Consider the following 72,089-nt stretch of genomic DNA (forward strand, 5'->3'; position numbering starts at 1 on the left):
AAAAAGACAATTGTACGACACTTCCAAGCAATGTTTCATATTGCTGTTTCTGGCCTCAAATATCTGTGTGCTAAGTATACCTTTTTTTTTTTATTCACATAGCGGAGAAAAGACTTGGGACATCTGAGGACACCAGGGACCCCCCACCTCCTAAAGAAAAGCAAATCCCCACACCACAACCAGAAGATGTGGAGGAAGGAGAGGTTTATGAAGTGGGCGAAATAGTGACCACAACAGGTGAGTGTCTGAGACCACAGCTTCAGGCAATAGATCAGTGGTTCTCAACTCCAGTCCTCAGGACCCACCAACAGGCCAGGTTTGCAAGATAGCTGAAATACATCACAGGTGATATCACTTGCTGCTCAGTGATTGCAGTATTCTAGTCTGCAACTCCCCAGGGTAATACTTAAAATCTGGCCTGTTGGTGGGTCCCGAGGACTGGAGTTGAGAACCACTGCAATAGATGGATGCCTGCATATTTATAATACATGGTCTGTTTTTTTTATTTTCGGTGATGTGGATTTTGTGGAAGAAGAATCTTATTTCACAAGTGCAAGTGCACACGTCCTCATCGGGGAGATCATGGTGTGCAATCGTGATTTACAGAAGATCAAGGAAGACATCAATGATGTTGAAAAAAGACTCAAAAACATCATTGATGTTTTAGGCAGAATCTAAAACACCCCAAAATTCTTCTAGTTTGTTTGTATTTTTATTATTTTCACACATTTAAAATTTTCTTTAGAAAGCCAAATTTTGAAGATGCACACAGTGTGTCAACATGTGCTATCTGCCATCACGGGATATCCAGGTACGTGTTTTGGGGGTGCAATCCCTTTATTGCAACTAAAGTAAAAGAGAGGAAGGGGTTGCCCCCCCCAAAAAAAAAACACGTCCATTGATCCCCCAATATAGGAGGTAGCACATGTTGACATTATGCATGGGATCATGAGGGAAATCCTAATTTTGACTCTCAATTTGTGTGCATCTTCAAAATTTGGCTTTCACAGGGGTGACATCACCCCCATCTGATGAAGGCAATATCAACACAGTTTGGACATACTAATGTCTGATATTGCCTTCACTTTGTCAAAGTTGAACTTTGTAAGTTCCTGAGTTGTGTATTGTTTTATGGTTTTAAACATGCCTGTTTTAACACAAAAAAGGCTATTTGTACTGTCAAAACCAAAAATGTTATTAATAAAATGTGTTGGTTTGTTCAAAAACCATTTTCTAATGCACATGTGAATGTGCACAGAGTAAAAAGTTTTCTACTCAACAATGTGTGGCTTCTGCTTTTAATGCTCAATATCATTTTTTGGTACTAAGTTGGTGGTTACTAGGGATGAGCTTCGTGTTCGAGTCGAACCCATGTTCGACTCGAACATCGGCTGTTCGATCGTTCGCCGAATTGCGAACGTTATGGGCCGTTCGCGCTAAATTCGTGTGGCGCGTCACGGCCCATAATTCACTGCGGCATCGTAGTGCATTGCTGGCTGATGATTGGCCAAGCATGCACTATGACCCGCATGCTTGGCCAATCACAGCGCCGTCAGTAGAGAGAGCTGTAATTGGCCAAAGCCAGGGTGGCTTTGGCCAATTATGGCTCAGGGGATTTAGTACACACCCCACACTATATAAGGCCGCCTGCACGGCGGCCCTGTGTAGTGTGTGTTCCGGTGTGCTGAGAGATAGAGAGAGAGAGAGACAGTGTCATTTGATTTGAGTTAGATAGATTAGGCAGAACAGTCAGTCAGTTAGCTGCACTTACAGTGTATTGTGTATATATATGCATCCCAGGTGTTGCATATATATATATACACTGTATTCAGTTTAGCTAGATCCGTTCCTGTTATCTTCTATCTAGACTATTTACATTTAATGCAGTGCGTCCTGCTCACAGTGTTCAGCTAGATCCGTTCCTGCTATTTACATTTAGTGCAGTGCGTCCTGCTCACAGTGTTCAGCTAGATCCGTTCCTGTTATCTTCTAGACTATTTACATTTAGTGCAGTGCGTCCTGCTCACAGTGTTCAGCTAGATCCGTTCCTGCAATTTACATTTAGTGCAGTGCGTCCTGCTCACAGTGTTCAGCTAGATCCGTTCCTGCTATTTACATTTAGTGCAGTGCGTCCTGCTCACAGTGTTCAGCTAGATCCGTTCCTGTTAAATTCCTACTGACAGGCAGGCTTGTCTGGTTACAGTATATAAAGCTACCTGAAGAAAATTACAGGTGTTCTATTTGATCCTATTAGTACCACGGTCAGGCAGCTAGACTATTTACATTTAGTACAGTGCGTCCTGCTCACAGTGTTCAGCTAGATCCGTTCCTGTTATCTTCCTACTGACAGGCAGGCTTGTCTGGTTACAGTATATAAAGCTACCTGAAGAAAATTACAGGTGTTCTATTTGATCCTATTAGTACCACGGTCAGGCAGCTAGACTATTTACATTTAGTACAGTGCGTCCTGCTCACAGTGTACAGCTAGATCCGTTCCTGTTATCTTCCTACTGACAGGCAGGCTTGTCTGGTTACAGTATATAAAGCTACCTGAAGAAAATTACAGGTGTTCTATTTGATCCTATTAGTACCACGGTCAGGCAGCTAGACTATTTACATTTAGTACAGTGCGTCCTGCTCACAGTGTTCAGCTAGATCCGTTCCTGTTATCTTCCTACTGACAGGCAGGCTTGTCTGGTTACAGTATATAAAGCTACCTGAAGAAAATTACAGGTGTTCTATTTGATCCTATTAGTACCACGGTCAGGCAGCTAGACTATTTACATTTAGTACAGTGCGTCCTGCTCACAGTGTTCAGCTAGATCCGTTCCTGTTATCTTCCTACTGACAGGCAGGCTTGTCTGGTTACAGTATATAAAGCTACCTGAAGAAAATTACAGGTGTTCTATTTGATCCTATTAGTACCACGGTCAGGTAGCTAGACTATTTACATTTAGTACAGTGCGTCCTGCTCACAGTGTACAGCTAGATCCGTTCCTGTTATCTTCCTACTGACAGGCAGGCTTGTCTGGTTACAGTATATAAAGCTACCTGAAGAAAATTACAGGTGTTCTATTTGATCCTATTAGTACCACGGTCAGGCAGCTAGACTATTTACATTTAGTACAGTGCGTCCTGCTCACAGTGTTCAGCTAGATCCGTTCCTGTTATCTTCCTACTGACAGGCAGGCTTGTCTGGTTACAGTATATAAAGCTACTTGAAGAAAATTACAGGTGTTCTATCCCAGCTTAGTGCAGCTACAGGCCATTAGTATGTCTGGAAGGCCAAGAAGGAGAGGCAGACAGTCACAAGCCAATAAGAGAGGGCAAGCAGGCTCTGTGTCTAGTGCTGGTCGTGGAGACGGTGCATCCTCATCAGCACGTGGCCATGGGACACGCTTGGCCTTTTTTTCGGCAGCTGGCCGCGTTGAGCCGCAACATGCGGAAGACTTGGTCGAGTGGATGACCAAGCCGTCCTCATCCTCCTCATCCTCTCTCACCCATGCCCAGGGTGCTTTGTCTGGCAAAGCAGCGGCTTCTTCCCTCAGCTCAATGTCATCAGTGACTCCTTCCCTAGCTCCACCATGTCCTCATGAGGATTCCCTCGAACTGTTTGACCACAGTGTTGGGTACATGCTCCAGGAGGATGCCCAGCGTTTGGAAGGCTCTGATGACGATACTGAGCTCGATGCAGGCAGTAACATGAGCGCGGACAGAGGGGGTGCCCAAGAAGGACAGCAATCTGGCAGTCATGCTCCCCCTGCTGCAGCATACTGCCAGGTTTGCTCCAGTGATGAGGAGGGAGGGGATGATGAGGTCACTGACTCAACGTGGGTGCCTGATAGGAGAGAGGAGGAGGAGGAGGAGGAGGAGGAGGAGGCGGCAGCACATCACCAACGAGGCAGGATGCCCTCCAGGGGCCAGCCTAAGGGCAGCACATTGACTGCATCACACCCCAAAGCTCCACATGTGCAGGGCGCTGCAGTCTCTGCGCGTTATTCAAAAAGTTCTTTGGTGTGGGCCTTTTTTGAGACGAGTGCATCAGATCGCACCGCTGCTATTTGCAACATATGTCTCAAGCGTATCTCGCGTGGCCAAAACATCTCCCGCTTGGGTACCACATGCTTGACCAGACATATGTTGACCTGCCATGCAGTTCGTTGGCAAGCGTATCTAAAAGACCCACACCAAAGAACAAAGAGGATCTCTCCTTGCTCCTCATCAGCTGAGATTTCCAACCCCACTAGACCTTCAGTCCTCTCTGAGACCTGCAGTGAGAGGAATGAAGGTGTAGAATTAGGTGTGTCACAGCCAAGTACTTGTGGGCAATCTGCTTTTGGTACACCGACGTCAGATTGTACCAGGCAAATTTCCCTGCCCCAGCTGCTGCACCGCCGAAAGAAGTTTGCTCCCAGCCATCCACATGCCCAGCGGTTGAATGCTAGCTTGGCAAAATTGCTAGCACTTCAACTGCTGCCTTTTCAGTTGGTAGACTCTGCCCCCTTCCGTGAGTTTGTGGAATGTGCGGTTCCTCAGTGGCAGGTACCCAAACGCCACTTTTTCTCACGGAAGGCGATTCCGGCTCTCTACCGGCATGTGGAAGGCAATGTCCATGCCTCGCTGGACAGGGCGGTCAGCGGTAAGGTGCATATTACCGCTGACTCATGGTCCAGCAGGCATGGACAGGGACGTTACCTAAGTTTCACGGCGCATTGGGTGACTCTGCTGGCAGCTGGGAAGGATGCAGGACAAGGTGCAGTAGTGTTGGAGGTTGTTCCGCCACCACGCCTCCAAAATGCTGATTGTGACACACCTCTCTCCTCCACCCCCTCCTCTTCTTCTTCCTCCATGGCCTCTTCCTCGGAACCAGCGGTGCTCCGTAGGCGTTCAAGGGGCTACGCAAGTACGCAGGCCAAAAGATGCCATGCGGTGCTTGAGCTGGTGTGCTTGGGGGACAGGAGCCACACTGGGGCAGAGGTTCTGTCAGCTCTGCAGGGGCAGGTTCAGAGGTGGTTGACGCCACGCCAACTTAAGGCAGGAATGGTGGTTTGCGACAATGGCACCAACCTCCTCTCTGCCCTCCGACAGGGACAAATGACCCATGTGCCCTGTTTGGCTCACGTCCTTAACTTGGTGGTGCAGCGGTTCTTGGGCAGGTACCCGGGCTTACAGGATGTCCTGAGGCAGGCCAGGAAAGTCTGTGTGCATTTCCGCCGGTCATATAATGCCAGTGCTCGGCTGACGGACCTCCAAAAGGAGTTTAACCTGCCCAAGAACCGCCTAATCTGTGACATGCCCACCAGGTGGAACTCAACGTTGGCCATGCTGCAGCGGCTGCACACGCAGCAGAGGGCCATCAATGAGTACCTGTGCGACTATGGCACCAGGACAGGGTCAGGGGAGCTTGGTTTTTTTTCCCCACGCCAGTGGGCCATGATCAGGGATGCATGCACTGTCCTGTCACCATTCGAGGAGGCCACAAGGATGGTGAGCAGTGACAGTGCATGCATCAGTGACACTGTCCCCCTTGTCCACCTGTTGGAGCACACGCTGCGTGGAATAATGGACAGGGCACTTGAGGCAGAACAGAGGCAAGAAGAGGAGGACTTCCTTAGCTCTCAAGGCCCCCTTTATCCAGACAGTGTTCCTGCGTGCCCGCCGATCACACAGGAAGAGGACGAGGAGGAAGAGGAGGAGGAGGAAGATTGTGTCAGTATGGAGGTGGAGCCTGGCACTCAGCATCAGCAGCAGTCTTTAAGGGATCAGTCCCAAGAAACACATGGACTTGTACGTGGCTGGGAGGAGGTGGCTGCGGACCATGTCGTTCTTAGTGACCCAGAGGACTCCGGACCAAATGCCTCAGCAAACCTACGCTGCATGGCCTCCCTGATCCTGCAAAGCCTGCGTAAGGATCCTCGTATTCGTGGTATCAAGGAGAAGGACCAATACTGGCTGGCAACCCTCCTTGATCCACGTTACAAGGGTAAGGTTGCGGACCTTATCTTGCCATCGCAGAGGGAGCAGAGGATGAAACATCTTCGGGAGGCCTTGCAGAAAGGTCTGTGCAACGCGTTCCCAGAGACTGGGAGGTTACAAACTCCTGTTTCTGGACAACGTGTTGCTGAGGCTTCGGTCAGTCAAAGAAGGAGCGGTGGAGAAGGTGGCCGTCTGACCGATGCGTTCAGACAATTTTTTGGTCCGCAGCCCCAAGGTATGATCGGTTCCAGCAACCATCGCCAGCGTCTGTTTTACATGGTGCAGGAATACCTAGGGGCAAGATCAGACTTGGACACCTTTCCCACCGAAAATCCTCTGGGTTACTGGGTCTTGAGGATGGATCACTGGCCAGAGCTTGCACAGTATGCAATTGAGCTACTGGCCTGTCCTGCATCCAGCGTTCTTTCGGAACGCACATTCAGTGCTGCTGGAGGCGTGGTAACCGATCACAGGGTGCGTCTGTCCACCGACTCGGTCGATCGGCTGACCTTCATAAAAATGAATGAGTCTTGGATCACCACCAGCTACCAAGCACCTGATGCTGATGTAACCGAATAATTTTTTTTGAAATCTCAGATCCCTTCAAAGACTGCCTATGCTGATGCTGAGTGACTATCCCTGAGTAATTATCCTCTTCCTCCTCAATCATCACGCTGATAGCTTGTAAGAACATTTTTGGTTCTGGGCGCCACCACCAGTGCCTAAGGCACAATTTTTCAGCCCCTGTTTAACAGGGGCGTGTAATTACAATTTTTGATGTAATACTTTGCAGCAGGGCTCGTTCCTGCATTCCAACTAGAGTGTCTGTGAGGGGTTGCAGTGTTGTGGCACCAGCACCAGTGCCTAGGGCCCAATTTTTCTGCCCCTGTCTAACAGGGGCGTGTAATTACAATTTTTGATGCAATACTTTGCAGCAGGGCTCGTTCCTGCGTTCCAACTAGAGTGTCTGTGAGGGGTTGCAGTGTTGTGGCACCAGCACCAGTGCCTAAGGCCCAATTTTTCTGCCCCTGTCTAACAGGGGCGTGTAATTACAATTTTTGATGCAATACTTTGCAGCAGGGCTCGTTCCTGCGTTCCAACTAGAGTGTCTGTGAGGGGTTGCAGTGTTGTGGCACCAGCACCAGTGCCTAAGGCCCAATTTTTCTGCCCCTGTCTAACAGGGGCGTGTAATTACAATTTTTGAAGCAATAATTTGCAGCAGGGCTCGTTCCTGCGTTCCAACTAGAGTGTCTGTGAGGGGTTGCAGTGTTGTGGCACCAGCACCAGTGCCTAAGGCCTAATTTTTCAGCTCCTGTTCAACAGGGGCATGTAATTACAATTCTTGATCTAATATTTCACAGCAGGGCCCTGTGAGGGCTTACAGTGTTGTGGCCACAGCAACACCTAAGGCCCAAATTTCTGCTGAGTATATAGGGCAGGACCCTACTTTCAAACATCTAACTTACAAACGACTCCTACTTGCAAACGGAAGGAGACAACAGGAAGTGAGATGAAATCTACCCCTAGGAAGGGAAATTCTCTCCTGTAAGAGTTAATATGGGAAAACAATTTCTCCTTTCCACTGATGCTTTCCAATCCTTGTTCCACAAAAAAACCCAAATTTTCAAAAAACATTTTTCATTGGGACAAAAAAGTGAGGTGAAATCTTCTGAAGAGGAGGAAAGACAGCAAAACAAATGTCACAGGGGTGATAACCCTTCCCTATGTTTTCCAAAAAGCTTAGAAAAGATTTTTTGGCTGGAGCTAAACACGTTAAAAATGTTCAAAATTACAAACAGATTCTACTTAACAACAAACCTACAGTCCCTGTCTTGTTTGCACCGCCTGTATACTGCTGTTCAGAGTATATAGGGCCTGGTGGCCCCACACCTTTCCTTATTTTAATTTGGGTGCGGGGTTCCCCTTAATATCCATACAAGACCCAAAGGGCCTGGTAATGGACTGGGGGGTACCCATGCCGTTTGTCTCACTGATTTTCATCCATATTGCCATGACCCGACATGACATTAAACCCGCAAGCAGTTTTAAATGAGATTTTTTCCTTTAAAAATGACATTTGGTGCAGGGACTGTTCTAAACATGGGAAACATGCGTCACTTTACAGGCATACTATAGACACCCCCCAGGTACGATATTTAAAGGAATATTTCACTTTTTTTTTTTTACTTTAAGCATCATTAAAATCACTGCTCCCGAAAAAACGGCCGTTTTTAAAAGTTTTTTTTGCATTGATACATGTCCCCTGGGGTAGGACCCGGGTCCCCAAACCCTTTTTAGGACAATACCATGCAAATTAGCCTTTAAAATGAGCACTTTTGATTTCGAACGTTCGAGTCCCATAGACGTCAATGGGGTTCTAACGTTCGTGCGAACTTTCGGTCCGTTCGCGGGTTCTGGTGCGAACCGAACCGGGGGGTGTTCGGCTCATCCCTAGTGGTTACACTGAAATGGGGATTATTTACTAAAGGCAAATCCACTTTGCTCTACAAGTGCACTTTCAGTGCAGTTTCAAGTGCACTTTTGCAGTGCACTTGGAGTGGAAAGTGGATTTTCCTTTAGTAAATAACTCCCACAGTGCTTTATAATTTGCCACAATCATGCCATTCTCGTGACTCACCAAAATTAATTCATGGTGCTGAAAATTATGTATATTTTTAACAGTAACGCATTACATACATTAACAACAAAAACAAGGTGTATGTGTGTGTGTGTAGCAGACCCACAACATAATAATAGTTCGTTGAAGAAGAGATTGTCACCTCATGTATCAAATAAATTATGTTTGCACTATTGAAGAAAATGGCCCAAAAAAAGCCTCTGGCACTCTGCATGAATTTAAGGACACAAATAACATTTGTACACATTTTAGGGTGTGTTTAGGGTAAAGCACTACTATGGAGCTGACAAAATACATTGTTAATTGACTAGGCTAGGTGTGTATGAGCCCAGGATAGCATGCTGGGGAGGTTAGTGAAGGCAAATATGCATGAAGGACAAAAAAGGAAGTTTAAAAACTTCAAGCATGCATGAGAACAAAGGGGACATTCACAGCATATTACAATCATGGTAACTGGGGAATGATGAAAGAAATACAATACATTAGCAAACATTAAATACATAGAATGTGATGTTAAAGGAGAAAATTACCCTAATATAGTCCTTCTGCAGGACCTGAATGATGGCAGAACAGGTCTCTGGAATAATGGTCCCCAGAGCCTGGGAGGAGATGCCTGTCGAGAACTTGATGTCCTGCAGACTTCTCCCTGTCGCCAAGTACTGCAACATGGCGACTAGCCTCTGCTCGGGACTGATGGCTTGCCGCATGCAGGTGTCCTGCCTGCTAATATAAGGGGACAGCAAACCCAAAAAACAGTGAAAAACTGGGTCCATCATCCGGAGATAACTGCTGAAATTATCAGGATTATTCTCACGGATCTCCCGCATCAAAGGCATATAAGAGAATTGGTCACGCTGGAGTAACCAATTCTTCGTTCATGAACCCCTCCTTGCCCTGTTCATGGACTGGGCTTGGGTCAAAGTAAGAACCCCAACACCAAGCCCCTGCACAGCACGAACTCTATGACAAGTACTTACCCGCAACATGGCTTCAAAATGGTCGGCTGGTCAGAACGAACTAACAGAACGCACTGAAAATCAGAAAGGCCTGAGAAGAGCGATTACTACATCGATTACTATCAACTGCATAGCTCCTTTATAATTACACGGTGGAAGGATTGGTATTCCAATTTCTATATGACTTATTCTCACAATATAGAGCTATGTATGGAGTGCATAATTGTAATTATGTTTCTATGAACTGATTTCTGGTATCTGTCTTTTTTATATTCTCGTTTTTTAATGAATTTTGAATAAATCTAATTTTTTAATATAATACACTACAGTGATTATTGTGCCCAGAAAGTCCGAAGCCCAAACCTATCTCTTTATATACAATAATGTTAGGACGTGGCACTTAGTACTCTATACCTATCCACATCGCCATTATGTGTTGATACTTTACTAATTCAACACGTAGGATGTAGACCTGTTTCTTAAAGTGGTACTAAACCCACAACAGTCAAATAACACTGTTCATGCTTTACTGCATATACAGGCTTATCACCGTGGAACCTAAGGGATTCATTCTCTGTATGCACATATCCTCCCCTTCTTGCATTGTGTCAGAAATCATGAATCAGACTGAGACAGAAGTACAGTTAAATCACACTTGTTTAATAATAATAATTAAAAAAAAGGTAAACAGGGTAAATGTAGTCAAAACATAGCCAGAGTTCAGGAACTGGAACAGATAGTCGGACAAGCCAAAACGTCAGGGAGCCAGCCAAGCGTCTTTAACAGGAACAGAGTAGAGTGTCTCTAGAGATGTGACCAAGGTGAAGGCAGAGATCATCTGGGCTGGACAGCTTAAGTAGGCAGGACAGACGAGCAGGATATCATCAACAGGTGAGTCATTGTGGAGAGAAAGGAGCTGGCAATTAGCCTACAGCTGAGCGGCCAGCTTTGAGAAGGAAGGGCTGAGCCCAGCCCTGACAGTATCCCCTCCTCAATGACCCCTCCCCCTCGAAGGACCACCAGGCTTGAGGGAAAAATGTCTATGGAAATCACGGAGGAGGACAGGGGCATGTACGTCTGAGGATGAGACCCAAGAGCGTTCCTCTGGACCATACCATTTCCAACGCACCAGGTACTGTATGCGCCCACGGAACCTACGGGAGCCAACAATGAACTGTACTTCATACTCCTCATGGTTCTCAACCTGTACAGGGTGAGGACGTGGCACCGAGGTGGTAAAGCGGTTGCAGACCAAAAAATTTAATAAGGAGACATGAAATACATTGGAAATATGCATATTAGAAGGAAGGTCTAATGCGTAAGCCACTGGGTTAATCCTGCAAAGAATACGGGAAGGCCCAATAAACCAAGGTGCGCACTTCAGGGAGGGAACACAAAGTCGGAGGTTGCGAGATGACAGCCAGACCCTGTCCCCAACCTAGTAAGAAGGCGTAGGCGTCTGCAGTCAGCATGGAGTCTGTACCTATCATTAGCATGTCGCAAAGCCCAAGTGCCCAATGGAGCGAAGACCACGGAGATGCTCCTCTAACGCAGGTATACTCTGCGGAACAAATGAGTCAGGCAACATGGAAGGTCGCCATAAACGGGGACAATCAGGAAGGAGAATTCAAGGCACTATTGTGAGCAAACTCCGCCCACGGTAAGAGGTCTGACCAGTTGTTATGATGGTCAGAAATATAGCAATGTAGGAATTGCTCCAAGGACTGATTGGCTTGTTCTGCGGCCCCATTAGACTGCAGGTGATACGCAGAGGAGAAAGCAAGCTAAATTCCCAACTGTGCACAAAAGGCTCGCCAGAAACTGGACACAAACTGACTACCCTGTCCGAGACAATCACCTTGGGTAGCCCATGTAAGCGAAAGATCTCCCGAGCAAAAATGGAAGCCAGTTCCTTAGAAGTGGACAACTTCTTAAGTGGAATACAATGGGATGTTTCTGAGAACTGGTCAACCACCATAAGAATAACTGTGTTGCCCTGGGAGTTGGGTAACTCCATAATGAAATCCATAGACAGGTGAGTCCAAGGCCTCTCTCCATTGCGTATGGGTTGTAGGAGGCCCACTGGAAGGTGTTGTGGAGTCTTAATCTGAGCACACATGGAACAGGCACCTACGAAAGGCGGCTACATCAGCACTAGGGATGAGCTTCGAGTTCACCAAACAGCGAATAATTTGTGGTGTTCGCGGCAAATTCGAAAGCCGCGGAACACCCTTTAAAAGTCTATGGGAGAAATCAAAAGTGCTAATTTTAAAGGCTTATATGCAGTATATTGTCATAAAAAGTGTTTCAGGACCTGGGTCCTGCCCCAGGGGACATGGATCAATGCAAAAAAAAGTTTTAAAAACGGCCGTTTTTTCGGGAGCAGTGATTTTAATAATGCTTAAAGTGAAACAATAAAAGTGTAATATTCCTTTAAATTTCGTACCTGGGGGGTGTCTATAGTATGCCTGTAAAGGGGCGCATGTTTCCCGTGTTTAGAACAGTCTGACAGCAAAATGACATTTCAAAGAAAAAAAAAGTCATTTAAAACTACTCGCGGCTATTAATGAATTGCCGGTCCGACAATACACATAAAAGTTCATTGATAAAAACGGCATGGGAATTCCCCACAGGGGAACCCCGAACCAAAATTTAAAAAATGACGTGGGGGGGTCCCCCTAAATTCCATACCAGGCCCTTCAGGTCTGGTATGGATATTAAGGGGAACCCCGCCAAAATGTAAAAAAAATTGGCGTGGGGTCCCCCTCAAAATCTATACCAGACCCTTCAGGTCTGGTATGGATTTTAAGGGGAACCCCACGCCAAGATTAAAAAAAAAATGGTGTGGGGTCCCCCCAAAAATCCATACCAGACCCTTATCCGAGCACACAACCTGGCATGCCGCAGGAAAGGAGGGGGGGACGAAAGAGTGCCCCCCCTCCTGAACCGTACCAGGCCACATGCCCTCAACATTGGGAGGGTGCTTTGGGGTAGCCCCCCAAAACACCTTGTCCCCATGTTGATGGGGACAAGGGCCTCATCCCCACAACCCTTGCCCGGTGGGGGGTCTGCAAGTAGGGGGCTTATCGGAATCTGGAAGCCCCCTTTAACAAGGGGACCCCCAGATCCCAGCCCCCCCCCTGTGTGAAATGGTAAGGGGGTACCCCTACCATTTCACAAAAAAACTGTCAAAAAATGTTAAAAATGACAAGAGACAGTTTTTGACAATTCCTTTATTTAAATGCTTCTTCGTTCGTCTATCTTCTATCTTCTATCGGTTTCTTCCTCCATCTTCTTCTTCTTCTGGTTCTTCTGGTTCTTCCTCCGGTATTCTCGTCTGGCATCTTCCTCCGCGGCGTCTTCCTCCCTTCTCCTCAGGCCGCTCCGCATCCATGATGGCATGATGGGGGGCTCCCGCTGTGTAACGCTTCTCCTCTTCTGACGGTTCTTAAATAATGGAGGGCGGGGCCACCCGGTGACCCCGCCCCCCTTTGATGCACAGGGACTTGACGGGGACTTCCCTGTGGCATTCCTCGTGACGTCAGAGGGGACGGGGTCACCGTTGCGTAACGGCCCGTTACATGACCCCGCTCCCTCTGACGTCACGGTGCGTCATTTTTGGTCCTTTCCTATTTTTCCTCTTTTTCTCCTGTTTATGTTTAATTGCTTTTTGCATGCATTTGTGCATTTTATGATTTATTTGGTATCTGGATGGTGCAATTGCTTTTTTTCACTAATGCAGTGGTCCATACAGGTATATTTATATTATGATGTCTGTTTGCTTTATTCAATATGGCTTCATTCATTTTTAATGGTATAGAAAGAGTGTTGTCGATTAAAAGAGGAGGTGAAAGATATCGACGTTTACTGCAGTGAGAGGTATACTGGATTCATAAATTAGACTCCCATCCCCTCTGAGCTTATTCACAGGTGGGATGTGGACCTGTTTCTTAAATTAGATTTTTGGTCCTTTGCTATTTTTCCACTTTTTCTCCTGTTTATATTTTTTTTCTTTTTTGCATGTATTTGTTTATGATTTATTTGGTATCTGGATTGTGCAATTGCTTTTTTCACTTAAAATAAAGTTAAAGGAATACTGCGCTGTGAACCTGCAACCTAGCAGCCAGCACAGCTTGTAGACAAAAAGCAAAAACTGTGAATAAATAAGTGCAGCGCTAAGGTTGCAAAAAAGCAAATTTGCATAAACTATATAAATGTGACTTAAACATAAATATATCAAATAAACAGAGATTCATACATGGTGAAATGTCAACCAAAGAAAAAGTGAAATTTCTGAAAAAATAAAGGTATGGTGAAAAATGTGCTAGTATGGTCACTTTACCATAAATCAGGTGAGAGATAGAAATTAGGGTGTTAATACTGAACAGAAACACATCAAATAAACAAGGATTAACACATACTGAATGTGAGTCCAAACTCAGAAAAAATTAGAATAACTTCTGAAAAATGTGCTAGTATAATAATGTGCTAGTATAACAACTGCACAATAAACAAAGTCCAAAAAAACTAAAATGGTGATTTATAAAATCCAAAAAAATCCAATTAGATGTGCAGTTCCATTAAAAAAGAAACATAAGAAAAAAATGCCGGTATTATGAAAAATGTGCTAGTATGGTGACTATACCATAAATAAGGTGAGAGATAGAAATTGGGGTGTTAATATTGAACAGAAACACATCAAATAAACAAGGATTAACACATAATGAATGTGAGTTCAAACTCAGAAAAAATTAGAATAGTTTCTGAAAAATGTGCTAGTATAATAATGTGCTAGTATAACTGCACAATAAACAAAGTTCAAAAAACAAAAATGGTGAATTGTAAAGTCCAAAGAAATCCAATTAGATGTGCAGTCCCGTTAGACACATTCACATTTCACCATGTATGAATCTCTGTTTATTTGATATATTTATATTTAAGTCACATTTATATAATTTATGCAAATTAGCTTTTTTGCAACCTTAGCGCTGCACTTATTTATTCACTGCTTTTTTCACTTAGCCTGGGTTCACACTATTGCGAACACAGACATCGCATGTGATTCGCAGTGCATTGCTGTGCAGATCACATGCAATGTCTGTGCGATGCGAATTCAGCCATACAGTTTGTATGGCTGAATTTGCATTGCATTCGCACAAAAATGCAACAGGAACCTTTTTTTCCCCGTACTAGAATCGGATCACCCATGCGATCCGATTCCTGTCCAAATTCACAGTTCACACTGCGATCAGCGAACCGATCTGGGGGTGTCATTAACTTTGTATTGACACTTGCAGCAGTTCACAGAGGGCAGTGTGAACTGCCTGCGAGGGAGATGCGATGCAGGAACCCACACTGGTTCCCACATCACAATAGTGTGAACCGCGGCTTATGCAGTGGTCCATACAGGTATATTTAAATTCTGATGTCTGTTTGCTTTTGTTTTTATGCATCTTTTTATATGTACACATGTTTTATACAGCATAATTTATTCCTCCCTCCTTTAACAAGAGGGTCCCCAGATTTTGGCTCCCCTCCTATTTGAATAAGTATAGGGTACATTGTACCCCTACTCAATCACCAAAAAAGTGTCAAAAAAAAAAAAAAAACACAGACAGTTTTTAACAAGTCCTCTATTTAAAAAATAGGTGTCTCCACTCCTTTGTTTATTTAACATTGGTGGGAAACGAAGACGTTAGACGCCAGGAGGAAAATGTCGCACGCGGAGCTCTTTTTTAAAAATGTTTTCTTTGGGTCGGCGGCGGTGGCATTCATCATGATTGATACTGGATTTATTTCAGGGGACATTGTTTTTGTTTTTTTTTAGTAAAGGACTTGTCAAAAACTGTCTATGTTTTTATTTATTTTTTACACTACTTTTGGTCGTAGACCCCCACAACCACCACCCAGGGTTGGCGGGGAAGAGGCCCTTGTCTCCATCAACATGGGGACAAGGTGCTTTAGGGGGACCCCCCTGCCCCAAAACACCCCCTCATGTTGAGGTAATGTGGCCTGGTATGGTTCAGGAGGGGGCGCTTGCTTGTCCCCTCCCTTTCCAGACTTGCTGGGCTGCATGCTCAGATAGTTCAGGAGGGGGCGCTTGCTTGTCCCCTCCCTTTCCAGACTTGCTGGGCTGCATGCTCAGATAGTTCAGGAGGGGGCGCTTGCTTGTCCTCTACCTTTCCTGACCTGCTGGGCTTCATGCTCAGATAAGGGTCCGGTATGGATTTAGGAGGGAAAATGCCGTTTTTTAAATTAAATTTTGGCATGGGGGTTTCCCTTGAAATCCATACCAGGCTCGAGAGGCCTGGTATGGATTGGGGATGACCCCACGCTGTTTTTTGTTTTTTTGTTTTTTGTTTTTTTTTAATGTAATGCCGTCACTGCTTTATTTACATTCTGCTGTCAATGGGAATTCAACAACATAAAATTAACGAATCTATCCTAAACGAAACAATATTTTTCATTCTGCACATGTCTACTGCAGAGTGCAAACCAAAGGGGTGACCTTTGATCTGCATATGATGTCAAAACATGCAACCCTACCAGTACATTTTTGAATAAAATGTGTTCTCATTAAGCATACGTTAACTCATCATTTGTGATTAACTTCTTCTTACAATTTTCTTCTTAGCTGTTATTTTTCTGCTCATTTTTTTAAATTTTATTTTTTATGTGTTGCATTAATACAACTACTTATTAAAAAGTCTTAATTTAGTTTGTAAACATTAACTAGTAGAAATAAAGGAATTTAAAGAAGAAGAAGAATTTTTCTCGATAAATTGGGTATAAAATAAAAGTTTGTGCAAGACATTTTGACAAAAAGAAAACCTTGTTTATCCTAAAATAAAGCAATGTATGTATTACCACTTTAGTTTGCGTTCCTCGACTACACAATGTGAACCATTGATCTATATTATTGGAATGCTCATTTGGAAATAAAAAGCTATTGGTTAATCACTAATAAGGAGTATAGCAGAACTTTAGATTCTAACCTTTCCCTAATCATGGATGCAAAACTAGAGAAAGCTTTGTCTGGAATTTTGCAGGGGCAGATATGTAAGTTTATTTAATAAAGTAATGGTTTAAACACATTTTTGCCATAGGTTCTGTGGTGTGGATCCATGTTTGGGTCAGTTAATGAGAGGACCACCACTACTGACTGCCTTTTTTTTTTTTTTAACGTTTATGCTGAAACCTATGCATAAATAGGACATTGTTATGTCACCACATTTCAGATGTTACAATGCTAAGTGTCCGTTTACACAGGGGCAGCCTGACTTGCAGCGCGACTTTGCAAGGCGATCTGTACACGACTTCAGTGGCAGCTTGCAAAATGACTTCTGTATAGAAGTCAATGCAAGTCGCCCTGAAATCATCCCAAAGTAGTACAGGAACCTTTTTCTAAGTCGGAGCGACTTGAGTCATTCCTATTAGAACAGTTCCATAGTACAGAACAGAGCGGCTAAGTCGCCTGACAAGTTGCCCCTGTGTGAACCGACGCTTAGTCTCAGGCGTATTTATGTTTTCATTTACTTGTGTTTTTCGTTTTGCACATATCATCTTCATATTTCCCAGTTGGAATGAACATAATCTTAACAACCTGATAATTTGTCCACCAGGCTGTTTTATGTAGTGGTATTGCTTGGGGAATTTTATTTTTATAGTGATGTCAGGGACTCATTAAAATGATATACACAAATTAGTCATAACACTGAGGAGGATACTCCAGGGTGCTTGTGCCAAAAATATTACTGATTATTTACGCAATAGACAATTAAATAACTCAGGGCTAATCTAACTACTGTTTTGAAGTGATATATTTTTGTTTTAAAAAATGATTTTATTTTAGTGGAATATAAGTGATTCCTTTCCATGTTAAAGGACCAGTATGCATAATACATGTTAGACCTAAGAAAAAAAATTGTAGTTTCAGATAAAACTTAACTTAAACTTATAAAAATTTCTTTCACTCCTTTCACTGGAAAATGACCACAATCTGTATACTTATACAGCCATAAAAACTGTGCAAGGTTTTAGCCCTTCTATGCTCTAATTAACCCCTTGGCGACAGCGTTTCCCACGCCTTTAAGGGGTTTCAGATGTTGGGAGGGCAGGGCGGGGCTTATGATCATGTGACTGCCATGACTGGCTGTCACAGCAGTCACATGATCGGAAAGTTCTCAATTGCAAGCAGCGGTCGGGAGCTTTCCATTAGCTGGTGGTAACTGTGCTGGGAGCTTGCAGGGTGTGCACTACTGGCACAGCCATCTTTGCTATGTGGTACGCAAATATGCGGCCGCTTGGCACCAAGGCCCACCCACCGGGAGACCGCATATTTGCGTGCCGTCGCCGCCAAGAGGTTAACAAAGGTGCATTTTAATGTTGTGTCTCTGCTGGAACTATTTCATCTCCCCATTTGAGAGATGTTCTGAATATGAGGACAGAAGAGAGGGTTGCGTTAATAGATACATTAAGGCAGTGACAGGGAAAAAAAACAGTCATTTTTTTTTGTCATCTTTGTCTCTTTGGGAAATTTCCTGTCTGGTAAACTCAGTAGAAAGTGAAACAATATCTTTCCAATGTGAGGGATATCCCCTTTAGATAGTTGTCATAGGAACAAGTGTCCCCATTGGAAGATTTTCTCTCTATTCCTGTTCTGGTGGAAATTCACAATTTTGTATTCACCATCACTTTTCATTCCCAGTGATATTGGTGATCAGGGCAAATAGATAGAGCAAACCTCCCTAACTTCTCACTCTCAATCAACATTGATTATTTTTAATCCATATGCTGCTAGCATTAGTGACTGGATAGGAAAATATATCATATGTACTTGTGTTTAACTTTTTTTTTTTCTTTTTTTTTTTTTTTTTTTACATTTCTTCAGTTACTTTCTCGTTTACATGCCTAGACAAATTATGTCATTCATCCCAGGAGTCTTCAGTAGGAGAGAAGGGGCTTTCTCACCTAAGCACACCCTCTCCTGTTTGCATGCCTTAGGCAGGTGGATTCCAAGAAATAAATGATGCATGAATCATCTGCCCTTACTCAAGATGGCCACAGACAGAAATGCTGGGGGTATCTTTCAAAGTGATTTCTCAACAAAAAAAAGCACAGAGACATGGATGGATTGGCAAGTTTGCTTTGAATATCAAAAATGAATTAAATAGCATTTTTGGTTTAAGGGTTCTCAGATAAAGTGTAGTTTCACTTTAACTTCTAAGCACTCTATCCAAATCTACAAAAACAAAAAACATTTTGCCTTACTTATCCTTTAATAGCACTTAGCAATTATTTCCACAAATGTCATCATCAGCAACACAACACCACTAGTATAAAGACTTATGGATAAACACAACAGCTTAAAGCAGAGTTCCACTCAAAAGTGGAAGCTCCACTTATCTGTCTCGCCCCCCCTCCGGTGCCACATTTGGGAGGGGGGAGCGGGTACATATTTTTGACAGGTACCTGCTCCCACTTCTGGGTGATCGCACCGTAGCGCAATCACCGTGATGTTTGGCCCCCCTCCACCTTCTCCCGCCACCAGGCCATTCAGAAAGCACAGCCCAAAGCTTCACTTAGAAGGAATGGTGGCAGCAGCACCTGAGGGCTGATGGAAAAATCGGCTGGGGTGCTGACATTATGGGCTCCTTAGACAGGTAAGTCTCCTAATATTAAAAGTCAGCATCTAGAGTATTTGTAGCTGCTGACTTTATTTTTTTCTGAAGGAGGCTGGACCTTCTCTTTAAAACAAAAAAAAATATCCATAGTACTCAAAATTAATGAAAAACTACAATAAGATTTTTATTAAGTAAATGCCAAAAACAAAAAAAATATGTATGCTCCCTCTGTTGACCCAGAATAATTAGCAGTCCCCTCCACAAATATCATTATAGCCATATAAACATAGTCAACAATAATAAGCCACCCGCCAGGGTAGCTCTTGGCTCTTACCAGCATGTTACCCCAATCTCCTTACAGCAAGCCTAGCATCTTTCATAGTGCATATTACCTGTGTTAGGCCAGCCATACATGGAGCCAATTTCTTTTTTTCAAGCAAAAGAAATTTGCTTGATTTCCCTAACAAAACAGGCAGTGTTGATGCGGGAATCCCTCCTGGCCATTGTCTTCTCCCGGTGGGGAAGGCAGGGGGAAGCCATCTCCGTTGGGAGAAGACAGTGATTATCACTAGCGGCAGATAACTGCAAGAGAATCCGGAAGGCTGGATGTACCAAAGTTGATAAATATATCAATTTGGTACATTCAGCCTGCCCGTTAACGGTTTGAATCTTGGCTGGTTCAGCAGGATTCAAACCATGTATGGCCGACCTGTCTCAATGCTTCTGGATGATAGACTTTTGTTGCTTCAGCACATCGCATAAGACTAAAACAAAGAAGGTGGACCCAGCTTCTCATGTAGTATTTAAACACAAATTCATTTTATAAAATTACACTCACAAATGTAAAGCTTGTTCCTTTGCATACTGTATCTCATATAATCCTTTTGCAATTCAGTCTTCAACAAATAAGGTATCCTTCTGCAACCCCACTTGGGTCAGATGCTTAAAAACGTAAATTGATAAAACTTATTTAAAAATGCACTCCTAAATGTCCCTTTTAACACATTTCAAGTGCAAAATGCATTCTTCTCCATAAATGATACATGAACACTACTCCACTTATCTTCAAACCTAAAAAAAAAATCTCTCTCTCAAAGGAAACAGCTAAGATCATACTCAACATTTAAGCCCTCAGATTGTAAAATATTAATTTTGTTTATCCATTGTCCTTCCTTTTGGGATTTACCTCACTCAATATTTCCTCCCCTCCAGTCTTATATTATTTGCTTGACACCCATAAATCTCAATTGTGCTGGGTTACAGGCATGCTTCTCAGCAAAAAATGGCTGTGACATCCTGGAATTTTAACCCTTTCTGCATGTTCTTCAATCCTGAAATGTGGAGCTCTCCAAGTTCATCCTGTATATTGGAAGGGACAAGTACATTCTGTAACAGAATGGGTAATCGGACAAATGCTCAGACAGCAAGTAACTATAACTTTCAGTTTACTAAAGAGGTGCAAAGTTAAAATCCGTAAAGCAGAGCAGGTTCGGAATGGCAAAGAACATGCATACATGCATAATACAAAACAGATTTTGAAAGCTGCAAAAACATGTTAACTCTTCACAGCATTGTTTCTGTGACTCAGAGTAACATACTGTATAGTGTAGCCTCTATAACAGTGGTCATCAACTCCTGTCCTCAGGGCCCACTAACAGGTCGGGTTTGCAAGATAACAGAAATACATCACAGATGATATCATTTGCTGCTCAGTGATTGCAGTATTCTGCATCTCCCCAAGGTAATACATAAAACCTGGCCTGTTAGTGGGCCCTGAGGACAGGGTTGATGACCACTGCTCTATAAGACTTCATAGCAACAGAAAGTCCAGCTGAAAATCACTGCTTCAGTGATTGTCCTCATAGACAACACTGCTACTTGTGATTGCCCTCATAGACAACATCTCTCACAGTGATATGCAGGGGGGCTCTAGTAACAAAGTGAACCACTGAAGGTCCAAGGAAGAAGTACCACCCAACTAGAACTAGAGTACTCTGGTAACAATTGCAGAGTGGCTCCTCACAGTAGAGTGGACTTCTTCAGAAGCTGCATACTATCAGTCTCCTGCCCAGCTGCCTGTATGCCAGTTCTGACAGTGGAGGGCCTCTTACCTGGCTGTAGATCACTTACCCAACTACCTCTGCCTTACCAGGTGTGGCCTCTCTGTGCTCCTGAGGGAGGGAAGCAAAGAAACGTATCTACTCTGGGGGTGTCCAGGAACCAAGGAAAATGTTGTGAAAAAAGGAGTTAAAGGGAACTGTGCCTGCGTCAAGGCATGGTGAACAAATGGACATGCCTCTACAATTCTAAAAGGTATACCATGCTCACTGGGTTGCGAGCTATACATTGATTCATTTTATATTTCTTTCGAGTTGCTATTGAATGATATGTTTATTACCCTTCACTGTTACATGACCCAAATCTTTCAATACAAAAAATTCCTTTCAAGTCTCCAAACCAATTGCCTGATACTTTCTCATCATTAATATAGCTTCTTATATCCTATCGATAATACTTTTTTTTTTTTTTTTTTTAATGTAATGCCGCGTACACACGAGCGGACTTTACAGCAGACTTTGCTCAGCGGACTTTTCGCCGGACTTTGTCGGCTCCTTGCGCCGGACTTAAAAAGGGACGAACTTGGCCACACACGATCACTGCAAAAGTCCGCTGGTTTGGAACGCGGTGACGTATAGCACGTACGACGGGACTATAAAAAGGAAGTTCAAGCCCCACTACGGCACCCTTTGGGCTCCTTCTGCTAATCTTGTGTTTATCTCGTGTTAGTAGAAGTTTGGTTAGAGACGATTTGCGCTTTTCACACTTCAGCTTATTTCGATCGTTTTCTGTGGTTCAGTTTGTGCTTGTGAGGTTTGTATCTGCTTTTCAGTGCGTGTTGGTCAGTTCGTAACCTGCCTTGCAGGCCGTTCTGGTCCGCTCGTTCCTGATTTTCAGGTCGTTCTTCATAGGCCTTGCTGTTCTTCAGTGCGTTTGTTTGTTTGACCAGCCGACCATTTTGAAGCCATGTCGCGTGGACGTACTCGTTCTCGAGTTCGTGCTGCGTGGGGACTTGGTGTTGGGGTTAATACTTTGACCCGAGTCCAGTCCATGAACAGGGCGAGGAGGCGTTCATGGATGAAGAATTGGTTGCGCCAGCGTGACCAATTCTCGCACATGCCTTTGCTCCGTGAGCTCCGTGAGAATAATCCTGAGGATTTCAGGAATTTTCTCAGGATGACGGACCCCATTTTTGAGCGTCTGCTGGCTATGCTGACCCCCTATATCAGCAGGCAGGATACCTGCATGAGGCAAGCCATCAGTGCGGAGCAGAGGCTAGTTGCCACGTTACGTTACTTGGCGACTGGGAGAAGTCTTCAGGACTTGAAGTTCTCGACAGGCATCTCCCCCCAGGCTCTGGGGATAATAATCCCATAGACTTGTTCTGCCATCATTCAGGTCCTGCAGAAGGACTATATGAAGGTAAGTTTTATCCTTTAACATGACATGATATGTATTAAATGTTTGCTAATGTATTGTATAAATGTCCTCCTTACCTAATTGCCATGCTTTCAATATGCTGTGAATGTCCCCTTTATCTTCATGCATGCCTGTTTTTGGACATTAATCATTTATTGCCCTACATGCATATTTACCTTCAATAACCTCCCCACCATGCAATCCTGGGTCCATTTATATCTCTAGACTATAATCCCTTGAACAATGTATATTGTCTGCTCCATTGTCTTGTTTGACCCTCCCCCACCCCACAAATGTTTAAAACAGTCAGGTGTGTTTGGACCCTAATTAGAACCCCTCCCCCACCCCACAAATGTTTAAAACAGTCAGGTGTGTTTTGGACCCTAAGTAGAACCCCTCCCCCACCCCACAAATGTTTAAAACAGTCAGGTGTTTGTTAACCTAATTAGAACCCCTCCCCCACCCCACAAATGTTTAAAACAGTCAGGTGTTTGTTAACCTAATTAGAACCCCTCCCCCACCCCTCAAATGTTTAAAACAGTCAGGTGTGTTTGTTAACCTAATTAGAACCCCTCCCCCACCCCACAAATGTTTTAAACAGTCAGGTGTGTTTGTTAACCTAATTAGAACCCCTCCCCCCACATTCAAATGGATCAATGGGCCATAGAGGGGGTGATTAATCTTATAAGTGGGCCTTATGTTTTTTACAATATCAATTACAAACACACATATTAATAATGTTTGACTGCTGTTGTTCACTAATGTTTTTGTGTAATCTGATATACAAGTTATGTTTAAAAGTCCTTATCTTAATGTTTGTTTGTTTTTTCACTCCACAGTTTCCTTCCAGTACACGGGAATGGCAGACTGTGGCCTCCCAGTTCGCTGACCGTTAGGACTTTCCCAACTGTGTCAGGGCGATTGACGGGAAGCATGTCCGCATTGTGCCACCACCGCATTCGGGGTCTTATTTCTATAACTACAAGGGGTTCCATAGTGTAGTTTTGATGGCGGTGGTCTCGTTCATTTTGAATATGCTCAAAATTGAGCATTACAAAAGGGTCAAGTCAACATGTGCTATCTCCCATCATGGGTGAGCAATGTAGGTGTTTTGTGTGTGCAATCCCTTTTTGTTCCTATCACCACAAAATAATTTTGAGGATGAAGGGGTTGCAAACACAAAACAAGTACATTGATAACCCATGATGGAAGATAGCACATGATGACACACCGTGTGCATCATAATGAAAATTTGGGTATCACAAAAAAAATTAAAAACAATTTTCTAGAAAAAACAAACTTCACAAGGAAATGAAGAACATGATTGATGTTGTTAGGCAAAATGTTATTATATTCTGCCCAAAACATCAATCATGTTCTTCATTTCCTGTTGCATGGAGTCCAGGCGAAGTTGAATGCTGTGAATTTGGTCACGCATTTTATCTATTTGGCCATTCCACAGCATTATCTGGCCAATCAGTCTTTGGGCACTGTCTGTGGTGAATGGCTCTGCCGCTTGGCCTTCCACAACCAGAAACTCACCTAAAATGAGTGAATAAAAACAAGGGTTACAATATGCACGCCAAAATACATTACCTTAAGCTGGCGTGTCAGTCACTCACTTGGTGGGCTTGAAACCTCGCACACTTCCTCCACCTCTCCTTCCTCCAGGATTTTGGGTGGACGTGGTCTTGGGCTGGGGCTTGGGGTATCTTCTGCCTCAGGCTGGTGACTTGGGGGGGTCCTGGGATCCTTGGACTGTTGTCTGAGTCTTTTCTCCCCTATGATAATTGAACAAAAGGTATAGTTAAAACACAATGATATTTTAGATTTTATCAAATAATCTGAAACGTTGGTAAGGAGTTGTGGCCAATTGCCTTTTTTTGTCATCAAAAATTTAGAAGACAGGATGAACATTCCCTCTGAACAACAATTATAAACAATGCACGTTTTTTGGCAAGTTTCACAGATGCAGACACCTCAGTGATCTCCTATGTGTATTACCCCTCTAAAATGTATTTATGGTCACATAGTACACTATAGTGCTCGTGAGTCCAGATGTGTAAACAGCTGCTGTGTCCTGTCCTTACATTACACTGAATCATTTTTGAAGAAGCATTATATTTTCCAACACATCTACAGCACATTAATTGGACAAATTATCAAGACATAAATGTATGTCCAACCCTGTCCCATCGTATTTGGCGAAAAAATAACGTCATTTTCTAAAGTATCATATGTATTTTACAAAGAACGGTCTTTCTGAACGATGCTGTAGAAAGTCAAAAAATATGGATCAGCATGCAAGTTAAGTATCTCAATAGGAAAACACAACAAGTACTTACTTTTTTTAAGCAGCTTCTTTATTCGCCAATATTGTTCTGGCTCCCGACTTTTGATGTCAGACCACCACTTCCTCAATTGTTCTTTCGACCGTTTAGTGCCAAATTTAGCTTCTAGAGTGGTGACAACTGAGGACATTATTTTGTCCTTACGCATATTCGGTCGTGTGTTCGGTCCTTTTTTGCCATCGTAGTCCTCCCTTCTCAATATGGACACCATCTCCACCATCTCTTCAAAAGCCATAATGGTGGCCTTATATCTCCTCCGGGGTGTGGATGGTTGTAGCTCCGGGCTTTCCTCCGCACTACTTCCACCGATTCTCTCCGCCATCTTTATCTATCTACTCCCACTGCGCAACGAAGAGTGAAGGGGTGGGGACAAATCGTACTAAAGAATGTCAGAGGCGGGCGACACAGGCGGAGCATGACACATGCGCAGTGTATATAAAGCTATTACGATGGCCTACGTATGTCCGTGCAGAAGTAGCGAGCGTCAGAAACGAAGGTAAGATTAAAGTGGGGGTGTGTGTGTTTGGTGTGTGTGTGTGTGTGTGTGTGTGTGTATGTATGTGTCCCCTAGATTACAAACCAAAATAATCCTGTGATTTGTGACTGACATTAGTTTGGATCTGGTGTCTTGTCTTTCAGAAACAATGAATCCCTTTAACCACTTAAGGACCGCCTCACGCCGATGTACGTCGGCAAGGCGGCACGGGCAGGCAAAATCACGTACATGTACGTGATTTGCCTCCCGCGGGTGGGGGGTCCGATCGGACCCCCCCCGCCGCCCGAGGCGGTCCCCGTTTGGTCCCCCGGCGATCGGAGATGAGGGGGAGGCCATCCGTTCGTGGCCCCCCCCTCGCGATCGCCGCCGGCCAATCAGATCACTTCCTTTGCTGCTGTATGCTAAACAGCAGCAAAGGAAATGATGTCATCTCTCCTCGGCTCGGTATTCCGTTGCAGCGCCGAGGAGAGAAGACATCAATGTGAGTGCACCAACACTACACAACACAGTAGAACATGCCAGGCATACAAAACACCCCGATCCCCCCCCGATCCCCCCCCAATCACCCCCCCCCTCCCTGTCACAAACTGACACCAGCAGTTTTTTGTTTTTTTTGTTTTTTTTTTCTGATTACTGCATTGGTGTCAGTTTGTGACAGTTACAGTGTTGGAACAGTGAGTATTACCCCCCTTTAGGTCTAGGATACCCCCCTAACCCCCCCTAATAAAGTTTTAACCCCTTGATCACCCCCTGTCACCAGTGTTGCTAAGCGATAATTTTTCTGATCGCTGTATTAGTGTCGCTGGTGACGCTAGTTAGTGAGGTAAATATTTAGGTTCGCCGTCAGCGTTTTATAGTGACAGGGACCCCCATATACTATCTAATAAATGTTTTAACCCCTTGATTGCCCTCTAGTTAACCCTTTCACCACTGATCACCGTATAACCGTTACGGGTGACGCTGGTTAGTTCGTTTATTTTTTATAGTGTCAGGGAACCCGCCGTTTATTACCGAATAAAGGTTTAGCCCCCCGATCGCCCGGCGGTGATATGCGTCGCCCCAGGCAGCGTCAGATTAGCGCCAGTACCGCTAACACCCACGCACGCAGCATGCGCCTCCCTTAGTGGTATAGTATCTGAACGGATCAATATCTGATCCGATCAGATCTATACTAGCGTCCCCAACAGTTTAGGGTTCCCAAAAACGCAGTGTTAGCGGGATCAGCCCAGATACCTGCTAGCACCTGCGTTTTGCCCCTCCGCCCAGCCCACCCAAGTGCAGTATCGATCGATCACTGTCACTTACAAGGCACTAAACGCATAACTGCAGCGTTCGCAGAGTCAGGCCTGATCCCTGCGATCGCTAACAGTTTTTTTGGTAGCATTTTGGTGAACTGGCAAGCACCAGCCCCAGGCAGCGTCAGGTTAGCGCCAGTACCGCTAACACCCACGCACGCACCGTACACCTCCCTTAGTGGTATAGTATCTGATCGGATCAATATCTGATCCGATCAGATCTATACTAGCGTCCCCAGCAGTTTAGGGTTCCCAAAAACGCAGTGTTAGCGGGATCAGCCCAGATACCTGCTAGCACCTGCGTTTTGCCCCTCCGCCCGGCCCAGCCCAGCCCAGCCCACCCAAGTGCAGTATCGATCGATCACTGACACTTACAAAACACTAAATGCATAACTGCAGCGTTCGTAGAGTCAGGCCTGATCCCTGCGATCGCTAACAGTTTTTTTGGTAGCGTTTTGGTGAACTAGCAAGCACCAGCCCCAGGCAGCGTCAGGTTAGCGCCAGTACCGCTAACACCCACGCACACACCATACACCTCCCTTAGTGGTATAGTATCTGATTGGATCAATATCTGATCCGATCAGATCTATACTAGCGTCTCCAGCAGTTTAGGGTTCCCAAAAACGCAGTGTTAGCGGGATCAGCCCAGATACCTGCTAGCACCTGCGTTTTGCCCCTCCGCCCAGCCCAGCCCAGCCCACCCAAGTGCAGTATCGATCGATCACTGTCACTTACAAAACACTAAACGCATAACTGCAGCGTTCGCAGAGTCAGGCCTGATCCCTGCGATCGCTAACAGTTTTTTTTGTAGTGTTTTGGTGAACTGGCAAGCACCAGCGGCCTAGTACACCCCGGTTGTAGTCAAACCAGCACTGCAGTAACACTTGGTGACGTGGCGAGTCCCATAAGTGCAGTTCAAGCTGGTGAGGTGGCAAGCACAAGTAGTGTCCCGCTGCCACCAAAAAGACAAACACAGGCCCGTCATGCCCATAATGCCCTTCCTGCTGCATTCGCCAATCCTAATTGGGAACCCACCGCTTCTGCAGCGCCCGTACTTCCCCCATTCACATCCCCAACCAAATGCAGTTGGCTGCATGAGAGGCATTTCCTTTATGTCCTCCCGAGTACCCCTACCCAACGAACCCCCCCAAAAAAGATGTCGTGTCTGCAGCAAGCGCGGATATAGGCGTGACACCCGCTATTATTGTCCCTCCTGTCCTGACAATCCTGGTCTTTGCATTGGTGAATGTTTTGAACGCTACCATTCACTAGTTGAGTATTAGCGTAGGGTACAGCATTGCACAGACTAGGCACACTTTCACAGGGTCTCCCAAGATGCCATCGCATTTTGAGAGACCCGAACCTGGAACCGGTTACCGTTATAAAAGTTAGTTACAAAAAAAGTGTAAAAAAAAAATATATATAAAATTAAAAAAAAATAGTTGTCGTTTTATTGTTCTCTCTCTCTTTTCTCTCTCTATTGTTCTGCTCTTTTTTACTGTATTCTATTCTGCAATGTTTTATTGTTATTATGTTTTATCATGTTTGTTTTTCAGGTATGTAATTATTTATACTTTACCGTTTACTGTGCTTTATTGTTAACCATTTTTTTGTCTTCAGGTACGCCATTCACGACTTTGAGTGGTTATACCAGAATGATGCCTGCAGGTTTAGGTATCATCTTGGTATCATTCTTTTCAGCCAGCGGTCGGCTTTCATGTAAAAGCAATCCTAGTGGCTAATTAGCCTCTAGACTGCCTTTACAAGCCGTGGGAGGGAATGCCCCCCCCCCCACCGTCTTCCGTGTTTTTCTCTGGCTCTCCTGTCTCAACAGGGAACCTGAGAATGCAGCCGGTGATTCAGCCAGCTGACCATAGAGCTGATCAGAGACCAGAGTGGCTCCAAACATCTCTATGGCCTAAGAAACCGGAAGCTACGAGCATTTTATGACTTAGATTTCGCCAGATGTAAATAGCGCCATTGGGAAATTGGGGAAGCATTTTATCACACCGATCTTGGTGTGGTCAGATGCTTTGAGGGCAGAGGAGAGATCTAGGGTCTAATAGACCCCAATTTTTTCAAAAAAGAGTACCTGTCACTACCTATTGCTATCATAGGGGATATTTACATTCCCCGAGATAACAATAAAAATGATAAAAAAAAAAAAAAAAATGAAAGGAACAGTTTAAAAATAAGATAAAAAAGCAAAAAAATAATAAAGAAAAAAAAAAAAAAAAGCACCCCTGTCGCCCCCTGCTCTTGCGCTAAGGCGAACGCAAGCGGCGGTCTGTTGTCAAACGTAAACAGCAATTGCACCATGCATGTGCGGTATCACCGCGAAGGTCAGATCGAGGGCAGTAATTTTAGCAGTAGACCTCCTCTGTAAATCTAAAGTGGTAACCTGTAAAGGCTTTTAAAGGCTTTTAAAAATGTATTTACTTTGTTGCCACTGCACGTTTGTGCGCAATTGTAAAGCATGTCATGTTTGGTATCCATGTACTCGGCCTAAGATCATCTTTTTTATTTCATGAAACATTTGGGCAATATAGTGTGTTTTAGTGCATTAAAATTTAAAAAAGTGTGTTTTTTCCCCAAAAAATGCGTTTGAAAAATCGCTGCGCAAATACTGTGCGAAAAAAAAAAATGAAACACCCACCATTTTAATCTGTAGGGCATTTGCTTTAAAAAAATATATAATGTTTGGGGGTTCAAAGTTATTTTCTTGCAAAAAAAAATAACTTTTTCATGTAAACAATAAGTGTCAGAAAGGGCTTTGTCTTCAAGTGGTTAGAAGAGTGGGTGATGTGTGACATACGCTTCTAAATGTTGTGCATAAAATGCCAGGACAGTTCAAAACCCCCCCAAATGACCCCATTTTGGAAAGTAGACACCCCAAGCTATTTGCTGAGAGGCATGTCGAGTCCATGGAATATTTTATATTGCGACACAAGTTGCGGGAAAGAGACAAATTTTTTTTTTTTGCACAAAGTTGTCACTAAATGATATATTGCTCAAACATGCCATGGGAATATGTGAAATTACACCCCAAAATACATTCTGTTGCTTCTCCTGAGTACGGGGATACCACATGTGTGAGACTTTTTGGGAGCCTAGCCGCGTACGGGACCCCGAAAACCAAGCACCGCCTTCAGGCTTTCTAAGGGCGTGAATTTTTGATTTCACTCTTCACTGCCTATCACAGTTTCGGAGGCCATGGAATGCCCAGGTGGCACAAAACCCCCCCAAATGACCCCATTTTGGAAAGTAGACACCCAAAGCTATTTGCTGAGAGGTATGGTGAGTATTTTGCAGACCTCACTTTTTGTCACAAAGTTTTGAAATTTGAAAAAAGAAAAAAAAAAAATGTTTTTTCTTGTCTTTCTTCATTTTCAAAAACAAATGAGAGCTGCAAAATACTCACCATGCCTCTCAGCAAATAGCTTGGGGTGTCTACTTTCCAAAATGGGGTCATTTGGGGGGGTTTTGTGCCACCTGGGCATTCCATGGCCTCCGAAACGGTGATAGGCAGTGAAGAGTAAAATCAAAAATTCACGCCCTTAGAAATCCTGAAGGCGGTGATTGGTTTTCGGGGCCCCGTACGCGGCTAGGCTCCCAAAAAGTCCCACACATGTGGTATCCCCATACTCAGGAGAAGCAGCTAAATGTATTTTGGGGTGCAATTCCACATATGCCCATGGCCTGCGTGAGCAATATATCATTTAGTGACAACTTTGTGCAAAAAAAAAAAAAAGTGTCACATTCCCGCAACTTGTGTCAAAATATAAAATATTCCATGGACTCAATATGCCTCTCAGCAAATAGCTTGGGGTGTCTACTTTCCAAAATGGGGTCATTTGGGGGGGGTTTGTGCCACCTGGGCATTTTATGGCCTCCGAAACTGTGATAGGCAGTGAAGAGTGAAATCAAAAATTTACACCCTTAGAAATCCTGAAGGCGGTGATTGGTTTTCGGGGTCCCGTACGCACCTAGGCTCCCAAAAAGTCCCACACATGTGGTATCCCCGTACTCAGGAGAAGCAGCTGAATGTATTTTGGGGTGCAATTCCACATAGGCCCCTGGCCTGTGTGAGCAATATATCATTTAGTGACAACTTTTTGTAAATATTTTTTTTTTTTGTCATTATTCAATCACTTGGGACAAAAAAAATAAATATTCAATGGGTTCAACATGCCTATCAGCAATTTCCTTGGGGTCTCTACTTTCCAAAATGGGGTCATTTGTGGGGGTTTTGTACTGCCCTGCCATTTTAGCACCTCAAGAAATGACATAGGCTGTCATAAACTAAAAGCTGTGTAAATTCCAGAAAATGTACCCTAGTTTGTAGACGCTATAACTTTTGCGCAAACCAATAAATATACGCTTATTGACATTTTTTTTACCAAAGACATGTGGCCGAATACATTTTGGCCTAAATGTATGACTAAAATTGAGTTTATTGGATTTTTTTTATAACAAAAAGTAGAAAATATCATTTTTTTTCAAAATTCTCGGTCTTTTTCCGTTTGTAGCGCAAAAAATAAAAACTGCAGAGGTAATCAAATACCATCAAAAGAAAGCTCTATTTGTGGGAAGAAAAGGACGCAAATTTCGTTTGGGTACAGCATTGCATGATCGCGCAATTAAAAGTTAAAGCGACGCAGTGCCAAATTGGAAAAAGACCTCTGGTCCTTAGGCAGCATAATGGTCCGGGGCTCAAGTGGTTAAAGAGGAAGAATTTTTGTCCCAATTTATTGAGCTCTATCAGGAAAAGAAAAACCTGTGGGAGGTCAAACACCCACTATATTATAATAGGGATGTAAGGAAGGCAACACTGGGCATACTTTTACAATTTGTGAAGACTCGAGTCCCCCAGGCAGACCTCAAGTTTGTGGACAAGAAAATTGGTATCTTGCGAAACATGTATAAGCGGGAACACAATAAAATCCAGGAGTCGCTCAGATCCGGTGCAGCAGCTGACCAAGTATATGTACCCAAGTTGTGGTACTACCACAAACTGCGATTCCTGGATGACCAGACCGAAGCCAGGCAATCCCTTTCGACCCTTCCCCCCACCCTTCCCTCCAGCCTTCCCTCCACTCTTCCCTCCAGCCTTCCATCCACCTCCACCCCAGCTGAGGAGTCCCAGGAAGAACTGGGCCTTTTCATCATTGATGAAGTTGATGTACCCAGCTTCAGCCAGGTATCCTTTTTTGTGTAATATGTGATTGTGTAAATGTTGTTAACATGTTAATTTTTTAAGTGCTTCCTAAAAAATGACTTCAGCACAAATATTAATATGTAGACATATCACTAGACAGTAGTGGCCAAAAATATACTTCTGCATAGGTGTGCGCAGCCTCTTGCATTAGGGTGTGCACCCCAAAGCTCAAATACATATGCATATGTATATGTACTGATGGTGTCAGTAGGGCAGTGGACAGTGTAATTTTGTTAATTTTCTTTTCCCAAAATGTTTGGGCTTGTGTAACATTTTTGGGGGGGGATGAAATATCAGTGGTCTAAACAGGGGGCAATATGCAGCACACAAGGCAATTGGGGTGTGCCCAGGCACACCTGGCACACCCTGTGCGCACGCCTATGTACTTCAGATATTGTTGATTACCTGAAACAATGGTGGTGTCAAATAGATAGCCTTTACTATTTGTTGAGAATTATATTTGCAAGTCATGAGCTGAAAATTGTGTGTGATTGCGTAACACAAAATTACAACTATGTCCCTTTTTTTGACACAGGATGACCTCAGCCAGGAGGAGGCCTTGCCCAGTGGGAGAGAGGAGGAGGCCTTGACCAGTGGGAGAGAGGAGGAGGCTGTGGCTGGGAAAAGTGGAAGCCGCACGGAGTGTCAGGTGCCTCCCCTCCGCATTCTCCACCAAAGGCCCAGGAGAATGACACAAACTGAGCAGAAATCCCTAGCCCTCATACGGGAAGCAAGCCAAATCCTGAGTACACCACCCTATGCAAAGGAGGCGTATGGCACCTATATAGCCAGCAGATTGCTGGAGTTGGAAAAGGGCCAACGCCTCCTCTGTGAGGGTCTGATTTTTCAGGCATATCAGAAGGGCTTGAGAGGGGAGCTTACTGCTACCACATATCTGGCAGATGAAGCCACTCCTCCTCCTCCTCCTCCTCCTCCTGCCCCAAGTACACCACCAGAGGCACAACCTCCGAGGAAGGCTGCAGAGAAGCGTGGAGGGAAGGCTGCAGAGAAGCGTGGAGGGAAGGCTGCAGAGAAGCGTGCAGGCAAGGCTCCAGAGTCGAAAGTGATTGCCTGGTTTCGGTCTGGTCTGACTGTGCTCCCTGTGCTCCCTAGTCGCAAGATACCAATTTTCTTGTCCTAAAACTTGATGTGTGTCCTGGGGGACGAAAGGCTTCACAGATTCTAAAAGTGTCTCCAGTGTTGCCTTCCTAATTTTTTTTTTTAACAAAATAAATGGATTTTTTTGTTACCTTACATTATTGACTATGTGTTTTTATTCAAAGATGCCATTTTGTTTGGGAGTAGGCAGGTACAGGTCAAAAAGACTATGGGGTTGATTTAAGAAAAGCAAATAGACTGTGCACTTTGCAGAGGGCAGTTGCCCTCTGCAAGTGCAATTGCTCCAGAGCTTCAGAAATGAGGTAAGGCTTGACTTTGCAAAGAGTACCCAATCCTGTGCAAGGGAAATTCGAAAAACAGCATTTTTGCTTGCACATGATTGGATGATGGAAGTCAGCAGAGCTTCTGCTCATTTACTAAGCTCTGGAGCAACTGCTCTTGCAGAGGGCAACTGCACATTGCAAAGTGCACAGTCTTTTTCCCTTTAGTAAATCAACCCCTATGTGTGTTTTTGACAAAAGGCTAAATCATTTCTAATATCAAGTGAAAAGTACTAGTGAAAAGTTCACTTTAGAAATTGCACAGCAAGTGCACTTGTTGGAAGTGCAGTCGCTGTAAATCTGAGGTGAAGAGCTGAAATGAAATGAAGCTCTGCTGATTTTAACATACAATCATGTGCAATAAAAAGTTTTTGTTTTTTTTGGGGGGTTCCTTGCATGTGCCCCTCGGATCCACAGCGAAGGCACTTCAAAATGCTCTTTCTGTGCAATTCCAAGTAGAATTTGCACTTGTAGTGAAAAATGAATTTGCCTTTGTAAAATACACCCCCCTATGTCTAATGAACAAGGGACAACAACCTCATTAAGGTTCATTAAAACAACACAAAATATTAAGGTTATTGTGGTAACTTGAAAATCCACACAAAAAAAAAAATTAAAAATGTGGGTATAATTTAGCACACATTGTAAAATAGATAAGCTTTGAAATCAATAAAAAAAATAAAGATGAGTCCAAAATCTAATTTAAAAGTTTTTATTTATGGAGATCTGGCTTTTTACAAATATCATATTAGTCATGGCATGAGGATAAATCATGAAGAAAGTAGTTTGTGAGAACTCTGTGTGAATATAAAGCAGAAAAATAACTTCATTCCTCTCGCATTATAAATAAAAAAAAAAAAAGCGCTGTATTAAAAGATCACAGAAGAGGCATGTGCTAGCTTCAATACGAAGGCTAGTTTTACCAGACCAAGCGCTTCCGTCTTGTAATTGCTTCAGAGCATGCGTCAGTTTGAGTTCGTCGGACTAGCACACAGACGACCGGTTTGTCCGCTAGAAAGAAGAGTCCGTCGGATAGATTTAAAACTTGTTTCAAATCTAAGTCCATCCAACTTTGGAGCAAACAAAGTCCGCTGGAGCCCACACACGATCGAATTGTCCGACGAAATCCAGTACGCCGGACCAAGTCTGCCGTAAAGTTCGCTCGTGTGTACGCGGCATCAGAATTAAGGTTGGTCCATGTGAATTTTCAGAATCGCATCCTCATGCAGGATGTGTTAATTTTATTTAAAATCTGATTACCCCCTTCAATCCCCCTCCCAAATTCAGTGATAAAAGAAAGGTTTGTTTTTTTTGAACATCGTTTCTCTACATTTGTAGTAAATCGTCACTTTCTTTCTTCTCAGCCTCTTTAAATGCTCACTATTTCTTATATACAATATTGTTCGCATTAAACAGTTAGCCATTTCCTCACCCACAGGTGTTTTCCCATCCTGCAACCTCCATTGTACGAATAAGTGAAGAGCATTAGTGTGAGGAGCTGGAGGTGGATCTGTCAGTGCATCTGATGAATGAATAAAAACCTTGTGGACGCGGTTTATAATAAAGTGTGGCTTCCTTTTATTTTTCTAAAGGGCATTTCATCACTCAGTTTTTGTTTTTTTAAATCTCAACCTCTGTACAATTCTATGAACAAAATGAATAACTAAAATTGAATCAGCGCTCACAAAAATGCATGGAAATCACTAACCATTCCAAAAGCAATTCCATCTATTTCCATAACATTGTGTTTTAGAAATATTATTTAGATACGTTTTATGGTGGCAACTCTTTGCTCCTAAAAGACTATTGCAATTAGTGGGTTTCGAAAAGATTTAATATGTTTTTATAACATTTATTTTAAATTTAGATCTAGAAAATTCTGTGCAATACCTCTATGTATTGAAAAATTCCAACTGCCCAATCTGAGATTGTTTAATTGTTCCAAAAACAGTTTCCTGAACCTCTTAGAGCTGCTATGTAATTGTCTACTTATCAACGCCCCCATATTTAAATGTTTTCCTAGTACTGGTTATATAAACCTTTCTCATGTTCCCATAAATTAATTAGCATATCCAGGTGCACATTTGCAGTTCATCGCTGATTCCTTATTTTGGATATAAAACCTCCCATCAACCAAGAAATAGTTTTTATTCAGAACAAATCCCACACAATTTAAACTGAATCAAATTATTTTTTGCACTTCCATACTATACCAAATCCTCACACTTCTATTCTTTGTGTATGTTTTATGATGGTGTAAAAAGATTTTACATCACTCTCCTTCCTGCCATTTAACTTTTTCTAACTGATGCCCAGCATTCCCTTAAAAAAGGTGGCAATTTAACAACATTTGACTGTATATGGATGTCTCAATAAGTGCTTAGAAGGAAAAGAGGGAATAGAAGGAGAAAAGATGGATGGAGACAAATGGGAATTCAACAAAATAATTCAGTGTGGAGTTAAAAACATGACAAGGGTTTTACTTGCATATAGCATGGGGTCACCTAGGCTAACCAAAATCCACCAATCTCTGTTTCTCAAATAACTGACACCACACCAAGGCTGGATTTTGTGGCCATACCAGACATTTATTAAATAGAAAGCCAAATTTACAACCGTGAAAACATAAATACAGTATATATGTAGCACCCTCTAGTTAGGTGCTAGAGTGAGGATGTTTCCAGCAGAGTAGGAAAATTTAGGCAGGCCTGGCTAGTGGCTAGGCCAGTTTGTTTTCATTCTGGGCTGGGAGTGGCTCCCAGGTAGCATCACTATCACCTCCCTCTTCTTTCTAGAAGGTGCTAGAAAGAGAGGAGGGGAGGAGAAGTGGAGCTGTCTGGGGTATTCTAGGTAACCTTGACCAATCCCCAACTTGGATTGGCAGGAGGCAGGCCTCCTTAAACACCCAGGGTCAGCCCAGCTGGGGAGGAGTTGTCGGGTGGAAGAGCTGGAGTGAGAGAGTGTGGAGGCTGTCAGGGCCCACAGGGAGCGCCCCAGTCTAGGGGGGTTACCTTGGGCCAGGGCTCGGGTACATCATGAAGGAGAGAAGAGATCCTGGGAGAGTCTCCTGAGAGAGCAAGAAGAGGACAGTGGGAGAGAACACTGCTAAGAGACTCCAGGGAGAACAACTGGTAGCAGCCTGGAGGGATGGTGAGTGAAGCACAGTCGGGAGGACTGGGGAGGCACACCTGAGAGAACTGGGAGTTTGCAGTTTGAGATGGGTGCAGAACCAGAAGAGTGGACTGTGGGAAGGGCAGTGGAAAGAGGTCGCTGCAGCCAGGCTGGCTGGTAGGGCCTGAAGAAAGCTATCTGGGATCAGTAGCTAGGAAAAGGACAGCTAGCACCAAGAACTTTCTATTTGCTACACTATAGGGGCCCACGGTCCCTGCCTACAAAAGGCAATTCATTGAGGCCTGGCTGAGTTAGTGTCAGTCAAAATAAAAAGGGGAATGGGAATAGGTGTCTTTGCCTTCAATGAAGGGAAAGGAACAAACTGCGGTTTAACCTGATATATCTTTATTAGTAGAAAAATTGTATCATTGAGGGGAAAGCATAAACAATAGGAAATTACACATAGTACAAACTGTCAACGTTGTCACTTACATCAAAGACCTACCCAAGAGGAAGATGGGAACCCTCCATCTGAACTCCAAGATGATGAGGCTCTAGATATACTCACTTCCCTATTAACGGTAAATGAGGACGATAACCAACCTACCCCTACTCCTTCTAGCCCACACAGAAAGAACGGTGGGTTTTTTTAGAACATGAACAGTCACCTTTGGAGGTGACAACTACCACCAAAGGGATCTTAAAGCCCACAAGAGGAACAGGAGGAAGAGGAAAAAGAAAATACAAGAGCGCTGGGGGCAGAGAAGAAATTACCATGCCCGCGGAGGTGGCAGAGATAATCTCCCCATCATCAACAGACACTATCTCCCTAAACCCCCATGTTGAAAAACATCTCAATACTATTTTTATTCTCTCTGAATTTAAATTAGAAGAGAGGCATAGAAAATTGCTTGAAAAAAAAGGACTCTCCTATTCACCAATGAACAAGTTTGAGGTATATAAAGATATCATTTTATTCTCATGAAAAGTGTACCTGAGAAAATTGCATCAAAAACCTACCCGAGAGGAAGATGGGGACCCGCTAACTGAACCCCAAGATGATGGAGCTCTAGATATACTCACTTCCCTATTAACGGAAAGTGAGGACGATGACCAACCTACCCCTACTCCTTCTAGCCCATGGAAACAAGGCACCAATCTACCTATAAAATCAACAAAAAGCCCCCTTTACAAAATATAGATGGTTGGGGGTCTTTTTAGACCTCGTTTAAGATTATCTTACTAAGGTGAATTGGCAAAGAGGAAGAGAAAACAACTTGGACCCTGAACAACGAACAACGCCGGACCTTACGAGAACTGAAGGAGGCACCAAATCTGGTCATCAAGAAAAGTGACAGGGGGGGTAATGTGGTAATACTTTCAACAGAATACTATGAAAACGAGATAAGAAGGCAATTAGATTACCTATCCACCTATGAAAAACTTCCCACTAACCCTTTTTACCTCCATGAACAATGAACTAAACTTTAAACTTATGCTTGCGCAGGAAGCCGGCCTTTTTTCATCTCGGAATGATTATGAGTACCTGAAAGTAAAGGAGTTTAACACTCCTACCATCTACATCATTCCTAAAGTCCACAAATCCTTGATGAACCCGCCAGGTAGGCCAATTGTTTCAGCAGTAAGGGGTCCTCTGGAGAAGATTGGAAGATACCTAGATGCCCTACTGGTCTTTGAGTTACCCTCATACGTCAGACACTCTTGACGTATTAGCAAAAATTGAGGAAGTGACTGTACCCCCTGGAACTCTCCTGGTGGGCATTGATGTAGAGTCTCTGTATACATCCATACCCCATGCATAGGGCTTGGCAGCAGTAGCACATTTTTTCAACCAGAAATTTCCACGTATGGGACCTCAGAATGAGTTCATCCTTGATATGTTACAATTTGCCTGAAGTAATAATTTCTTTCAATTTCTAGGCGTTTACTATAGACAAATACAATGCATCTCTATGGGGGGGGCCCATGGGCACCTGCCTATGCGTGCTTACACCTTGGCTATTGGGAAGATGAAGTTGTTTACTGCTCTGAATCTTATCTAGACCATACCAAATTATGGCTGAGCTATATTGATGATGTCCTGCTGCTGTGGCAGGGGTCTGTTGAATCCCTTGAGGAATTCTTGAGTGAACTGAACGAGAACAACCGCAATATACACCTAACATTCAACTATGATTTTAACAAAATTTCGTTTTTGGACCTCCTAATAAGGATAGATTGAGACCACCTGTCCACTAAAACATTTTGTAAAGCAACGGCAGCAAACACCCTTCTTGAGGCAACCAGCCATCACCCCAAGTTTTTGGTCAATGGTATAACGACAGGGCAGTTTCTGAGAATTAGACGCAACTGCTCACTAGATCAGGATGATCAGACAGAATCAAAGCAACTCTATAAAAGGTTTAGAGAGCGGGGCTACCCGCATATATCTTTAAAGAACTAAAAAAGATGAGCATCCACAACTAACCGAAAAGATCTGCTAATACCAAAAATGGACCAAGACGCCAACAAAAGCATCTCTGATCAAGTGAAAATCATTACCACGTTTGGTACAAAGTGGGATGATGTGAGAATGATCTTGACTAAACATTGGCACGTACTGATTCGAGCCCCCCAGATGGCTCCTATAGTTGCCCTCAAACCCTTCATGGTAGCAAGGAGAGCTAAAAACCTGACTGATGAGCTTGTCAGATCTGAATATACCAGACCTAACCCACGCAATTGGCCAACGGACCTACCACTGCTGACAGGGATGTATGTCTATGGGAAATGCCACATTTGTGGATTTGTAGATAGATCAGACTCCTTTACAGATGCAACAGGAAGAAAGGTGTATCAATCAAACATTTCATCAACTGCAATACTACACAAGTACTGTATATGCTGGAATGTCCCTGTCATAAACTGTACATAGGCAAAACAAAGTGTCCCTTAAAGGTCCGCATAGGGGAACATCTCTCGAGTGTTCGCTCCCTGGATGACGATACCCCCATAGAACACTTCTCTAAATATCACAACAGAGAACCAAAGGGACTCATAATTAAAGGGTTCTATGCCCTAAAACTTCCAATAAGAAAAGGTGCCTTCGACACGGTACTCTTTCAAAAAGAAAAGGAGTCGATTTTTCGGCTGGGGACACTCGCGCCGAATGGTTTAAACACTGAGCTGAATTTACAGGTATTCCTGACCCCGTAAGTTGATCTCCACCGTATTGACTGTTTGTCAAAATTTCATACTAAGCACTAAGCTTCAGCTTGTACAAATGTATCTATCTGTATACAGTTTTATATTCACATTCTTAATACAACTACCGCTGAATTCAAAAGGTTTTATTAAAAGCATGTATAATGTCAATTTGTGAATGTCGTTTCACCTTATACATCAATGACCGTATACTAGAAACTGAAGAAGAAATAGACTCCTGCGCACAAGTGGTCAACCAGATGGATGGAAGGACGACACAGGCCTTGCTGCCCTCAAGGATGGGGAATCCTAACAAACAAAGAAATAAAAAGAGAGAGGGGCGCACCGGCCATGTGCATTATCTTTTGTAAAACATTTATTGAATAAAATGATAAAAGAAATTACTCACAAGCAGTAGTAAAATCTGGTGTCATAAAACTCGAGCAACAACAAGCAGCTTGGTGGTGATGATGAGCGAAGCCTTCCAAAGGTCTTAGAGGAACATGTAAGCTTCACTACTAGCTGACGCGTTTCGAAGGGCACGTCCCTTCTTCATCAGAGCTCAGCAGTGAACCCTCCTTCAACACTCCCTGTATATATATATAGTGTATGTGCCAAAAGGCCAAGTCAGTGGAGTAGGGCGGACTTGTGGGGCCCCTCCCCCTTAAAGAATCCCTCCCTCATAGGCAACTCACTTGTGCAAGTGAATAGATGGTGATAAATGCTAAATAGATGAAAATAAATAAATAAATAAATAAAATGAGATAAAATTAAAATTAAAATTAAAATTAAATTAAATTCAATAAAGAATAATACATAGTAAATGAATGTAAATAAGGAATTGAGAATGATGTAAGATATAAATGTATAATCTACAATCAAAAGGGTGTCAATGTGGTTGAAAATGTCAACAAACCACAGCAAAAGTAAACCAGAAGTACACATGACATACAGTGATAGCGGCACAATGTCCAGAGTGGCACGGGGAAAGTGCACCTTTAGCAGGGGAAGTAGTCATTGTAGATAGCAGGCTAACTTAATGTAACAAGGCGCTGTACCTTCCATGCCCGATCCTGATCTCTGTGTGAGCGGCTCTGTGTATGAGAGCCGCTCGCCGATCGTTTCCGCGTGTTTTTCTATGTTGGAACGCACGCCAGTGTGCTTGCGTTCCAGACAGGAGGAAGAGGCAGTGCGCGTCACTTCCTCCGCGCCTGCTGTCGCTTGCGAGTGACGTAAGCGGCAATGAGTCGTTCGGCGCCATGTTACTGGGGGCAAACACTCAATGGAAAAGGGGCTGGCACAGCGCAGAATCAACCCGACGCCAGCCCAACCATAGGTCCGCCCCACTGACTGTAGCTGCGCTACCCATTGCCAAAAGTGTGACATACAAAAACTCTAGAGGTACTCATGAAGTAAAGGACGCCACTATCATACAGAAAATACACTATGCATAGTTCATTCTCTTGTATAGTGCAGAGTATGCACCTGAAGAGAAGTGGGAAAGTGAATAAATACTAAATTATATCACACATAGCATTGAAACCATTGTCGATATTATACACATAAATGCACATACATATATATACACGCATATAATGTGTATAGATAAATCAAACATTAATTAATGTAGGTGCACATTCCATATGCCAATCAGCACATGTGCGTGCCCATATCACTGACATATCATGAACCAACCCCGGGTGAATGAGGAGGTTGTGTAAATCAAGGGAAATTAATATATATGTATATGTACACAGGGGTGGTATCGAAGGAGTGGACACATGTGGCACAACCAGTAGCTGGCATGATGACCGCTTGGTATTAGTATGCAGGTGATAATACTAATACACCCCACAGGAGAGGGGGAGGGGGGGGGGGGAACCGTGTTACCCTAGCATGGGCAAAATACCAAGCGGCCCCTTCCTCACCACTGTGTGCAACATATGCAGAGTGACAAACTTGTCACTAACAAAAGAATACCTTTATCATATTGATGCTAAACATATCACTAAAGGTAACACAGCAATGATGTTATTATATTAGTAAAAATTAGTAGAGAACTAGAAAACACTAATGGTAGTACACTAATCATAGATCACTAGAACATGAGTAATATAATACACTGGTTACAAAACCTAGTAGATACCAACAGACAAAGCCGACCTGATCTCAAAGACAGAAGGGGCATGGAAAGGTGTGTATGTATGAGTGTGTGTGGAGAGAATGGCAGTGGCATATGGTAGCATCATGGGTGGGCACTGCGGAATCACGTGATTTTATGGACCTCAGGGTCCTCATTCAGGCCCCCGGGGGTCATACTCCCGAGGGTGAAGATCCAATAGGCTTCGCGTTTGCAAAGCCTTTGGTGTCTTCTACCCCTATCGAGGCAACCTCCAATGGACTCTATCCCAAATACTTTCATACCTGACGGATCACCTTGATGGACTTCCTGAAAATGCCGGGGGACTGGATACTTGACCCGTGTATTCGTGATGTCACATTTGTGTTCGCCAATGCGTACTCTCATGGGGCGGGAAGTGCGGCCAACATAAAGGCGACCGCATGGGCAAAGAATGCCATAGACTACGTAGTCCGTCCCGCAGTTGATGAACTGCTTCAAATGGTGGATCCTCCCGTCTCTGCCAGTGACTGTCTTTTTTCTGTGCCACATGTATTGACATGTGCCACAGTTCTTGACACTGCATTTGTAGCTGCCCTTTTGGTCAAAAATAGTTGACCATGCGTTTGTGGACCTATTTATGGGTTCCCTCACCATACTAGGGGCTATAAGGCCTCTCAGGTCTCGTGGTTTCCTATATACTATATTTGGTCCATCAGAAAGGTACTCACTTAGCACTGGATCACGCTTTAAAATACTCCAGCTTTTCCGTAAAATACTTTGTATTTCAAAGGCTTTGTTGGTGTATTGTGTGGAAAACCGGGTTTGTATGGTGTCCTGGTTGATGGTGGGACCAGATGGTGGATCATATATCGCAGTTTCATCATACAAAAGAGCATATTTATTGAAGGCAGTCTCAATGAGGGTGGGATCATATCCCTTGTCTAAGAACTTATTACGAAGGACCTTGCTCTGCTCTAAGTAGTCACTTTTCTTAGTGCAAGTACGCTTCAGGCGGCAGAACTGTCCAAACGGGACATTTCTGATCCATCTAGGATGGTGATTGCTATCAGCATGCAAGAAGGAGTTACCACCACTGGGTTTAAAATGTGTTCTAGAGAGGATATTACCATCAAAGTCACTCCTAAGTTCAAGATCCAAAAAGACAAGGCTCTCACTACTGATGACATGAGTGAAACTGATCCCGAAAGGGTTCTCTCTGCAGTGGTCAAGGAAGAGATTTAATTCCTGATCAGACCCATCCCAAATGATAAGGATGTCATCAATATATCTGGAGTAGAGGACCAGGTTCGCCCCATATGGGTTATTGTTCCAAATGAACTGTTCTTCCCAATAACCCATGAAGATGTTAGCATAGCTTGGGGCGAACCTGGCCCCCATAGCAGTGCCCTTCTTCTGCAAATAGTGCTCTCCAAGAAAAGAAAAGTGGTTGTGCGTGAGGGAGTATTCAACACAGTCGAGTACAAATTTAGCCTGCACTGAATTGAGTGCACCCTCTTTGGACAGGTAGTGATTGACCGCCCTAAGGCCATAGATGTGGTCAATAGATGTATAGAGCGAGGCTACATCTAGGGAAAGCCATTTGTACCTAGGTTGCCAAACATAATGGGACAGTATTTCCAGCATATGGCTCGAATCCCTGACGAAAGATGGAAGGCTGGTCACTATTCCCTGCAAGAAATGATCGACATAGCACCCCACATTGCTTGTAATACTATCAATACCTGCAATAATAGGCCTACCCGGAGGATTGACCTCACTCTTATGCATAAGAGTGAGGTCAATCCTCCGGGTAGGCCTATTATTGCAGGTATTGATAGTATTACAAGCAATGTGGGGTGCTATGTCGATCATTTCTTGCAGGGAATAGTGACCAGCCTTCCATCTTTCGTCAGGGATTCGAGCCATATGCTGGAAATACTGTCCCATTATGTTTGGCAACCTAGGTACAAATGGCTTTCCCTAGATGTAGCCTCGCTCTATACATCTATTGACCACATCTATGGCCTTAGGGCGGTCAATCACTACCTGTCCAAAGAGGGTGCACTCAATTCAGTGCAGGTTAAATTTGTACTCGACTGTGTTGAATACTCCCTCACGCACAACCACTTTTCTTTTCTTGGAGAGCACTATTTGCAGAAGAAGGGCACTGCTATGGGGGCCAGGTTCGCCCCAAGCTATGCTAACATCTTCATGGGTTATTGGGAAGAACAGTTCATTTGGAACAATAACCCATATGGGGCGAACCTGGTCCTCTACTCCAGATATATTGATGACATCCTTATCATTTGGGATGGGTCTGATCAGGAATTAAATCTCTTCCTTGACCACTGCAGAGAGAACCCTTTCGGGATCAGTTTCACTCATGTCATCAGTAGTGAGAGCCTTGTCTTTTTGGATCTTGAACTTAGGAGTGACTTTGATGGTAATATCCTCTCTAGAACACATTTTAAACCCAGTGGTGGTAACTCCTTCTTGCATGCTGATAGCAATCACCATCCTAGATGGATCAGAAATATCCCGTTTGGACAGTTCTGCCGCCTGAAGCGTACTTGCACTAAGAAAAGTGACTACTTAGAGCAGAGCAAGGTCCTTCGTAATAAGTTCTTAGACAAGGGATATGATCCCACCCTCATTGAGACTGCCTTCAATAAATATGCTCTTTTGTATGATGAAACTGCGATATATGATCCACCATCTGGTCCCACCATCAACCAGGACACCATACAAACCCGGTTTTCCACACAATACACCAACAAAGCCTTTGAAATACAAAGTATTTTACGGAAAAGCTGGAGTATTTTAAAGCGTGATCCAGTGCTAAGTGAGTACCTTTCTGATGGACCAAATATAGTATATAGGAAACCACGAGACCTGAGAGGCCTTATAGCCCCTAGTATGGTGAGGGAACCCATAAATAGGTCCACAAACGCATGGTCAACTATTTTTGACCAAAAGGGCAGCTACAAATGCAGTGTCAAGAACTGTGGCACATGTCAATACATGTGGCACAGAAAAAAGACAGTCACTGGCAGAGACGGGAGGATCCACCATTTGAAGCAGTTCATCAACTGCGGGACGGACTACGTAGTCTATGGCATTCTTTGCCCATGCGGTCGCCTTTATGTTGGCCGCACTTCCCGCCCCATGAGAGTACGCATTGGCGAACACAAATGTGACATCACGAATACACGGGTCAAGTATCCAGTCCCCCGGCATTTTCAGGAAGTCCATCAAGGTGATCCGTCAGGTATGAAAGTATTTGGGATAGAGTCCATTGGAGGTTGCCTCGATAGGGGTAGAAGACACCAAAGGCTTTGCAAACGCGAAGCCTATTGGATCTTCACCCTCGGGAGTATGACCCCCGGGGGCCTGAATGAGGACCCTGAGGTCCATAAAATCACGTGATTCCGCAGTGCCCACCCATGATGCTACCATATGCCACTGCCATTCTCTCCACACACACTCATACATACACACCTTTCCGTGCCCCTTCTGTCTTTGAGATCAGGTCGGCTTTGTCTGTTGGTATCTACTAGGTTTTGTAACCAGTGTATTATATTACTCATGTTCTAGTGATCTATGATTAGTGTACTTCCATTAGTGTTTTCTAGTTCTCTACTAATTTTTACTAATATAATAACATCATTGCTGTGTTACCTTTAGTGATATGTTTAGCATCAATATGATAAAGGTATTCTTTTGTTAGTGACAAGTTTGTCACTCTGCATATGTTGCACACAGTGGTGAGGAAGGGGCCGCTTGGTATTTTGCCCATGCTAGGGTAACACGGTTCCCCCCCCCCTCCCCCTCTCCTGTGGGGTGTATTAGTATTATCACCTGCATACTAATACCAAGCGGTCATCATGCCAGCTACTGGTTGTGCCACATGTGTCCACTCCTTCGATACCACCCCTGTGTACATATACATATATATTAATTTCCCTTGATTTACACAACCTCCTCATTCACCCGGGGTTGGTTCATGATATGTCAGTGATATGGGCACGCACATGTGCTGATTGGCATATGGAATGTGCACCTACATTAATTAATGTTTGATTTATCTATACACATTATATGCGTGTATATATATGTATGTGCATTTATGTGTATAATATCGACAATGGTTTCAATGCTATGTGTGATATAATTTAGTATTTATTCACTTTCCCACTTCTCTTCAGGTGCATACTCTGCACTATACAAGAGAATGAACTATGCATAGTGTATTTTCTGTATGATAGTGGCGTCCTTTACTTCATGAGTACCTCTAGAGTTTTTGTATGTCACACTTTTGGCAATGGGTAGCGCAGCTACAGTCAGTGGGGCGGACCTATGGTTGGGCTGGCGTCGGGTTGATTCTGCGCTGTGCCAGCCCCTTTTCCATTGAGTGTTTGCCCCCAGTAACATGGCGCCGAACGACTCATTGCCGCTTACGTCACTCGCAAGCGACAGCAGGCGCGGAGGAAGTGACGCGCACTGCCTCTTCCTCCTGTCTGGAACGCAAGCACACTGGCGTGCGTTCCAACATAGAAAAACACGCGGAAACGATCGGCGAGCGGCTCTCATACACAGAGCCGCTCACACAGAGATCAGGATCGGGCATGGAAGGTACAGCGCCTTGTTACATTAAGTTAGCCTGCTATCTACAATGACTACTTCCCCTGCTAAAGGTGCACTTTCCCCGTGCCACTCTGGACATTGTGCCGCTATCACTGTATGTCATGTGTACTTCTGGTTTACTTTTGCTGTGGTTTGTTGACATTTTCAACCACATTGACACCCTTTTGATTGTAGATTATACATTTATATCTTACATCATTCTCAATTCCTTATTTACATTCATTTACTATGTATTATTCTTTATTGAATTTAATTTAATTTTAATTTTAATTTTAATTTTATCTCATTTTATTTATTTATTTATTTATTTTCATCTATTTATCATTTATCACCATCTATTCACTTGCCCAAGTGAGTTACCTATGAGGGAGGGATTCTTTAAGGGGGAGGGGCCCCACAAGTCCGCCCTACTCCACTGACTGGGCCTTTTGGCACATACACTATATATATATATACAGGGAGTGTTGAAGGAGGGTTCACTGCTGAGCTCTGATGAAGAAGGGACGTGCCCTTCGAAACGCGTCAGCTAGTAGTGAAGCTTACATGTTCCTCTAAGACCTTTGGAAGGCTTCGCTCATCATCACCACCAAGCTGCTTGTTGTTGCTCGAGTTTTATGACACCAGATTTTACTACTGCTTGTGAGTAATTTCTTTTATCATTTTATTCAATAAATGTTTTACAAAAGATAATGCACATGGCCGGTGCGCCCCTCTCTCTTTTTATTTCTTTATACTAGAAACTGCAATGATCAAATACTGCCACAAGACTGCAGCAGTGTAAATACACTTTTATCTTACAGCAGCCTGAATTCCCCTACGGGGATAACATGACCGTGTCTAGGCCGGAAGTGACGTAGCCGAAAGTGCTTCCCCGGCTGTTACTCCGAATGCCTATGAAATGGATTTTGTGCAGGCAAACACTTCACCCTGAAGCAACCCACGTCACAAGTGGGTGAAACATGTCGGTGTGTGCCCACATGTGCCCTCTGTCGATAGCCTGCCTGGGCTTTTTATCACTCTCTAGCCCTCACCTTGTCTCTGCAAACTGGATGTCCATGAACAACTGGGAACTGGAAGTAGACGGCTGGACGGCCCCAATGCAGGTTTTGAGTGGATAACACCCTGTGTGTGTCATCAGGACTACAGTGATCCCACCCTGTATACCCGTGGACTCTGGATTCACCACCTTGTACCTGCAATTGAGGTTTAATTCAATACCGTCCAAACAGTGAGTCTTTTTCAAGCTGGTATATCCAGCAAGCGATCACAGCCTAGGCATCTTTTGAGGCTTTGTGCTTTGACTTGGCTGACTATAATCCTCTATTTAACTCACATGCAGTGCTGTCTTAAATGTTTCATAGAAACATGGTGCTGAATGATTAAAACTCACTGCGGATTTATTGTTCCGCCAAGACTCAAGTCACATCGCTATATCACTGCGTTACAAAAAGGGGTCCACTGCCCCCACCTATGACTGGCCATTACAGTAAGCAGCAACAAAGCCAAGGATAAATCCAAGGAAAAATTCCAAGCTTACTTACCAACCAGCCAACAGACAACCAAATCAACCTGTCTAACAGTATACGTTAAAAACAGGGGTTTAGTCTGCACACATTTGCAAATGCATGCGTAAGATACAAAGCCTTGCCAAGGCAACCTGGTATCTGTAGTTCCTATCACTAGCTTATGAGGGACTCCACAGTGGAAGCAGATGCATTCTGATGAGTAGGTGGAGGACAGATGTAAAAAGGGGTCCACTTGCAACAATGTTATATTGGTCAGACAACGCACTGACACCTTTGCAGCCATTGTGCGATTTGCTGGGTGCTCAGTGTTCACCTGTACCTTTAAGAAGGGGTGGGCTCCCTTCAGTCCAAGCTAGGCTTACAGACGTATGGCACTGCCTTGGGAGTATTATCACAATTGCAAATTCCAAATGAATTATAGCTTGACCCATTTCAACAGGGCTGTCATACTTGAGACAGCTTCCAATCTCAATTGAACATCGCCTACGTATGCTGTTCCTCAAAGACCCTAATACCACACCAGGGTGCAGTGACAATATATAAAAAAAAAAACTATACTATAGGTACAACAGGTACTGTCCTAAAAAAGAATCTAATGGAGTGGGAAGGTAGAAATGTTGCTCCAACACTGCTAACTGCATCTGAAGCTGGAACTTTCTCTATTGCTTGGACCTTCACACAGCTCTTCCTCATCCCTTTCAACCAGTCAGGTACATTTCTAACTTCAAGTCTCTTCCTTTGATACTACCCCTTCCTTCTCCAAACCCAGTTATATAGGCCTTGCACAGATCCCTTTGTTTACTGCTCCAGGCCCAACTTGAGAAGGGTTTTTGTAATTCTATTATGTTCTGGGGTGACTTAGGCCAGCGAAAATGCACCCATCTCAGTTTCTTAAATAACTGACACCACACTAAGGCTGGATTTTGTAGCCACAGCCAGCCACCATTTATTAAATTCAGGGCCAAGTTTACAACTTTCAAACCATAAATATAAACACTATATAACAAGAATTGTAATCAAGGTCTTTGAAGGTGATTTTTCACACAACCTAACTAGTATCTGCACACTAGGCCCCCAGCCGTATAACAAAACCTTGGGGACACTACTGTCACAATTGCAAATACCAAAGGAATTATAACTTCACCCATTACCACAGGGGTGGTTAATTGTGCATACTGACCTTCAAAGACAATAATACTTAGACCACTGCATCTTGTCTAGGATACTCAAGGACCACATATCTATTCCAACAGCATTGGATGTATTCCATCAAACCTCAAACACTGCCAGGTGTTGTCTTCATGCTCTAAATGCTCGATCATCAACTTCCTATTCCATACAACAAAGAAAACAAGCTATTTTTAAGCTTAACCCTTTCATGACTAAGCCTATTTTTGAAATTTGGTGTTTACAAGTTAAAATCCGTATTTTTTGCTAGAAAATGACTTAGAACCCCCAAACATTATATATATTTTTTTAGCAGAGAATCTAGAGAATAAAATGGCGATTGTTGCAATATTTTTTATCACACGGTATTTGTGCAGCGGTGTTTTAAACGCAAATTTTTGGAAAAGTGACACTTTCATGTATTTTAAAAAATCCAAACAGTAAAGTTACCCCAATTTTTTTGTATAATGTGAAAGATGATGTTACGCCGAGTAAATAGATACCAAACATGTCACCCTTTATAATTGCACGCACTCGTGGAATGGCAACGAACTACGGTACCTTTGAAATTCCATAGGCGACGATTTAAAAAATTTTTACGGTTACCAGGTTTGAGCTACAGAGGAGGTCTAGGGCTAGAATTATTGCTCTCGCTCTGATGATCGCGGCGATACCTCACATGTGTGGTTTGAACACTGTTTACATATGCGGGCGCGACTTCCGTATGCGTTTTCTTCGCTGCGCGAGCTCGCGGGGACAGGGGCACTTTAAAATTTTTTTTTTTTTTTTTATTTAATTTATTTATTTTTGTACTTTATAAATTGTGTTTACATTTTTTTTTTTTTTTACTTTTATTGCTGTCACAAGCAATGTAAACATCCCTTGTGACAGTAATATGTGGTGACAGGTACTCTTTATGGAGGGATGGGGGGTCTAAAAGACCCCCCATCCCTCCTTTACACTTCAAAGTATTCAGATCGCCGAAAACGGCGATTCTGAATACTGTGTACTTTTTTAAATTCTGCGCCATTGGCAGCCGAGTAAACGGGAAGTGACGTCATGACGTCGCTTCCGCATTTACAAGAAGAAGGCTGGAACGAAGCCGCTCGCAGCTTTGTTCCAGTCCGCCCCCAGCCGCCGAAGGCAGCCGAACAGACACCGGGCCTCCCGATCGCACGGGAGGCCCGGTAACAGCGGCGGGAGGCGGCGGGAGGGGGGGGATGTCCCCTCCCGCTCCTCCGGTATAACAACCGAGCGGCTTTTAGCCGCATCGGTTGTTATATTCGGGTAGCCGATCGCCCGCTGAAAACAACGGTACCGGGATGATGCCTGCAGCTGCGGGCATCATCCCGGTATAACCCCGGAAAGCCGAGTACGCATATATGCGTTCGGTCGGCGGGAAGGGGTTAATGCAAACCTTGTTTAACTTTTCAACAGAGTAAACAAGATGCCAAGTGGTGCGTGCAATGATATCTAACCAAACAGTAATCGTATCAGTCAAATTACATTTTCTCTGATAACATTTCTGATGGACCTAGACCCAAGTCATTCCCTCTGACATGAAGAATTACTACATTAGGGGGCCTATCCAACTTCTCAAAGTGATGAAACTCAAGCAAGACCCTGCTTTGTAACATACCTGGCATGCTAATCCACCTAATGGTTACTTGACTCTGCAAAAAAGCTGCTTGCTGTCTGGCCTAACATCTGCTCACTTAGCACCAGAACATGTAAGAGTGCCTCATTATTCACACAAGACATTTTTTGGAAATCTGCAATAAAAAACAGGGCACGAAAATAACAAATAACCTCTAAACCAAGTAAGACTAAAAAACTAAAAGATGAAAGGCAAATTAATAATTTGTACCTGTGAGATTCCCATTTACCTATGTGTTTCACTGCCTTTTTGTTCAAGATGCAATGTGCAGCTTTAGTCACAGCCCCAATGCAAAAAGACCAAGATGGACAGGAGGCACACATTGAAAGCTTGTCCTGAAAACTTGTATGTTAGTGCAAATAAAGTATTATGGATAGCTGGACAAACCAAGTAAATGGAGCCCCCTGAGCAGTGCAGAACCTGCGATGGCAGTGGGGCTAAGGTGCTTAGGAGGCCTGATCTTCCTAACATGTGTTGCCCTGGCAGGCATGTAAGGCCTCGGGGCCACTGGGGGCTGTTGGTTAGATCTGAAGCTCTCACTTGAGCAAGCATAGATTCCAAATCACTCATTCTTTTAGGGCACCAGGGGAAATGTCTCAAAGTAGAGATGATGAATACCAAAAGCTGCGCCAACGCTGCTAACACTCACTGCAATTGGAACGTCCTCTCTAGTTTGGACCTTCCAACAGCTCCTCTTCACCCCCTTCAACTAGTCAGGTACTTTTCGAAACTTCAAATTCCTTCCTTGGGTACTTGACTATTGCTACCAACTCCCTCTCCAAATACAGTCATGTAGACCTTGCACTGATAACTCTATCTACTGCCTCAGGCCTGACTGGATATCAGTATCCAAATCAATTAGATTAACAATTAGATGATAGGAGTAGCCTGAGATGGGATGTGAGGTGGACAAATAGGTAATGGATAAATCATCACTGGAAGGAATGGAACAGACCCAGGCAATGGGGAAACAATAGACACACTTTGAAAATAGAATTGAGTTACTTATATACGATAATGATTAGGAAAGAAGTAATTGTTTTTAGTAGATGTTTATTGTGTTTTTTGTTTGGCAACAGATGGAAATGGAGATGAAAAGACTGAGATGAGAGGAAAAAGACCAGGTAAAAGGGCAAGGGAGATTAGAAGAGGGGATAAGGATGATACAAATAGCAAATATATCAGTTAAGCATAAGAGAGCTATCAGAGGATAGGAAGAAAAGTGCTAGTAAATAAAATCATTTTAATTAATGTATCCCCATCATGATCATCAACAGATTTCAGTTATTTGTAGGCATACAAAAACATATTAGGAGCCTGGTATTAATAAAATACTGGTTGTATGCCAATAAAATAAATATGTTTCAGGATCAGTCAAAATGTAGTGCATTGGGGAACAAATCTCCCAATTCAACATACGTTAATGGGGATTGTATTTATTCTTTGAAAATGGTTCTGGGAGATTTAGTGGCACTAAAAGATAAAAAAAAACACACTTTAATATCTTGGAAACCGATGAATCAATTGGCATCAAACAAGTTGAAAAAGAGGGACGGGGAATAGCAATTCTGAAAATTCTAAACAGCTCTTATGCCCTGTACACAGTCGGATTTTCTGACAGAAAATGTTCGATGGAACCTTGTTGTGGGAAATTCCGACCGTGTGTATGCTCCATCGGACATTTTCCGTCGGAATTTCCGTCACACAAAATTTGAGATCTGGATCTCAAATTTTCCGACAACAAAATCCGTTGTCGTAAATTCTGATCGTGTGTACACAATTCCGATGCTCAAAGTTCCACGCATGCTCGGAATCAAGCAGAAGAGCCGCACTGGCTATTGAACTTAATTTTTCTTGGCTCGTCGGCTCGTCACCGTGTTCTTGACGTTCAGAATTTCCGACAAGATTTGTGTGACCGTGTGTCATCCATGGATTTTGTTGTCTGAATGTGCGATCGTGTGTACGGGGCATAAGGATGATTAAATACCCCAGATTAGCACTTGAAATTTTGCCATAGATATATAGCGCAGAAGGGGTAAAATGTCTAAATCTGAAAATAAAAATACCGGTAGCTATGAAGCTAGTAACCGGAACCTTTCAGAAAGCCACTGTTTTCAGTGGCCTTTTAAGAGCAGAGATGCTACCATGAAAGGTGGAAAAATAATATTTCAAAAGGTCAGTTCTTTAGAATTAGACAGAATGGAACAGAACTGGCTTAAAGGTTTTATATGCTTGTTATAGCTAGGGGATAGAGAAACAGTCCATATTACTAACCCTGACTCCCACTCCAGCAGGCTCCGGCGCTCATCTGTTCTTCCCAAAGCTTTGGCCTACGGAAAGAAGCCGATGAGCCCCAAGGATAGTGCGGACACAGAGAGAGTGCAAATTAGGGTACACCCAGACAATATATATAAAAAATATAAAAAAGTTCACTTTATTGGTACAAAAAAGAAAAATATGACAATGAATATGTACACATATAAAAACATTAGTACATCTCAATTGAGGATAGAACAAGCTGCTAGACTAGAATCACCAACATGTTTCGGAGGCCAAAAAATAATTATTTTTTGACATATGTGTGTCCTCCTTCAAGGTTAAACAGAAAAGCAGACTATTCCATATTCTATCAAGAACAAAAAGGGGAAAAGAGGGGGGGTATTGTGTCAGTATAGTGAATGAATAATTTACAAACAATGGGTTAAAGCATGGTAGTGTTACAGCACATGTAAGATTTAATTATAATATCTATTCATACTTAGATGTATTTTCAAATCTTAGAAACATGCACATCAATGGATGAAAACGTCAGGCCAAAGGTGTTTCACTCAGCTGTGCCATCAAAAAATGGTGGAGAGGAAAAGAAGAAAGGTAAAAGAAACAAGGAAAATAATAGAATTCAGGTCTTTCCTACCAGGCTTTTCCTGAGGCTCCTTTGACAAAGATATGTAATTCTATTATTTTCCTTGTTTCTTTTCCCTTTCTTGTTTTCCTCTCCACCATTTTTTGATGGCACATGTTTGTTGATCAATGACTATATGAACCAATGATCAATGACTATATGAATTTGTTTTTGTTTGTTATCATGTATAATATTATATCATATTAATCATATACTATTCTTGTCTATTACAGATATTATATTAACAACAAATCTTGCTGTACGGATGATAACCGATGAACTGGGTTAATACCTGAGCTGTGCCCATACTTATATTACTCTTTTTTTAGCTTAGGTGGGTTCTGCTGTCCTTGGTGGTCCACCGAGGCTCCCCGACACGTGAGGCCCCTTCAGTGGCGATTTTTGCCACCGTTGGGGCAGCTCCCTGTTCAGGGTTGCACTGGCGGAGACTCCTGTGCGGACAGTATCTCTTTGCACATGCGCACTGGGTAACAACATCGCCTGGCCTACCCGCCCACTTCCGTGTCGGCGGCCGTGTCGACGTCTGATGTCACCCCGGATGCCGCATCGGCCGGGGGATGCCGATGGGAGGCGGACGCACGGATCCGAACGATGTGATGGGTGTCTGTAGGAGCGGTTTGCTGACGCTCCACAGCACCTGTCTCCACCCCCTCCTTCCTCTTCTACATTGATCTTTACTGATTACTAATTGCCTTTATTGCATTCACCTAATTTCTGGGTGTATATATCCTGGCTGTGAACAGCACCATTTGCTGCACAGCCAGGAAACGCCAGAGACTCCTATAAGCAAGCTCTGCTCATTGCACCCCAGGTAATACAAATATAGCACAAATGCCCTACTACCAATACGTCTTTCTTGCAATTTTGGTCTATCTATACACCCTTATGTCTATTGTTCTGATACCTACATTCCATCATATTTTTAGATATCCGTCCCCCCCTCTCTTGTGTGGTATCCTCGTGAGCATTGGTGGACTGCTTTGGAACAAGCACCATACCTGCCTCTCCCCCCCCCCCCCTATTCTTGAGCTTGGCTGTAGTTTGTCCAAACTCATATTCTACTTATGGGACTCACCTACTTCCCATGGGATTCACTTCCTAGTCCATTTAAATCATACAGATCAAGCTTTGAGGCACAGCTGAGTGAAACACCTTTGGCCTGACGTTTTCATCCATTGATGTGCATGTTTCTAAGATTTGAAAATACATCTGTAAGTACGAATAGATATTATATTTAAATCTTACATGTGCTGTAACACTACCATGCTTTAACCCATTGTTTGTAAATTATTCATTCACTATACTGACACAATATCCCCCCTTTCCCCTTTTTGTTCTTGATTGAATTTGGAATAGTCTGCTTTTCTGTTTAACCTTGAAGAAGGACACACATATGTCAAAAAATAATTATTTTTTGGCCTCCAAAACATGTCAGTGATTCTAGTCTAGCAGCTTGTTCTATCCTCAATCGAGATGTACTAATGTTTTTTTGGATTTGAGCTTAAAAGTAGTTCAAAGTTTATATATTTATATTTATCTCTCTTTGTTAGGTCACATAGGACATGTGGGAGCCACAAATATGTTATTGGTGATGAGAGACTTCCTGTACTGGGAGCTGTTTAAAAGATTGCTGTATGAGATCAGCAGCGCTGCATCTAAATGCCAGCTTCTCTCTAGGGGTAGTATTTGGGATAAACTAAAATGGTGCCAATACTTGGTGCATGTGCAGTAGCAGCAGGAGGGTAATAAAATTGCATTGCTACTATGGTTGAAGATGAAAATAGGCTGTCATCTCCAGGAAATGGCCATATTAAGACAATGACATTGACCAAAACATTCCATTACACCAATGCATGCCTCAGTGCTCACCACCACTGCACCAATGCACACTTGCACACAGTGACATGCCCTTCTGCATTTAGTCTGTTCAAGAAACAAGCACACTTTTGCTACTTAATAGTATAATTCTTTAAATTGCATTATTATTACAAAAAATAATGATGTTGTATGGAACAGCAATGAGTATCAAATACACGAAGTATGCCAAATTCCTTATTCCTATTATTGTTATAGTGCAACTTAGTGCTTTAATGTACCGAGAGTTATAGCTATAGTAATTATAAACACCATTGGAGAGGATGTAATTTAATTATAGAAATTAGCAAGAGGGAGTCATGGTTTGATGGGCACAGTGGCTGCGTTTGATGGGCACAGTGGTGGCAATTGATGGGCACAGTGACTGCGTTTGATGGGCACAGTGACTGCGTTTGATGGGCACAGTGGCTGCGTTTGATGGGCACAGTGGCTGCGTTTGATGGGCACAGTGGCTGCGTTTGATGGGCACAGTGGCTGCGTTTGATGGGCACAGTGGCTGCATATGATGGGCACAGTGGTGGCAATTGATGTGCACAGTGGCTGCGATTGATGAGCACAGTGAGGCTGCAATTGATGCGGTTTTTAAAGAATTTTTCAGTTTGCTTGCGCCCCCCCAAAAAATTTTGAGCACCATCTGCCATTGGTTTATATGTGTGTGTGTGTGTGTGTGTGTTTACATGTATATATGCACATTTTATGTATGCGCTTTTAATCCTGACCCCCTATATGTGTCCCATTAGAACCGATTTTTGCAGGGTGGTTGCAGTGCAGCCACTTCAAGGGTGCCCTGACTGGAAAAAGATTGAGAAACACCGATGGGTTCCTCATAGAGGAACCCATCTCTCCATTTTCCTTGCGACCGGACCCTGGTGTTCCACCATCGGGCTCGGAGAAAAGAGCCCTGTCCGGGGGTCAGGGGGGCCCTTAATGGTTTCTTGCATCGGGGCCCTGAAGATTCTAGTTACGCCTCTGATAAAATATATTTTATAATTTTGTTTTTACACTTCATTTTATATATACTACTCTTGTTTTACATATATACTTTTTATATAATACGAGGTTCGGTGTCCATTATCGCTCTCATTGTTGAATATCAGATGTTAGGTGTGCACATACTGCTTAATTTTAATTTTATTTTTAGATCATCTTTACAGTGTGCGGGATATGTAAATATATGTTTGTATATATGTGCTCTCTCTCCGAAGGGTTTTTGCTCTTGTGTGTCCTCCCCGTCCTGTAATTATTAATTATTAGGAAAGAATAGTAGTTTGTTTAGTTAGTTTAGGGTTTTCTTTTGCCCAGAGTAATATGGCACATGTTGGGGCTTCATTATCATGGCCGACTTGATATACACTTGGAGCCTGTGACCAGTGTTGCTATTGGCATGAAGACTCCAATATCATGGCTGCGGCCAGGGTTTTTGTAAAGACAGGCCCACAACAAAATGGTGCTCATCGGGGCTTCATTTTAATGGCAGCCGATGTAGTATATATTTCAGCAGCTTCCACCATCCAATCAGATCCCCCTGAGGAAGACACGTGATCCCCCCGTGTCGTCATGCGTAGGGGAGGGGCCAGGACGGTAGAGGAGACAGTCACTTGCTCTCTGAGCTAGCTGCTGATTCACACAAGCCTGCAAACCATTTGGAGAGGATTTTAACATAAAATTGTATGTTTTCTATAGCCTGTTTGCTGCAAGCACCCATAAAGTGTAAGTACCCTGATGTTTACCTACAATAAATTTCTATATTTAAATGATAATGCACTGGCCTCTTTTGTATTTTAAATTGAGGTTACCATCTTTGGATTACACCTGGGTGAGCCTGTAAATCCTGCTACTTAGAGCCCAGAGGTGGTTCAGCTGCTGTTGTGGACCAAATTTAATTGTGTGATCACACAATAAGAGGTGATCGCAGTCACACGGGGGGGGGGGGGAGCACGTGTGTGAAGTCACGGTTAATATTATTTGGATCATCATCACAAAGTCATATATATATATATTTTCACTGTGGACTTGCTGAAAATAAGTTTTGAATATATTTTTTTTTTCACTGTGCACTTGCTGAAATTAAGATTTTTTGATATTTTAATGTTTACTTCAATATTTTTATATGTCTTTTACTGGGCACTTGCTTGCTTATATAATATTATATTATATATATTGTGACCGTATGCGAGGTGAGGTCATCGATAATCGGTATATTTCACCTCGCATTCTTCTATTGTAAGAGACTGAACTGGAATCCGGCCCAGATTTTTTCCAGCCTCTGTGGCAGGCTTGGTTCTGATCTGGGTGTTGTGTTCCACTTGAGTCCATGCTCAGGTGGACTTGAAATGACCAGGAAGAGAGCACAGCAGGGCTCTGGCCTGAGACTCAGAAGGGAATCTGAGAGAAAGGAGCTCTGTTTGTTTGGATTGGAAAAGAATATTGGCTTTACCTCATATTTTGTGGGTGACGGGGACCAGCCCCACCCAGTGTAGAGAGCAGTCTACTGTTTAGTTTAGCACCGGACGGCAAGGATTTGCTTTACTGTTTTTGTTTTTTTTCTATGACTTTGCAAACCACTTGTAAATAAAGCTGGCAACTAGCCAGATTTTTAAGAAAACTGCCTGCATGCTGACCTTCATTTTAAGAAAAGGTTTGAGAAAGAATTTTTGATGTTTACTTCAATTTTTTTATATTTCTTTCGCTGTGCACTTGCTTGACAACAAGTATTTCATTTATATATTTTTTTCCCATTTATATTCTTTGTTTGGGAATTCAAGTTCCTCCAACATTCACTCGTGCATTGCCCACGGCAATTATATATTTTTTTTCACCTGAATGAGTGGTATATCACATAGCGCTGCATTTGTTTATTTTTAATAGTAATTATTAGCAGGGATTCCCTGAGATCTGAAAGTTATTGCAAGGGTTCCTCCATGTTAAAAAAGATTGAGAAATTTAGCGTTCTTCATAAATGAACCCTAAAATAGAAAGATCTATAGGTGAATACATAAATAACCCTTTACACACCTGCTAGCTGTGTAACTATGACTCACCTACTGTGGGCAAAATACAAAATTAAAAGCATAAGGATGCATCTTCTCCCATAGCCACCTCCACCATTGGTTAAAGTTGAAGTCTGGGCTAATACTATCTAAAGCCCTTTTCACACTGGGGCGTCAGCGGTAAAGTGCCGCTATTTTTAGCAGCAACTTACCGTCGTTTTTGTGGACATCTTCGGCCACTAGCGGGGTGCTTTTAACCCCCGCTAGCGGCCGAAAAAGGGTTAAAACTACCTGCAAAGTGCTGTTTAAGCGGCGCTTTGCCGGCGGTTCAGCAGCGGTGCCCATTCATTTCAATGGGCAGGAGCGGTGTATACACCGCTCCTTCACCGCTCCAAAGATGCTGCTTGCAGGAGTTTTTTTAACGTCCTACCAGCACATCGCCTCAGTGTGAAAGAGCTCAGGCTTTCACACTGAGACTGCAGGCGGCCCGTTTTTCAGGCGCTTTACAGGTGCTATTTTTAGCCGAAAAATGCCTCAGTGTGAAAGGGGTCTAAGCTTAAACCTGCTCCCACCCATTTCAAGCCCTATATTAACTATCCTGTAAAGGAAAGATGTGCATTTCAGATGATTTCTAAAATGAGAAAACAGTGTGACCAGGCAGTGGGAAAGGCAAATAGAATTCTAGGATGCATCACTAGAGGGATCACCGACAGGAAGAAGAAAGTTCTGATTCCCCTATGTGGATCTTTCGTTAGACTTCATTTAGAATACTGTGTTCAGTTCTGGAGACCTCACTTACAAAAAGATATTGATAAGATAGGAGTCCAGAGATGGGTAACCAAAATGGTGAAAGGTCCAGGGGATAAAACCTATCGAGAGTGACTTCAGGAACTTAATATGTACAGTCTGGAGGAAAGAAGGGAAAGGGGAGATCTGACCTTTAAATACATCAAGGGGATGAATAAGGTTCAGGAGGGCAGTTTTTCCAATATGAAACCGGAGACATGACTTCAAACTAACTGGAGGAAAGTTCACAACTAATCTTAGAAAGTACTATTTTACTGAAAGGGACGTTGATGCTTGGAATAAACTTCCAGCAGAGGTAGTGAGACAGTCAACAGCAAATGGCTTTAAACATGTTTGGGACTTAATAAAAAAAAAAAAAAAGCCCAAAAAAAACCAGGTTCGATGGACTATTCAGTCTTTTTGTGCTGTCACTTTACTATGTTCCTATACTTATCTAATCAAATTCACATGATCTCCCCGGCAGCTGGCTTCAGGGGAGAGGAGAGATCAGTGACAACAACTGCAATGCCTGGGCGGTGACATCACCCATAGACTTACTATGGGGCAACTGTTGTCCCATGTCCCTCCTCTCCCCTGAAGCCAGTGCTGGGAGCCAATCACGTGACCGGACCAGATTACCATTAGATTAGATTAAGTATATGCAGTACATCTTTCCTTTACAGGATAGTTAGTATAGCACTTAGAATAGAGAACAAAAGCACATACACACAGACATACACATATAAACATTTTGCGAACCCAAACGAATTCAAAATATATTTGCAACTAATAAATTCCTTTCACTTGAAAAACTATTATGGGAATATTATGATAATGCTTAAAATGCACAGGAAGCCTATTATTTATATGTTTTTGTGATGCATTTATGTTCAGATCTTGATGCAAATTTGTGACTTCATTTGGCATTTTCTAAGTTGAGTAACTGTATTTAAAATATAGTTACTCAGGATGGACCTCTCCTATGACTTGCTTGGTTTGGAGAAAAGGACATGTTGCAGTGCAATCTATATTGAATAAAAACTTGCAAACAAAAATCAACACCATAGATTCAAGACTATCTGGCCTAGGTTTTAGTTTGGTAGCATTATTTTCTTTTTCTACTTTGGGAACTAAAAAACAAATACACCCGACTTTGCTTCAAAATTATACAACACACTCCCAAATATCTTTACCTTGAAAAAGACAAATACATAACACTAGTTCATAAATAAGCACAAGTGTGCCAATGTGCTAAACAGTAGATATTTTTAAATTAGTTTTAATAAAAATAATTGCTTCTCTTTCCGAGGAGCTATGGATGGCAAAGGGATCAAATCAACAGGGATCTCACTATCTATTAAATATTTCCATGTAGATTACATGGATTGCATTGCCAAGGGGGTATGTCTCTCATACAACAGTGTATACAGTTTTAATTATGTCATCAGTTTCCAATTACAAACACGTATTATTGTCTCAGTTGTATTGGGTAATTTAAAGCATCCACCGAGGATAGGATATGTCTCATCCCTAGATCACACATTTTTTGTCCTTAGTATTGCACAAACACATTGTAAGATATTTATAAATTAGTTCATAAGAATCTGTTTACAGAAACCATTAAAATAATCATTTTGAAAACAAAGCCATCATAAACTTCTAAACATTTCCTAAAATAATACCATATAATTGAAATGTTAAACCAATGTTGCTCCATGAGAACAATAAAATAAAAATATGACACAGTGGCTCAAAATTGATATGGTCCAAAAAAACTAAGATAAAATAAAGGTGAACAAAGCACCTGGACCAGATGTCTTGCACCAACAGGTCCTCAAATAGTTGAGTTCTGTTATTTCTAAGCCATTGCTTTTAATTTTTAGAGAGCCATTAATGACTGCCATAGTACCACTTGATTGGCGTGAGGCCAATGTGATGCCTATATTTAAGAAGGAATCAAACTCTTTACCAAGTAATTACAAACTGGTTATTTTTTACTTCAATAGTTGGGAAGATACTGTAGAGTTTAATAAAAGACCAGGCGCTTTTGAGCTGCAGTGTGCATGCGGCCTTAAAGTCTACAGGCTTAGGAAATCACAGCAGTTCACAAGAATCACAGCAGATCACATGATAATTGTATAAAATTAATGGCTTCCTTTCATGCCATTCATTGTGTACAATTGTGTTGCTAGCTGTGATTAGTGAACAGTGATCACATGGTACAAACAGGGCTAATCACAGCCCATCCGTACCATGTGATTAGCTGTGGCCAATGATAACAATACACACTGAATCAATCAATCAATTTCAGTAAGTAAAAGTGGTTGCTTATACCTGTGAAATTCACTGGTATAAGCAATCATAATGTGTAAAAATGGTAACACTGTATTGCTCTGGTCACAGTGTGTTTTTAAAAAAAATGTAATAAAAAAATTGTTTAACCACTTCCCGACCGGCACACACCGATGTACATCGGCAGAATGGCACGGCTGGGCAAATGGACTTACAGGTACGTCCATTTGAATTCCCCGCCGTGCCATTGCGCGCGCGCCGGCCGGGAGCTCCGTGAGTCGGGTCGCGGGTCCCGCGGACTCGATCGCCGCGGGGATACCCACGATCGCCTCACGGAGAGGACGAACGGGGAGATGCTAATGTAAACAGCATCTCCCCGTTCTGCCCAGTGACAAGTGTCACTGATCACAGCTCCCTGTCATCGGGAGCAGTGATCAGCGTAGTGACACACACAGCCCATCCCCCCTACAGTTAGAATCACTCCCCTAGGACACACTTAACCCCTCCCTGCCCCCTAGTGGTTAACCCCTTCACTGCCAGTGTCATTTACACAGTAATCAGTGCATTTTTAATCACACTGATCGTTGTATAAATGACAATGGTCCCAAAAATGAGTCAAAAATGTCCGACATGTCCGCCATAACGTCGCAGTCACAATAAAAATCGCTGATCGCTGACATTACTAGTAAAAAAAAAATCTTAATAAAAATGCCATAAAACTATCCCCTATTTTGTAAATGCTATATCTTTTGCGCAAACCAATCAATAAACGCTTATTGCGATTTTTTTTTTTTTTTTTTTTACCAAAAATATGTAGAAGAATACGATCGGCCTAAACTGAGGAAAAAAATTTTTTTTATATATTTTTGGGGGATATTTATTATAGCAAAATGTAAAAAATAATGCGTTTTTTTCAAAATTGTTGCTCTTATTTTGTTTATAGCGCAAAAAATAAAAATCGCAGAGATGATCAAATACCACCAAAAGAAAGCTCTATTTGTGGGAAAAAAAGGACGTAAATTTTGTTTGAGAGCCACGTCGCACGACCGCGCAATTGTCAGTTAAAGTGACGCAGTGCCGAATCCCAAAAAGTGCTCTGGTCAGGAAGGGGGTAAAATCTTCCGGGGCTGAAGCGGTTAAAAGGTTTTTTGTTTTGTTTTTACATACTGTCACCAGCCATTGTCTCTGATCACCGCCACACCAGTTATGTGATGATGCTCTCCTGCACTGGTGACAATATGTAAATAAAAACTAAAAAAAAAAAAAAGCGAAAAACAATTTATTAAAATTACTTGCATTTTCCAAAAATTATGACAAAAAATTACAACTTCAAAAAACTTGCATTGCCTCTTACTAAATACCTTGGACTGTCTACTTTCCAAAAAGAGATAATTTAGAGGATATTTGTACTGTCCTGGCATTTTCGGGCCTCAAGAAATGAGATATCAGTACATCAGGATCGAATAACTTTCAGATATATATACCATAGTTTGCGGCCTCTAACTTTCCTACAGACTAAATAATAAACATTAAAATGCAGACAAATGGACTCTTACATTTTAAAAATAATAAAATAGGCAAATAAACAGAAGAATCGGCGTTCACAGCGCCTTCTCACGTTATTTCCGGTATATGTCTGCTTATGGCCACGCCCTACGCATTACATCACATCTCGTCACATCCCCAGATGAAGCCACGAGAGGTGATGTAACGCGTAGGGTGTGGCCATAGGCAGACGTATACCGGAAATAACGTGAGAAGGCGCTGTAAACGCCGATTCTTCTGTTTATTTGCCTATTTTATTGTTTTTAAAATGTAAGAGTCCATTTGTCAGCATTTTAATAAATGAAACCCCAAGTTATTTTTACATACTACGCTATTGGAAGCTTTTCTCTCTTCTTTATATCATTGCACTACCTGGAATCTACCGAAGTCTATTAGGACAGAGATATTGAAATTCACAGAGATTGAGGAGAAGCTGTTAGAGACATGGTTTGTCATTGAGAATCTGACTGGGTTCCATCTGAATGCTGCATAAATACCCACCTACCGGGAGATATATGTTGATGTTGATTTCTTCATACATATGAGGTGAGAGTTCTGAGAGACCACTGCCACTAGGAGACCACTGGTGGAGTTGCCCAGCAACTTTTCTGCTTTTACCATATTTGCACTTTACCACCTTCTGTACACTTTCGTTTTTTATACTTTAGCCTTTTGGAAGGACTACTTGTTTTTTTTTAACTATCCCCATCCATTCATTTATGGTTCCATCTCCTTACAGTTTACAGTTATAGCTGTAGAGACTTATGAGAGTGCATATCCCCTTGGAGTTTTTTCCACTTTGCAATATATATATTTAGATTTTTATATATATATATATATATATATATATATATATATATATATATATATATATATATATATATATATATACATACATACATACATACATATATATATATATATATATATATATATATATATATATATATTGATTTGTATCTAATTTTTGCTGTGTTGTATATTGTATTATTCACATTGTGTTTCCATCAGCACTTTAATTATTTACACATTGAGGAATTGTCTACCACTTTTGGGTGATTTTATAAGACCGCGCAAGATCACTTTATTATTTGTTATTATCTGGATGCTCTGGTAGATCGTGAACTTAATAATAGCATGCAATGTCAAGCTGCAGTTTGTAAAGCTAGCAACATATTTCTTGTATTAAAAGAAGGATATTATGATTATGTAACTATGGCTTTGAAAAAAAAAGGAACATATTATGTTACATTGTGGTCAATCATAAAAGGCATGTTTTTGTGACAACTTTATAGCAAATAACTGTTGGGTATTTGAACTGAATACTTATTAAAAAAGAACTATAGGAGTTTGTGGATCTTTTTTTTTTTTTTTTTTTTAATTCTATGTTTTTAAACCGATTTTATATTACTGTTTACTTGCGTTTTTTTTTTTTTTTTATAAATTCTTGTATTTACAAATAAACATTCAAAATGCTTTCCTAAATCAAGTTGTGTGGAGGGTTGTGTTTTTCTGAAGTGAAAGCACACTGGTAGCTGTTTTCTTTCATACTATCTATCTTTAACCACTTGCCTACAGGGCACTTTCACCCCCCTTCCTGCCCAGACCAATTTTCAGCTTTCAGCGCTCTCACACTTTGAATGACAATTACTAAGTCATGCAACACTGTACCCAAATTAAATTTGCATCCTTTTTTCCACACAAATAGAGCTTTCTTTTGGTGGTATTTAATCACTAGTGGGGTTTTTTATTTTTTGTGATATAAATAAAAAAAAGACTGAAAATTTGGTGAAAAAATGCCTTTTTCTCTGTTTCTGTCATAACATTTTGCAAATTAGTAATATTTCTTCATAAATTTTGGCCAAAATTTATACGGCTACATATCTTTGTAAAGATAACCCTAAATAGTGTATATTATTTGGTCTTTGTGAAAGTTAGAGTCTACAAGCTATGGTCATAATCATATAAGCAGTGCTGCGCAATTCTTAAAAGTCCATAAAAATATAAAGAAAAATTCACAGTTGGTGTGCGTGTGGATACAACTAAAATAAAGTGCAGGTGACACACACAAGGAAAAAAGATCTCAGATCCGGTGTCAGTGATCCCTCCACCACAAACGGATGGTCTCTCACCTCAAGGACTCGACCTGAAACAGGTCACATAGCGAGAGTCAGTTAATCAGATACAGCAATCCAGGCATAGCACTCCACTGCACTCCACAGATAGCAGCTCCAGCACTCGTCCGAGTCAGTGAGATGATGAAAAGTGTTTATATGGAAAGAGATAACACAACGGTATAATGCTCTCTGTATGCCACATTTATTTGGATAAAAGAAGAAATATATGGCATTTACATGGGGCCGCACTCCAAGTGACGGCAAATGAATGTGTAATAATATCAAATGAGATGGCCGCGGGTGACGTCATGCGTGGCACCTGACCCCCATACACGATCCTGCCCCACGCTGAGGAAGTCCCGCCTTAGGACGTAACGCATACAGGGGTCAGGTGTCACGCATGATGTCACCCGCGGCCATCTCGTTTGATATATTACACATTCATTTGCCGGCATTCGGATCTGAGTGCGGCCCCATGTAAGTGCAATATATTTCTTCTTTTATCCAAATAAATGTGACATACAGAGAGCATTAGATTGTTGTGTTATCTATTTCCATATAAACGCTTTTCATCATCTCACTGACTCTCGCTATGTGACCTGTTTCAGGTCAAGTCCTTGAGGTGAGAGGCCATCCGTTTGTGGTGGAAGGATCACTGACACCGGTTCTGAGATCTTTTTTCCTTGTGTGTGTCACCTGCACTTTATTTTAGTTGAATCCACACGCACACCAACTGTGAATTTTTCTTTATATTTTTATGGACTTTTAAGAATTGCGCAGCACTGCTTATATGATTATGTTTATTTGAGGTGTTATTTTGAATTAGCCTTGAGTGCCTGCTAGCAGTCTTCTTTATCTGTGTCCTTTTTGGTCAGTGCTGAATATTCTTTCTGATTCTACAAGCTATGGTGCCAATCATTGAAAATTGATCACACCTGATGTACTGAAGACCTATCTCATTTCTTGAGACACTAACAAGCCAGGAAAGTACAATACCCACAAAATGACCCCATTTTGGAAAGCAGACACCCCAATGTATAATCTATGAGGCATAATGAGTCTTTTGAATAGTTCATTTTTTTTCCAGAAGTTTTTGGAAAATATGGAAAAAAAATGAAAACGCATTTTTTTTTTCCCACAAAGTTGTCCATTTTTAAGATATTTCCAACACATAGCGTGTACATAGCAAAAATGACACCCCAAAATACATTCTGCTAACCTCCTGAGTATGGTGATATGGTGATACCACATGTGTGAGACTTTTACACAGCCTGACCACATGCAGAGGCCTACCATTGAAGTAGCACCTTCAGGCGTTCTAAAAGCATAAATTACACATCTAATTTCCTGACAACCTATTATTTTTGAAGGCCCTTATATTTCTAACACATAGCATTTACATACCAAAAATTACACTCCAAAATAAATTCTATTGAGGAAAGGGTAAAAAAAAAAAGTATTACCTGTGGTTTTAGTAGTGTCCCCAGAGGAGAGAATTGATGCAGGCAGCAGGCAGGGATGTGCTTAGCAACAATAGTAATTATCCAGGCAGCAGGCAGGAATATTGTCTATAGTCAGCAAAAGGATATCGTCAGCACAGCCAAAGCATTTGTCCATAGAAATTGTCCAGGCAGAGACAGCCAGCACAGCCATAATATTGGTCCTGGTACACCGTTACCTCCCTGCACTCATTATTGTACCGCTCTCCAGCCCTTCATAAACATACTGCCTCTTGCTACAGCTAATTATTTCTATAGTCCAGGTAGCAGGCAGAGGTGTGGTCAGTTTATGCTGCAGGCAGGGGGGTGGCGGCAGTAAGTCAGCAGCAGGCTGAGGGCCACAATCAGATAAGACCTGTGCACAGGGGCACAGGGGTAGAGGCTTCAACCCACCCAAATCTCTATGAAGCCTCCGGACTCCAGACTCTAATCCGGAAATTACGAAACCCGGAGACAAAAAAAAAAAATGTCTCCATCCGGAAAAATATTTTTGGAGCCCCTCACATGTGAGACCCCTGTGTACTACAGTAGCAGGGCAACAGATCAGTCCAAGCGGTAGGCAAAAGCATAGTCCATAAAACAGGCCAGGGTCAGTTCACATGCAAGCAGTCCAAGCGGTGGGCAGAAGCGTAGTTGATAAAACAGGCCAGGGTCAGAGTTCACATGGAAGCAGTCCAAGCAAAAGGCAGAAGTGTAGTTGGTAAAACAGGCCAGAGTCAGTTCACAAGGAAGCAGTCCAAACGGTTGGCAGAGGCATAGTCAAAAAACAGGCCGGGGTCAGTTCACATGGAAGGCAGTGGCATGGTTATTTGAGGAAGCATGGGAAATGGTCAGCACAGATGATGAAAATGGGGAAATGGTTAAGAATATGGGCTAATATTTTAGGGATGTGTGATATAGTCTGAAGCATTCACCAATGCAAAGGCCGGGTTCGGAGAGACACTGGGGACAATGGTAGCTGGTATCTCTTCGAAATTTTTTACTGCTGCATACTTGACATCTTATTTGGCATCTTTGGCCTGCTTCAGATGGTGGAATGTGGTCCGGGAAGTGGCATTAATGAAGCCGGCTAACAGCATCAGAGCGAAGGTTTTCTGGGGGGGGTCTTTGATGGTAGATGATCGTGACTACTACTTCTATGAATTTTAGGAAGTGGGCATGGCTTTCTGTGGATTTAGTGTGAATTAGGTAGGCATTATAAATGGCCAAATGAATTCAATAGAGTGCTACTTTCTTGTACCAGAAACGGGACCTCCTTATTGCTAAATAGGGCTGAAGCATTTGATCGTTGAAATCCACCCCCCCATGTACAGATTGTAATCTTATACACATTTTGGCTTTACAATGGGACCTCGTCTTCTATGAACTTCAACTGTAGTGTCATCATGGATGGTGGACATCTTGTACACATTCCTGGTATCCTTCCACCTCAAGGCCAGCACTTTGTTGCATCTCAAAGTTGCTCTTTCTCCCCTTCGCAATTTCTTATTTACTATGGCTTGTGGGAAGCCCTTCCTGTTCTTTCTGGAGGTTCCACAGGCCAGGGTTTCTGAGAGGTATAGGTGTTTGAAAAGGGGCAGGCTGGTGTAGAAGTTATCCAGGTATATGTGGTAACCTTTCCTCAGCAGTGGGTATGCCAGGTCCCTTACAATTTTACCAGCTGTGCCCATGTAGGCCGGGCACTCAGGGGGCTGGAGCTGGGAATCTCTTCCTTCGTATATGCGGAACACATACAGATATCCCGTGACTCTCTCGCAAAGCTTATAAAATTTCACTCCATATTTGGCCCTTTTTGCTAGGAATGTATTGTTTTATTCCTAGCCGGCCTGAAAAGGGTACCAGGGACTCATCTACACATATATGCTTATTGGGGACATAGAGTTCTGCAAATCGTTGGGAAAAGAAATGAATGAGTGGGCGAATTTTATATAATATATCGTAATTTGGATGATTGTGGGGGGGGCACTGGGTGTTGTCACTGAAATAAAGAAGGCGCATTATCATCTCGTATCGGGACCTGGACATTACAGAAGAATAAATGGGCATGTGGTGACCAATAGGCATGTCCTTCATTTTTTTTTTGGAAGCCCCATGTTTATGGTGCGGCCCATAAACATTTTGAACTCCTCCAGAGTCAAATCCTTCCACTCAAATGGATGGGCGTATGATGATTGGGGGTTGTTGGCAATATGCTGCTGGGCATATAAATTGGTCTGGTCCACGATGAGTTGCAGCAAAGTGTCAGGCAAAAATAAATGAAAACAATCAACTTCAGAAAAATTTGGGTATTGGCCTGCACACCTGGCTGTGTGGTGAAAGGCGGAACTCTTGCTGATGCTGAGTCAGAAGGCAGCCATGTTGGATTGGCAAGACCATCTGGGAGATATGTAGCGGCCCTGGCTCTTGGGGGACGTGGCACTCCAGTGCTGGTAGTTGGGGGATTTGAAGTTTCTGTGCTGGCATTTGGGAGTAATGCTGCGGCAGTGCTGGGCCTGGGCATTTCTTGTGGCCTTTCACTGGCGGCAGCTCTGGTACTGGGCCTTTGGTTTTGGGGTCTATCGCTAGCAGCAGCGCTGGTACTGGGCCTGGAAATTTGATCCTGGGGTATATTGCTGGTGGCTGCCTGGTTTCCAGAGTGGAACAAGGGACAGGGACAAAAGTAGGGGGGCAACTATAAAATGCAAATAGCAAATATATATATATATCTATATATCCTGGGGCCCTTTACTACGATCCCACAATGGCCCTTTCACTTGTTCTGCAGTGAGCTCTCTTCCTACTGTATTGGGGCCCCCAGGGTGACAGAAAACAAGAGATATATATCTCCCCGCAAACCAAGAAAATATAAGGGTCCAAAGCAGTGGGAGAACTATCAGGGTTGCAAAGGTTGTCTTGCCACCGGACCCTGGTGTTCTGCCACTGTGGGGTTCCCCAGCCTCCTCTTGCTGTCCTGCCCCCGCTATTGACAGCGCTGGTCTGGCATCTCTTGGAATTTACAGGCTGGTTCTCCTGTCCTAAGGACGGGAGAAATCAGTCTGTTTTTTCAGGAACTGAGAGTCCTGGTGGAGTCCTTCCTGTAACTTGCTCTTCTCCCTGCCAATGAGGATGCAGGGGAAGGAGCAGATTGGGCTGCCGTGGTTGTGTGAGTGCTCACATTATGCAGTGTCAGTGAGCAGAGAGAGGGGGGAGTAATCACCTGCAGGAGCTGACGGGGGATGCTCTCCCTCTTAGACATTGCCTTTTTGCAAAAAAAAATTGAAAAAAATTATTTTTTTTTTAAATTAGGGGGGCACATGGTGGGGCACAGCATAATGTTTGGGGGGGTCAGGGCCCCCTCTGCCCTCCCTAGTGACGCCATTGGACAGGTGACAGGTGACGGTCACTGGTGGGCGACAGGTGATGGGTGACATGTGATGGTCACTGGTGGGTGACAGGTGACGGGTGACAGTCACTGATGGCAGTCTCTGATGGTGACTGGTGCACTTTATGGGACTGATAGGTGACAGATATGGGTCACTGATGACAGTCACTGATGACGGTCACTGGCGATGGTCACTGATGGGTGACAGGTGCACCGCTGACGGCAGTCTGACGGTGACAGGTGCACTTTGTGGGCACTGATGGGTGATAGGTGCACTTTTATAAGCACTGATGTGGTGACTGTTGGGTGACAGCTGTAATGGGGGGGCGATGTGACAGGTTCTCTTTGTGGTGTTGGTGCAGTACACTACAATACACACACAGATCAGTCAATCATTGCTCCTTGCTCTTCTCTCCTCACACTGGAAACGGTGTGTGAGGAGAGAAGAGACGGTAACAGCTAGTAACCGGTCTATGTTTACATTTGGTAATTGGCTGAGGCATGGTGAGTATTTTGCAGCTCTCATTTGTTTTTGAAAATGAAGAAAGACAAGGAAAAAAAATTTTTTTTTTCTTTTTTCAATTTTCAAAACTTTGTGACAAAAAGTAAGGTCTGCAAAATACTCACTATACCTCTCAGCAAATAGCTTGGGGTGTCTACTTTCCAAAATGGGGTCATTTGGGGGGGGGGTTGTGCCACCTGGGCATTCCATGGCCTCCGAAACTGTGATAGGCAGTGAAGAGTGAAATCAAAAATTTACGCCCTTAGAAAGCCTGAAGGCAGGGCTTGGTTTTCGGGGTCCCGTACGCGGCTAGGCTCCCAAAAAGTCTCACACATGTGGTATCCCCGTACTCAGGAGAAGCAACAGAATGTATTTTGGGGTGTAATTTCACATATTCCCATGGCATGTTTGAGCAATATATCATTTAGTGACAACTTTGTGCAAAAAAAAAAAAAAAATGTCTCTTTCCCGCAACTTGTGTCACAATATAAAATATTCCATGGACTCGACATGCCTCTCAGCAAATAGCTTGGGGTGTCTACTTTCCAAAATGGGGTCATTTGGGGGGGTTTTGAACTGTCCTGGCATTTTATGCACAACATTTAGAAGCTTATGTCACACATTACCCACTCTTCTAACCACTTGAAGACAAAGCCCTTTCTGACACTTTTTGTTTACATGAAAAAATTATTTTTTTTTTGCAAGAAAATTACTTTGAACCCCCAAACATTATATATTTTTTAAAGCAAATGCCCTACAGATTAAAATGGTGGGTGTTTCATTTTTTTTTTCACACAGTATTTGCTCAGCGATTTTTCAAACGCCAGGTACGTGATTTTGCCTGCCCGTGCCATTCTGCCGACGTATATCGATGTTAGGCGGTCAGCAAATGGTTAAATATAAATAAATATGCAATTGCATGTACAGCCTTACTGTTAAGTAAATGTATATTTGAATATAACAATGATGTTCATAACATTTTACATAAAACAGTTGGTTACCCTACCATTTTGTTTGCTTGACATTGCTTGACCAATATGAGGTTTGAAAAGCAGTATTTATACAACAGTGTTTATTGATGCAAGAGTATACAATATAATGTTCAATGTCTGTATTGATAGCATGCACAGATTATACTTCACTGTATATCCAGCGAAAATATTGTTTTTTTTAGCTTTGGTTAATGCGTCAGGAACGATTAGAACTTTCAAGATTTTATTGCTGTCTGTATCCCCACTGCATTGATTCACCCTCTTTATTTGTCTTCGGGACCATTGTCACCAAGACAGGAAGTGATGA

The sequence above is a fragment of the Aquarana catesbeiana genome, linkage group LG04, assembly GCF_042186555.1.
Source record: "Aquarana catesbeiana isolate 2022-GZ linkage group LG04, ASM4218655v1, whole genome shotgun sequence".
NCBI classification, from domain to species: domain Eukaryota; kingdom Metazoa; phylum Chordata; class Amphibia; order Anura; family Ranidae; genus Aquarana; species Aquarana catesbeiana.